The sequence below is a fragment of the Coptis chinensis genome, chromosome 4 (genome assembly GCF_015680905.1).
Source record: "Coptis chinensis isolate HL-2020 chromosome 4, ASM1568090v1, whole genome shotgun sequence".
Lineage (NCBI taxonomy): Eukaryota > Viridiplantae > Streptophyta > Magnoliopsida > Ranunculales > Ranunculaceae > Coptis > Coptis chinensis.
The window spans coordinates 104,426,595-104,498,683 of record NC_141459.1 but is presented as its reverse complement, the minus strand read 5'-3'; the positions used below and the strand labels follow the sequence as shown (position 1 = coordinate 104,498,683).

The 72,089-nt window shown below is 37.0% G+C and overlaps 3 protein-coding genes and 5 long non-coding RNA genes across 9 annotated transcripts; 4 read left to right on the top strand and 4 right to left on the bottom strand.

Annotated features, from left to right (window-relative positions):
• Positions 1 to 20,206: 20,206 nt before the first annotated feature.
• On the bottom strand, positions 20,207 to 21,318 carry LOC147506534 (late embryogenesis abundant protein 1-like). The gene is made up of 3 exons (XM_086605784.1): positions 21,279 to 21,318; positions 21,009 to 21,142; positions 20,207 to 20,296 (listed from the first exon to the last, which is right to left on the bottom strand). Exons 1-3 carry the CDS (start codon positions 21,316 to 21,318, stop codon positions 20,207 to 20,209), a joined length of 264 nt encoding a protein of 87 aa, XP_086461910.1.
• An 851-nt stretch (positions 21,319 to 22,169) lies between these two features.
• On the bottom strand, positions 22,170 to 26,424 carry LOC147506533 (beta-amylase 1, chloroplastic-like). The gene is made up of 4 exons (XM_086558642.1): positions 25,652 to 26,424; positions 23,859 to 24,069; positions 23,351 to 23,461; positions 22,170 to 23,232 (listed from the first exon to the last, which is right to left on the bottom strand). The coding sequence occupies exons 1-4, from the start codon at positions 26,275 to 26,277 to the stop codon at positions 22,426 to 22,428; spliced, it is 1,755 nt and encodes a 584-aa protein (XP_086414768.1). The 5' UTR covers positions 26,278 to 26,424; the 3' UTR covers positions 22,170 to 22,425.
• A 6,161-nt stretch (positions 26,425 to 32,585) lies between these two features.
• LOC147506532 (uncharacterized) lies at positions 32,586 to 40,558 on the bottom strand. The gene is made up of 3 exons (XR_015193804.1): positions 40,422 to 40,558; positions 40,130 to 40,318; positions 32,586 to 33,144 (listed from the first exon to the last, which is right to left on the bottom strand). It is a non-coding gene; the product is annotated as an uncharacterized LOC147506532 (long non-coding RNA).
• A 7,994-nt stretch (positions 40,559 to 48,552) lies between these two features.
• LOC147506531 (uncharacterized) lies at positions 48,553 to 49,994 on the top strand. Of its 2 annotated transcripts, none has more exons than XR_015193800.1 (2): positions 48,553 to 48,893; positions 49,645 to 49,994. It is a non-coding gene; the product is annotated as an uncharacterized LOC147506531 (long non-coding RNA). The 2 variants fall into 2 exon arrangements; XR_015193801.1 differs by having other exon boundaries at positions 48,553 to 49,025.
• A 2,486-nt stretch (positions 49,995 to 52,480) lies between these two features.
• LOC147506530 (uncharacterized) lies at positions 52,481 to 54,365 on the bottom strand. Its single transcript, XR_015193803.1, has 2 exons — positions 53,520 to 54,365; positions 52,481 to 53,195 (listed from the first exon to the last, which is right to left on the bottom strand). It is a non-coding gene; the product is annotated as an uncharacterized LOC147506530 (long non-coding RNA).
• A 486-nt stretch (positions 54,366 to 54,851) lies between these two features.
• On the top strand, positions 54,852 to 61,375 carry LOC147506528 (uncharacterized). The gene is made up of 3 exons (XR_015193802.1): positions 54,852 to 55,367; positions 55,457 to 55,537; positions 61,324 to 61,375. It is a non-coding gene; the product is annotated as an uncharacterized LOC147506528 (long non-coding RNA).
• On the top strand, positions 55,578 to 56,369 carry LOC147506529 (uncharacterized). The gene is made up of 2 exons (XR_015193805.1): positions 55,578 to 55,668; positions 56,154 to 56,369. It is a non-coding gene; the product is annotated as an uncharacterized LOC147506529 (long non-coding RNA).
• A 1,821-nt stretch (positions 61,376 to 63,196) lies between the features above and the next one.
• On the top strand, positions 63,197 to 64,357 carry LOC147506527 (heat shock 70 kDa protein 1-like). The gene has a single exon (XM_086558643.1). It carries the CDS (start codon positions 63,215 to 63,217, stop codon positions 64,340 to 64,342), a length of 1,128 nt encoding a protein of 375 aa, XP_086414769.1. The 5' UTR covers positions 63,197 to 63,214; the 3' UTR covers positions 64,343 to 64,357.
• The last annotated feature ends 7,732 nt before the right edge of the window (positions 64,358 to 72,089 follow it).

Below are 72,089 nucleotides of genomic sequence, written 5' to 3'. Positions count from 1 at the left end.
AAAAATCACAATTACGACCACAATAATTATGACATATTCCAATTCCTTAGATATATATTATAGTTATCCCCTCACCAATCTATTTTTTGGAACACTCACAGGAACTCAAATTTTTTCTAAACTCTATTACTACTTATAAAAAAGTAGGATATAAATAAGAAAACAATTCCATTTAAAGTTTCAAAGAGTCTCTAACTTTTCCTAAATACTATAACTAATTACCAAAAAATAATCTCATCTAGAGTTTCACAGAGTCTCCAACTTTTCCTAAACAATATAGCTAATTACGAAAAAAAAATATGAGACAAAAAACTAAATTGCTAAAAACAATAGTTTCCACCGAAAACAATTTTCCTAAAACCTTTTCGATTTAATGCGCCATCCACAATGAGATTTAAACATTTATTCATAGTTAAGGATTCCAAAAATCACAATAATTATGATATATTCCAATTAAATATATAAATTTATAAATTTTCAACACTTTTTAGAGAATTACTTAAGTTAACTACTTTAAGTTAACTTAAGTAGTTACTTTTTAGAAATTATATATATATATATATATATATATATATATATATATATATATATATATATATATATATATAATTCTCTAAAAAGTAACTACTTAAGTTAACTTAAAGTAGTTAACTTAAGTAATTCTCTAAAAAGTAACTACTTAAGTTAACTTAAAATAAGTACGAACGTAAAACTTCACATACAAAATGAATTCAAACCTAATTTTTTGTGGTTATGAAACACTCACTATAATGATTATCTTCCCAAAATTTCAGTTCCTTTGGGAAGATAATTCAGCGGAATAACGAGATTCAATTAAAGTGAACGTTGGGCTTAAATAAATTATATATCAAACCAAAACAAATTACATGTGGAAAATTAAATTATACAAAAAATAATATCACAAAATATATAATAGAAAATGAAAAAAAAAAAACGATGTCACTGGAGACCCAACATACCTCCCGAGGACGAGGAGTGAATCTCGAGGCGGTCGCTATCCCGATTCTAACGAAATTTCGGCAAAGTTTCCTTTGTTTAATCGACATTTCGTATACAAAAACCTGTCATAAAACCTGTCATAACCCCTGGACATCGCATAATTCATCCTTCCAACCATATATATATCCAACAACCATATATACTACTCTTAACTTTAGATACTACTGGGGATATGATCAGATATCTACAAAACAAGGAGAACTGTTGCCAAATACATCGATTATTATATCAAAATGACCTAGCTCTCTATATATACAACAAAAGAAACTAGTCTCTCTCTATATAACCAAAATCACTCGACTCTGTCCCTCGTCAAGCATAAGGGAAACCACCCAAATCCCCATAACCATCATCCTCGGTGGTAGGGAATGTCTCCTCTGCAACGGGCTAGGCTGAAATGTTAATATAGGATGAGCAAAACAACTATGCCCAGTAGAAACACACATAACCAATAAATAGCTTACTTATAGAAAACATTTAAAACATGCAGGGTTTCCATAAAAGTATTCAAATATCGTGACTATATATATACGTCACTAACTAGCAGAAATCATCTCAACATGCTTCATTGATATACAAAATAGAGTTTTTCACAATCATCATACAACTATTGTGGCCGCTGCATCCTATTAGAATGGTGAGGGTAATGGTACGACTCGGGTAATTCCGCGGGCAAATCTCGGTTCAGTACTTTCCAGTGTGAACCATGCACCGTTGTTTTCCTGATTTTACCAGCAGGGAGCTGAAATGCCGTTGTCGTGTTCGTACACACAAAATCCCCAAAGCTTTTAGGGCTCAGGTGGGCCCTGTGACCACGACCCCCATACGGGTTGTCACCCAACTTACGGTGGTCAACCGTTCAACGACTGCAGACTGCTCAGGATCCTGACACACATCCAGGAGTGGACTAAACTCTTACTCCTCGCGTCTAAACCTCATCGAGGTAACATGTAACCCCACACAAGCTAATCACCATACAGCGTGACACGTACAAGCATGGTTATCTAGAAAAGTAGAAAAGGAATTCCCGGACTACATCCAGTGACGCATCCCTTTAAAGGTGGCTCACCACCTCGAAAGGTGTACACCACAGTTGGAATCCTAGAGCGAACTGCTGTCTCCAGAATTGTGACAACAGTTCCTTCATTATAGGAATTCACAATTCCTTTTCTAAATCCCCTCGTGATAAGCATAGTAATATCTATATATATACTCGTATTACCGATTATTTCCAAATACTATAGTTACATATTTAGTTTTTCTTTTAAAACTGTTGGTTCTGTATGTGTGAGTTCCTGGATTTCCCACAATCGAGTAAAAGCCAACCTATGACTCCCAAAGCGGGCGGTCATAGTAAATGACAACCGATGATTCCCAAACGGCGAATCATCGTAAATAACAACAACTATCCCTGGGACAATCCAGAACCTCATGCATAGTTACAAACAACCGGGTAATCCTTACCCGCATTACAAAATCCATCTCTCTGTCTCATTACAGAGACAAGAGACGAGAACCCTTCCCAAAACCAGTTTTACTCTTTTAACAAAGAAAACAAATCCCCGCTACCCAGATTTCGCAAAAAAACCATTTCACCCGAAAGCTATCCATATACTTAATTTATATCGAGGCTAACTACAATGCAAAAACATGAATATCATATATACATGCATGGTTGATACGCAAACTATCTCTTATTATTTTAAGCAACTCAAATCATGCATGAAAATAAGCAAACTATATATTGGTATGTAGGTTCCTACCTTAGCAAGCTCCATTCTCCTCAAGCCCACTTAACCAAATCGAGCCCACTTAACCGAATCCACTCGTATTTACTCCTATAACATCATATATATACGTAGATCGTTAGAGTTTATCAAACTAACGAGGAAATTCTTATCTAATGTAAGTCGAGAAGAAATCTCGACGCTAAGAATTTGGTTTCATAGCTCACAGAGCTACATGCCATTGCTAGCATTGTTCCTCTGACAGGGCTCTGTAGTCATTTACAGCCATTGTAGAACTGCACGTCAATGCCAATCATATCTATCAATCCACTAACGATTATGATTTTTTTTTCCCAACTCTAACTACAACAAATTCCACTCTTCAATTCACATTAAATCCAATAATACCAAGTGGGTGCTCTTTCTCACACACTCAATACTCAACATGATCTTAAACAAGTGTGAACTAACATCAATGCTCTAAAATTGATTGAATATACCGAAATCCTTACCAAGTCAGCAAGAATAGCTCCTTAGCTTGCTTCTCCACCAATTTCGCAAGCTCTACTTCTCCAAACAAGCTACTGCCGAATACCACACCACCCCATATCAATTATCTCTCATCAAATACAACCAATTAAATTGAAATCGAGTTTACACTAGCGATTTGAGAAGAATTTACTCACCTGTCGCTGTGATACGATGAACTTCCAATCAATTTTGAAGCTCCACACTTGACTCTAGTGTTTACAAGAGGTGGGTGGCGAGAATTTTTGGTTTAGATCGATTGAATTTGGGAGAATGGAGTTTTCTCTCTCCTAGGTTTTCAGTATTGGCGAAATTGGAGAATTGGGTGCGATTTTTGATTTCGTGCGGTTTGGTTTTTGCTTTGTCGCGATTTCTAATTTTTTAAAAAAAAGACCATCCTACCCTTGCCTCTTAATTTAGCATCCAACAAGGTTTTGAATCCCCGGCTCTGGCGTAACGCGCTAAATTTTATGCGCCGCGAAACCGAAATTACGACAATAATCGTCGAATGACTTGTCCAGGTTTTTAAAGTTTCCGGTTTTACGGTGACGGACTCTTATTGACTATGCAAGTATTTAATTATGCACACCGCGAATTTACCGGTATCGAATTATTTTATCAATGTATTATTTATCTTCTTTTCGATTTTCGAATATTCTAAGTAGCCAGTTATATGAAACCTTAGAATTTTTCGAAAGGTTTTCCTGAACTAACTTGGCTTTCTCGGTCGGTGCTAATTAAATTTATGTTACGTCAGGCTAACCGTCTATCTGACTGGCCAAGTACGTAATCGCCCCTAAGGTTCAAGTGTCTTTTACTAATTTACCCTTAATAATAATTTAGGACTTTACATCCTACCCTCCTTAAAAGAAAATTTCGTCCTCGAAATTAAATCATACCTTAGTTCTCGAACAATTCTAGATATTGTTGCCTCATATCGGATTCTTTCTCCCATGTTGCTTCCTCCACGTTGTGATTTCTCCATAAGACCTTTACCAATGGAATGACCTTGGACCTCAATCTCTTCTCTTTCGTATCTAGGATCTGAACTGGCCCTTCCGGATAGGTAATGTCTTCTTCCAACTCCAACGATTCCAAATCGACAACATGTAGGGGATCCGGCTCATACTTACGTAGCATCGAAATATGGAACACGTTATGGACACGTGATAGCCTTTCCGGTAACTCCAGTCTATACGCCAACTCCGAGATCTTCTGAATAATCGGAAACGGTCCCACATATCTAGGTGCAAGTTTCCCTTTCATCCCGAACCTCTGAATTCCCTTCTTCGGAGATACCTTCAAAAATACCCTGTCACCTTCATAAAATTCCAAGGGACGTCTACGCCTATCCGCATAGCTTTTCTGACGACTCTGGGCTGTGAGCAACTGATTCCGTATCACTCTAAGCAACTGATTTCGTATCACTCTAATCTTCTCGGTGGTGTCACTAACCATTTCTGGCCCCAACATAATACTATCTCCGGTTTCAATCCAGCAGAGAGGTGTTCTGCAAGGTCTGCCATACAACGCTTCAAACGGAGCCATACCAATACTAGATTGGTAACTGTTGTTGTAAGCAAACTCAGCCAATGCCAAAGGAGTCTTCCAACTACCCCCAAAATCAAGGACCCAAGCCCGAAGCATATCTTCGATGATTTGAATGACTCTTTCCGATTGCCCATCGGTTTGCGGATGAAATGCGGTGCTAAATTTCAGTCTGGTTCCCAATTCCCTTTGAAGACTTCTCCAAAATGAACCAGTAAATTGAGTACCTCTATCTGAAATTATCGATAATGGTGCCCCATGCAACCTCAGTACATCTGACATGTAGATTCTACTTAGCTTTTCAGCAGAGTAAGTAGTCTTAACAGGTATGAAATGGGCAGACTTGGTCAGCCTATCAACAATGACCCATATAGAATCCATTCCCTCACTGGTCCTCGGTAACCCGGATACAAAATCCATGGTTATATTCTCCCACTTCCATTCTGGAATCTCAAGAGGTTTAAGAAGACCAGGTGGTCTATGGTGTTCCGCTTTCACTTGTTGGCATGTGGCACACTTCTTCACATATTCCGCAATGTGCCGCTTCATTCCCGGCCACCAAAATTGACGACGCAGATCTCTGTACATTTTGGTACCGCCAGGATGAATTGTATACTTCGATCTATGTGCTTCGCTCAAGATATCATTCCTCAAAGAGTGATCAAAAGGTACCCAAATTCTTCCTCTGAATCTGATACTTTCGTCTCCGTGTTTTTCCCAATCGACATCCTCGGCATTCTCCACATATCCTCAGTACCTAGGTTCATCTTTCGATGTATTCTGGGCATTCACAATCTCCTGAACCAAGGTGTTTTCTGCCGTCACTGTCATCTGTGCTAAATAACAGCACTTATGAGGATCTCCACTTCCATTTCCCGTGATTTCAAAACCATAAGAAGCAGCAGACTCCAGCAATTGCCACTCCTTCATCATCATCTGAGCACAAACATATTCTCGCTTTCTACTCAATTCATCGGCAACTACATTTGCTTTACCCGGATGGTATTGCAATGAGAATGTATAGTCCTCCATGTACTTAACCCATCTCCTCTGCCTCATATTCAAATCTTTCTGCGAGAACAAGTACTTGAGACTCTTGTGATCAGAGAATATTTCAAACTTCTCACCATACACATAATGCCTCCATATCTTTAGAGCATAAATAATCGCCGCTAACTCCAAGTCATGAGTAGGATAATTCTTCTCATGGGCATTCAATTGTCTTGACGTATACGCTATCACTTGGCCTTCTTGCATTAAAACACATCCTAACTCGGTGTTAGAGGCATCAGTATAAATCACATAACTCTTTTCCGGATCTGGAATAGTCAAAACTGGCGCTATTATCAATCGCGTCTTTAGCTCTTGAAAAGCTTTTTCGCATGCCTCCGTCCATTCAAACTTCACCTCCTTCTGTGTCAATCTAGTTAAGGACGACGCTATGCTAGAGAATCCTTCTACAAAATGACGATAATAACCTGCTAATCCCAAGAAGCTTCTGATTTCCGTCACTAATGTCGGTCTCGGCCAATTATTCACTGCCTCTATCTTTGAACGATCAACTTTTATTCCATTCTCCGATACAACATGCCCTAAAAACTTCATCTCATTCAACCAGAACTCACACTTGCTAAACTTGGCATAAAGTTGATGATCAACTAAGGTTTGGAGAACAATCCTCAAGTGTTCCTTATGTTCAGCCCTAGTCTTGGAATAAATCAAAATGTCATCTATGAATATGATAACAAATTGATCTAAGTATTTCCACATCACTCGGTGCATGAGATCCATAAACGCTTGTATGTCGCATTTGTCAAACCGAGCGGTAACACCAAAACTCAAAATGCCCTAACCGTGTTCGAAAGTCTGTCTTTTATATCTTCTTCTCGAATTCTCATCTGATGGTAGCCTGTTCTGAGATCTATCTTCGAGAAATACTTGGCGCCCCTTAACTGATCGAATAAGTCATTGACCCTAGGCAACGGATATTTGTTCTTGATAGTCACATTATTCAGCTTCCGATAATCCACATATAGCCGAAAAGACCCATCTTTCTTCTTCACAAATAACACCGGTGCTCCCCAAGGTGACTGGCTTTCCCTTATAAACCCCAATCTTTTCAATTCATCTAATTGGGACTTGAGTTCTCTCATTTCGAGAGGAGCCATTCGATAAGGAATCATCAAAATAGGCGACGTTCCCGGTAGTAGATCTATTACAAAATCTGTCCCACGCCAGGGAGGCAATCCCGGCAATGCATCTGGGAACACTGCCGCAAACTCACGAACTACGGGAACATGCTCGGGAGATTTGAACTTCAGCCCTTGGAGACTAAGACCAGCTAACAATCCGTATCTATCATACTTGAAGTCAAGCTTGGCCTCCACAACTCGAGATACTGTATTTCTAATCCCCTTAAACACAAACTCAGGCTGTCCCGGTACTCTAAACGTCACCGTTTTGGCAAAACAATCCACCTGGGCATGATATTTCCCTAACAAATCCATCCCTACTATAATATCAAAATCTTTTATGTCCATCACCATAAGATCAACTACCAACTCATTATCACCTATCGTGATTACACAATGGTGACACACTTCGAAGAACATAGTTTTCTTCCCCAACGAGTGGATAAAATAAGCTTCCTCCCGGTGTTAACAACATCCAACCCCAGTATTGCTACCATATTTTTAGCAATGAAAGAATGAGTAGCACCCGTATCAAACAGGACATGCACCTTATGTAAAAAACGGACATATCATACCTTCAACCACTTGATCGGTAGGCGATATCTGCCCCATCACATTATGTCTTGTGGCTTCCTCCCCCGGATCGAGGGACCTATAACTTTTTCCTCTGGCACTAGATAATACACCTTGCCCTGTGGTCTTTGTTCCATCCCCGAATTGGACTTGGGACAAAACCGCCTGATATGCCCAGCTTCACCGCAACCATAGCAAACCACACCCTCTCGCCCTGACTGTGTGCCTTGCGGTATTACAGATTGAAATCTAGCTCTCTGACCCGGAGGCCTAAAATTATGTGTTGGTGCTCTGGTCTAAGAAGGAGCAGGTACCCTCGGTGCCATCTGTGATCCACTCATCGGTCTTGCAACTGGTAGACTCTGTGCTGGCCTAACCACATCCAAACCCCTATGTACAGCTGGTGCCCTCCACTGTTGTGCCTGCTGGATGATTGGCCTATACATTTGTTGAGACCCAGAACCACTGCCTTGATAAACCTGCCTCTTTCCCATATCCTGCCTGCCCTGAAATGTCGACTGTCTTACCTTTCCAACCTCTTGCCTCTGTAGCAATAACTGATCATCAACTCTTTCAATGCCTTGTGCCCTTCTCACAGCCTCAGCATAAGAATCAATCTGAAGGACCGACATCTTGCTCTGCATATACGGTTTCAGCCCGTCAATGAATTTCCTAACCTTAGCTTTTTCTGTGGAAATCAACTCCTTCCCGTATCGTGAAAGAACAGTGAATTTCTCTTCGTACTGTCCCACGGTCATGTTTCCTTGTTCCAATTTGAGGAATTCCATTAAAGCTTCTTAGCTCTACGCCTCGGTAACATACCTCAAAAGGAAGAGTTCCTCAAATTTAGCCCAAGTCATAGGAAACGTCTCAACATCCTTAACACAGATCCACCAGTGTTTGGCTTCACCTCTAAGCATGAAGGCAGCCAAAGTAACCCTTTCCACATCAGTACACATCATGGAGTCCAGCATACTAGACATGTCTAACAACCAGTCTTCGGCTACTTTAACCTCCGAAGACCCCACAAATTCAGGTGGACGTAACTTAATGAAATTTGCAAGCAGAAAACCTGATTGACTTTGCACTGGTGGCCTAAACTCCTCAACTCTCCCTACGGTTGGGGATGCTACCTCTGGTGTTACGCCAGGTGGAATAACAACGGATGTTAGAAGAGGTTGGGGCTCGTTCCGACTAGCCCTCAAACTTTCAATCTCAGCTCTCATCTCATTTTGTGCTTGAGCCATTTGGTTCATCATAGCGAGGAGCTTATCCATTCAGTCCTCCCGACCACGATCCGTAGTATCATCCCCACTAGTACTTTCCGGATCCATGGTAACTATTCTGCACATATACAAAGAGCCAACTCAATGTTTGATAATTGAGAGAGAGTTTTCAAAATTATGCAAGAGGTGCAGGTCGCGGCGCGAGGTGCGCTAAGTTACTGGAACTTCCTCACGACAAGAGCGCACAACATGCCTTCAGCAGAGCGCAAGTCGCGCTCTCCACTGGAACATGAAAAAAAATATTCACTTCTACTATATAGTGTCCAATTCGTCAAAAAAATTCGACAAGTGTCCATGCTCTCAGCCGTGACAAGACGAATAACCGTGCGACGTTTTGCTATTGCCCAACTAATATTAATGCTCAATGTAACGTAAACACTACTTAGGGTTTTATTGGGTTTCGACTAAAACTTCTTAAACGCGTCGAGACCGAGTCCCCCACTATAGCTCCCAGACGGATCAAATAGTGGATGCTCTGATACCACGTTCTGTCACGTCCCGAGACCCAACACACCTCCCGAGGACGAGGAGTGAATCTCGAGGCAGTCTCTATCCCGATTCTAACGAAATTTCGGCAGAGTTTCCTTTGTTTAATCGACATTTCCTATACAAAAACCTGTCATAACCCCTGGACATCGCATAATTCATCCTTCCAACCATATATATATCCAACAACCATATATACTACTCTTAACTTTAGATACTACAGGGATATGACTGTATATCTACAAAACAAGGAGAACTGTTGCCAAATACATCGATTATTACATCAAAATGACCTACCTCTCTATATATACAACAAAAGAAACTAGTCTCTCTCTATACAACCAAAATCACTCGACTATGTCCCTCGTCAAGCATAAGGGAAACCACCCAAATCCCCATAACCATCATCCTCGGTGGTAGGGAATGTCTCCTCTGCAACGGGCTCAGCTGAAATGTTAATGTAGGATGAGCAAAACAACTATGCCCAGTAGAAACGCACATAACCAATAAATAGTTTACTTATAGAAAACATTTAAAACATGCACGGTTTCCATAAAAGTATTCAAATATCGTGACTATATATATACATCACTAACTAGCAGAAATCATCTCGACATGCTTCATTGATATACAAAATAGAGTTTTTCACAATCATCATACAACTATTGTGGCCGCTGCATCCTATTAGAATGGTGAGGGTATGACGGTACTTTTCGGCCCGATCCGCGAGGCAAATCTCGGTTCAGTACTTTCCAGTGTGAACCATGCACCGTTGTTTTCCTGATTTTACCGGCAGGGAGCTGAAATGTCGTTGTCGTGTTCGTACACACAAAATCCCCAAAGCTTTTAGGGCTCGGTGGGCCACAGGACCACCCGCGACCCCCATACGGGATGTCACCTAACTACGGTGGTCAACCGTTCGACGACCGGGCTGCTTTCGGGATCCCGACACATCCGAGTGGACTAAACTCTCACTCCTCGCGTCTAAACCTCATTGAGGTAACATGTAACCCCACACAAGCTAATCACCATACAATGTGACACGTACAAGCATGGTTATCTAGAAAAGTAGAAAAGGAATTCCCGAACTATATCCAGTGATGCATCCCTTTAAAGGTGGCCCACCACCTCGAAAGGTGTACACTACAGTTGGAATCCTAGAGCTAACTAATTGTCTCCAAATTGCGACAACGGTTCCTTCTTTATAGAATTCACAATTCCTTTTCTAAATCCCCTAAATGAAAAGCATAGTAATATCTATATATATACTTTCGTATTACCGATTATTTCCAAATACTATAGTTACATATTTAGTTTTCTTTTTAAAAGCTGTTGGTTAGTATGTGTGAGTTCTGGATTTCCCACAATCGAAAGTAAACGCGAACCTATGACTCCCAAACGGGCGGTCATAGTAAATGACAACCGATGATTCCCCAACGGCGAATCATCGTAAATAACAACAACCATCCACAGGACAATCCGAACCCTCACACATAGTTACAAACAACCGAAAGTAATCCTTACCGCATTACAAAAATCCATCTCTGTCTCTCATTCTGAGACAAGAGAGGCGAGAACCCTTCCCAAAACCAGTTTTACTCTTTTAACAAAGAAAACAAATCCCCGCTACCCATATTTCACAAAAAAACCATTTCACCCGAAAGCTATCCATATACTTAATTTATATCGAGGAAAACTACAATGCAAAAAACATGAATATCATATATACATGCATGGTTGATATGCAAACTATCTCTTATCATTTTAAGCAACTCAAATCATGCATGAAAATAAGCAGACTATATATTGGTATGTAGGTTCCTACCTTAGCAAGCTCCGTTCTCCTCAAGCCAACTTAACTTAATCGAGCCCACTTAACCAAATCCACTCGTATTTACTCCTATAACATCATATATATACGTAGATCGTTAGAGTTTATCAAACTAACGAGGAAATTCTTATCTAATGTAAGTCGAGAAGAAATCTCGACTCTAAGAATTTGGTTTCATAGCTAACAGAGCTACAGGCCATTGCTATCACTGTTCCTCTGATAGGGCTCTGTAGTCATTTACAGCCACTGTAGAACCGCACGTCAATGCCAATCATATCTATCAATCCACTAACGATTATGATTTTTTTTTTTTTTTTTCTCTAACTACAACAAATTCCACTCTTCAATTCACATTAAATCCAATAATACCAAGTGGGTGCTCTTTCTCACTCACTCAATACTCAACATGATCTTAAACAAGTGTGAACTAACATCAATGCTCTAAAATTGATTGAATATACCGAAATCCTTACCAAGTCAGCAAGAATAGCTCCTTAGCTTGCTTCTCCACCAATTTCGCAAGCTCTACTTCTCCAAACAAGCTACTGCCGAATATCACACCACCCCATATCAATTATCTCTCATCAAATACAACCAATTAAATCGAAATCGAGTTTACACTAGCGATTTAAGAAGAATTTACTCACCTGTCGTTGTGATACGACGAACTTCTAATCAATTTTGAAGCTCCACACTTGACTCTAGTGTTTACAAGAGGTGGGTGGCGAGAATTTTTGGTTTAGATCAATTGAATTTGGGAGAATGGAGTTTTCTCTCTCCTAGGTTTTCAGTATTGGCGAAATTGGAGAATTGGGTGCGATTTTTGATTTCGTGCGGTTTGGTTTTTGCTTTGTGCAATTTCTAATTTTTTTTTAAAAAAAAAGACCATCCTACCCTTACCTCTTAATTTAGCATCCAACAAGGTTTTGAATCCCCCGCTCTCGCGTGCAACCCCCAAATTTGCGCACGCGATACGAAATACGAAACGTCGTCGAATGACTTGTCCAGTTGTTAAAGTTTCCGGTTTACAGGCGACAGACTCTTATTGACTATGCAAGTATTTAATTATGCGCACACGAATTTACCCGGTATCGAATTATTTTATCATGTATTATTTATCTTCTTTTCGATTTTCGAATATTCTAAGTAACCAGTTATAAGAAACCTTAGAATTTTTCGAGAGGTTTTCCTAAACTAACTTGGTTTTCTCGGTCGGTGCTAATTAAATTTACGTTACGTCAGGCTAACCGTCTATCTGACTGGCCAAGTACGTAATCGCCCCTAAGGTTTAAGTGTCTTTTACTAATTTACCCTTAATAATAATTTAGGACTTTACAAACGGCAAAGCAATAATGACAATATTTTTAAACATATATAATACTAAATGAAACTAACGTCAAAGAACAATTAATGGAGAACCGAAAAATGGATGCAAATACATCGAACTAACCTCAGATAATATTTAACGAGAAATTGGAAACTGGATGTAAATGCAAGCATTAAACTAATCTTAAAAAATAATTAATAGAAAATCGGAATATGGGTACAACTGCATTAAACTAACCTCAAAGAATAATTAACGGAAAATCAAAACTTGGAAGCAAATACATCAAACTAATATCAAAAAATAATTGTCGGGAAATCAAACTGGATGCAAATGCATTGAACTAACCCTCAAAGATTAAATTAATAGGAAATCGAAAACTGGATGCAACTGTATTGAACTAACCTCAAAGAAAAATTAATTATAAATTGGAAACATGATACAAATGTGTGGAACTAACCTTAAAGAATAATTAACGGGAAATCAGAATCCAGATACAATTGCACTGAACTAATCTTAAAAAATAAACTGGATGCAAATGTATTGAACTAACCTCAAGAAATACTTAACGAGAAATTGAAAACTGGATGCAAATTCATTGAATTAACCTCAAACAATAATTAACAGGAAATCGGAAACTAGATGCAAATGCAACCTTATCAAATAATAAACGAGAAATCGAAAACTGTATGCAAATGCATTAAACTAATCTCACAGAATGATTAATCGAAAATCAGAAACTGAATACAAATGCATTGAACTTATCTCAAAGAACAATTAACATGAAATTGAAAATTGGATGCAAATGTATTGAACTAACCACAAATACTAATTAACGAGAAATCGAAAACTAGATGCAACCGCATTGAACGTACTAACCTAAAAAAAAATAACGGGAATCGGAAATTGGATTCAACTGTATTGAACTAACCTCAAAATATAAATAACGGAAAATCAGAAACTGGATGCAAATGCATTGAACTAACCTTAAAACATAGTTGGATTATATGTTGTGTTTTGCATTTAAAATTGTGTTTATCTTATCTCTTTCTGTATGATTGGTAAGGCCTTGCTATTCAAATAGCTTCAATATATACGAACTTCGCCTTATTAGTCAATCTCACAAAACTTCAATCAAACTTCTATTATTAAACAACCAAATGAAGTTGAAGGGTTTTATCAAATGTGAGTTTTTCTTTAATAGAGAGTGAGGTTTTCACATTATAAGAAATTTGGATAAGTGATCAATATAATATTAATATGTAATAGTTCTGCATATTTGCAAATATTTTTTAGAATAATTAATATAACAACACCCGTTCGTAGATAATCTTTGGAGATTTCACATAGTAAGTCATGCATAATAGATTTCACATAGTAAGTCATGCATAATTTAAAGAATAATTAACGGGAAATCGGGAACTGGATAATCTTTGATGATCCAATATAGTAAATCAAACATAATTTATTTTTTATGTCATGTTTGCAAGGACACTACAGATGGATCAATAGAAGTTTGTATTACACACCACATTAGATAATTAAAAGGAACTCGAAAACTATATTCAAATACATAACTAAGCTAAAAGAGTAATTAACTGAAAATCGAAAATTTTATGCAAATGCAATAAACTAAACTCAAAAAGTAATTAACTAGAAATCGAAAATTGGATTGCATTAAACTAACGTCAAAGAATAACTAACGAAAAATTAGAAATTGGATACAAATCCTCGAAAAATATTTAATGGGAAATCTTAAACGGTATGCAAATATATTAAACAAACCTCAAATAATAATTAATGGGAAGCCAAAAACTGGATGCAAATGCATTGAATTAAACTCAAAAAATAATTAACATAAAATCAAAAACCGAATGTAACTGCATTGAACTAACCTCATAGAATAATTTGTGGGAAATCAAAAACTAAATGCAAATATCCATTGAAATAACCTCAAAGAATAGTTAACGGGAAATCAGAAACCGGATGTAATTGCATCAAACTAACCTCAAAGCATAAATAATAAATTGGATGCAAATGCATTGAACTAATCTCAAGAAATAATTAAGGGAAAATCGGAAACTGGATGCAAATTCATTGAACTAACCTCAAACAATAATTAATTGGAAATCGGGAACAAGATACAAATGCAATCTTATCAAATAATAAACGAGAAATCGAAACCGGATGCAAATGCATTAAACTAATCTCACAGAATAATTAATCGGAAATCAGAAACTGGATACAAATGCATTGAACTTATCTCAAAGAACAATGTATTGAACTAACCACAAATAAAAATTAACGAGAAATCGGAAGCTGGATGCAACTGCATTGAACTAACCTCAAAAATTAAATAATGGGAATTGGAAATTGGATACAACTGCATTCAACTAACCCCAAAAAATAAATAACGGAAAATTAGAAACTGGATGCAGATGCATTGAACTAATCTCAAAGGCTAATTAACGTAACATCAAAAATTGGATGTAATTGTACTGAATTAACATTAATGAATAACTAACGGAAAATTATAAAGTGGATGCAATTGCACCAAACTAACCTCAAATAATAATTAATGGAAATCGAAACTTGATGCAACTGCATTGAACTAACTTCAAAGAATAATTAATGAGAAATTGGAAACTGAATGCAATGTACTACATTGAACTAACCTCAAAGAATAATTAATGGAAAATTATAAACTTGATGCAAATGCATTGAACTAAAAACCCTAAAACATGTTTGTATTATATGTAGGGAGAATAAATGTCTCGGCAAATATAGTTTTGCATTTTAAGTAGTGTTTATCATAATTTTGTTATTATGATTAAGAATATCATGCTATTCAAGTAGCTTCAATATTATCTTTGTCACATTGAAAATTCTCACAAAACTTCAATCAAACTTCTATTATTAAATCTAACAACAAAAATAAGTCGATGAGTTTTATCAAAGGTTTGATGCTTCCTTTTTATAGAGAGCGGTGCAAGAAATTTGAATGACTGATTAATATAATTTTCATATCTCATAGCTATGCATAGTTGCTAATATTTTTTACAATAACTTAATATAACGGCACCTGTTAAGTAGGGACGGGTTCAAAGACTCAATTTTTCCAAACTCTATTACTATTTACTAATTACGAAAAAGTAGAATATAAATAAAGAACCAATCCCATCTAGAGTTTCACAAAGTCTCAAACTTTTCCTAAACAATATAGCTAATTACGGGAAAAAAAATATACAAAAAACTAAATTGCTAAAAACAATAGTTTCAACCAAAAATGATTTTCCTAAAACCCTTACGTGACAAAGAATAGTTTCCACACTAATCTCAGGTGAAGTTCAACATAACAAAGTTTCTTTCTAGAAAATGACAATGAAACTATGAAAAAACAAAGAAAAAAAAAATAAATTGAGTTGCTTGAACATTTACTTTATGCATTTGTTAACCACACATGTGATTGGAGAAAAAAAAAATAAACTAATCATAAAATAAGTAACAATACGGGTGTACACCCAAAACAAATAAAATTGTATTATATGCACTATATATATGGGCCTAACAAACAAAGTTGGATCAATTTTATGTGCCATCCACTGTGGGATTTAGACATTTAGTTATAGTTAAGGATTTCAAAAACTACAATTCCGACCACAATAATTACGACATATTCCAATTAAATTTCTGAATTTTATAATTTCCAATTTTAGCGGAATAACGAGATTTACTTAAATAACGAGATTCAATTATAACGGACATTGACTTAAATAAATTATATAACTATTTATTTAGTTAAAGTGGACATTGGGCTTAAATAAATTCTATACCAAACCAAAACAAATTACATGTGGAAAATTAAATTATACAAAAAATAACATCACAAAATATATAATAGAAAATGAAAAATTATAATAATGGCAAACCAATAATGACAAATATTATAAAATATATATAATACTGCATAAAACTAACGTCAAAGAACAATTAACGAAAAACAGAAAACTAGATGCAAATGCATCGAACTAATCTCAAATAATATTTAACGGCAAATCGAAATTTTGATGCACATACAATCATTAAACTAATCTTAAAAAGTAATTAATGAACCATCGGAATATGGATACAACTGTATTAAACTAACCTCAAAGAATAATTAACTGAAAATCAAAACATGGATGCAAATACATCAAACTAACATAAAAAAATAATTGTCGGGAAATCAGAAACTGGATGCAAATGTATTAAACTAACCCTCATATATTAAATTAGAATGAAATTGGAAACCGGATGCAACCAGTATTGATCTAACCTAAAAAAATTAACTATAAATTGGAAACAGGATGCAAATGTGTGAAACTAATCTTAAAAAATAATTAACAGAAAATCGAAAACTAGATGCAACTACACTGAACTAATTCCAAAAAATAAATTGGATGCAAAACATTGAACTAACCTCAAGAAATAATTAACGGAAAATCGGAAACTGGATGAAATTCATTGAACTAACCTCAAACAATAATTAATGGGAAATCGAAAACTAGATGCAAATACAACCTCATCGAATAATAAATGAGAAATCAGAAACTGGATGCAAATGTATTAAACTAATCTTAAAAAATAATTAACGGAAAATCGGAAAATGGATGCAAATGCATTGAATTGATCTCGAAAAACAATTAACGAGAAATTGGAAATTGGATGCAAATGCATTGAACTAACTGCAAAGAATAATAAACAAAGAAATCGAAACCTAATGTAATGTGCATTGAAACTAACCTCAAAAAATAAATAACAGAAAAATCAGAAACTTGATGCAAATGCATTGAACTAATCTCAAAATATAGTTGTGTTATATGTTGTGGGAATGTCTCGATAAGTATAGTTTTGTATTGAAAACGGTGTTTATCTTATATTTTTTTTTATGATTGGGAACACCTTGCTATTTAAGTATCTTCAATATGAACTTCTTCTTATTAGACAATCTCACATAATTTCAATCAAACTTCTATTATTAAATAACAAAATGAAGTTGAAGGGTTTTATCAATGGTGAGTTATATTTTTTTTAATAGAGAGTACTACGAAATTTGGATGAGTGATCAATACAATATTTGTATATAATAGTTTTGCATATATAGTTGCATATATTTTTCATAATAATTAATATGATAGAACCCGTTCATAGATAATCTTTAAAGATCCCACATAGTGAGTCAGGTATAATTTAAAGAATAATTAACAGAAAATCAGGAACTGGATAATCTTTGATGATCCCATATAGTAAATCAAGCATAATTTATTTTGATGTCATGTTTGCAACTAAGGACACTACATATGGATTAGTAGAAAGTTGGTATTACAAACCACATTGGATAATTAAAAAGAAATCGAAAACTTGATTCAAATACATTTAACTGAGCTCAAAGAGTAATTAATAGAAAATCAGAAACTTTATGCATATACGATAAATGAAACTAAAAAAGTAATTAACTAGAAATCGGAAACTGCTGCAACTGCATTAAACTAACGTCAGATAATAACTAACGGGAAATTTAAAATTGGATGCAAATCCTTGAAAAATATTTAATGGGAAATCGGAAACGGTATGCAAAAATGCATCAAACAAATCTCAAATAATAATTAACAGAGAATCGGAAATTGGATGCAAATGCATTGAACTAACCTCAAAAAATAATTAACAGGAAATCAAAAACCGAATGCAACTTTATTGAACTAACCTCATAGAATAATTAGCGGGAAATCAGAAACTAGATGCAAATGTATTGAAGTAACCTCAAAGAATAGTTAACAAGATATCAGAAACCGGATGAAATTGCATTGAACTAACCTCAAAGCATAAATAATCAGAAATCATAAACTAGATGCAAATGTATTGAACTAACCTCAAAGAGCTATTAATGAGAAATCAAAAACTGGATGCAAATGCAATAAACTAATCTAAAGATTAATTAACAAAACATTGAAAAATGGATGCAACCGCACTGAACTAACCTCAATGAATAATTAACGGAAAATCATAAATTTGATACAACTGCATTGAACAACTCTTAAAAAATAATTAACGGAAAATCAAAAACTTGCTGCAAATGCATTGAACTAACTTCAAAGAACAATTAACGGAAAATCATAAATTAGATGCAACTACATTGAACTAACCTCAAACAATAATTAACGGAAAATCAGAAACTAGATGCAACTGCATTGAAATCAAAAATTGGATGCAATATCCTTGATGAATATTTAACAGAAAATCAGAAACTGGATTTAAATGCATTGAAATAACATCAAAGAATAGTTAACTAGAAATCGAAAACCAGATGTAACTGCATCGAACTACCCTTAAAGCATAAATAATCGGAAATTGGAAGCTAGATGCGAACTAACCTTCAAAAATAATTAACGGGAAATCAGAAACTGGATGCAGATGTATTGAACTAATGTCAAAGAGTAATTAACGGAAAATTGGAACCTGGATGCAAATGCAATGTGCTAATCTCAAAGAGTAATTAATGAAACATTGAAAACTATATGCAACTGCATTGAGTTAACATTAATGAATAATTAAAGGGAAATCAGAAACTTGATACAACTACATTGAATTAACCTCAAAGAATAATTAATAGGAAATCGGAAACTAGATACAACTACATTTAACTAACCTCAAATAATAATTAACGTAAAATCGAAAACTTGATGCAAATGCATTGAACTAACCCTGAAACATAGTTATATTATATATAGGGAGAATATAATGTCTCGACAAGTATAGTTTTGCATTTTAAGTAGTGTTTATTATAATTATTTTATTATAATTGGGAATGTCTTGCTATTCAAGTAGCTTCAATATCATCTTCGCCATATTGGGCATTCGCACAAAATTTCAATCAAACTTCTATTATTAAACCTAACAACAAAAATAAGTTGATGAGTTTTATCAAGGTTTGGTGTTTTTTTTTTTTTATAGAGAGTGGCACAAAAAACTTGAATGAGTGATTAATATAATTTCCCTATTTCATAACTCTGCATAGTTGCTAATATTTTTTTAAATAATTTAATATAACGACACCCGTTCGAAGGACAGGTTCGAAAGCTAGTTCTAGAGCTAATAGCACTTTTAAGGGGCTAATTAGTTTGTGATATGTTTCCATAGCTAAATTTTTCATGGCAATAGTTGAAGTTAAATATTCTATTTTTATTTTTATTTTTTGGCAATCGGTTAGTTAAAGGATATGATGTATTGTAACTTTAAGTGACAATTTATATGGGACTGATCTGGCAAACAATCTAGCCAGAGGAGTAACACTAAATTAAGGCGAGATATTTGTCGTTCTAGTAACATTTTGTCCTCCGTTATAAAATCTAAAGAAATAGCATAAAATGTATAAATGTGAAAAGTCATTTTTAAAACTAAGTAATTTTATTGCTTTGGAATCGCATATAAATGAATTCCTTTACAAGTAAATCTAAAGAAATAGGTAGTTCAAGAAACTAATTAACGGTGCTTATTCACAAATTAAGCACCATAAAACTCTTGGTATATAGAGAACTCAACAAATTAGGCGATCTCTCTACATCATTCTCTCTATTCTTTAGAAGAGAGCAGGAAGGAGAAGGTTATTGATAGAGTGACTGAAAGGAAAACTTCATAATTTGTTGGTCAAGATCTCATTTCTTGTGGCTATGATCACCCACTCCGAGTGTGGTCTTCACACTGTCCATTGCACCATGGGCCATGTTCATTACTTGCTCCCCAGTCTGCAAAACAGCAAAACATCAAATCTGATTGCCATTTTAGTGCGCCACACATTAAATCCTTATATAGACGGATTAAGGTCAAGCATTGTAATTTAACTCAAGGAAGCATATACTGTGGAGATTTCAGACGTAACTTGTTTGCAAAACACTAGAGGACTCTACATACGTGCATTTTTGCTGAAGACTAGTTTCAAATTTCCAAATTGTATGCATATTAGGTTGGGAAGTGAAAGTTCAACTATATATGTAGCCATGTTGGACTAACAAAGGTTATTTGTATCAACATCTGCTATGTAGGACTTCATTTTAGACAGAGAAATCAACTTAAACTGATTAGTATGTTCATCAATCAATCCCACACAATCAATCTGGTGCGCGCATATAAAACAAACGTTTAAACTTTCGGATTCGGAACTCATATCGATCACATATGAAATATTGTTGTGCGCTTGTACTACTCTTGCGCACAAGACATTGATCACTTGTATTTGTGTTCGACTTGTGGCTTACAAAATTGACTCATTTAAAAACAAATAGAAGGTCTTACGATACATACATAGACTTCAATGGGTTCAGAATGAATCTGATACTCAAGTCATTAAATCTGATATTCTTGAAGATGATTTTAATAAGCTAATATGTCACGATTTTATCACACATACTAGCAAAACGAACACAAATATTGTAAGCATCTAAAGCACAAAGAAAGAACCTGTTGAATGAATCCTGCTGCGTGCTCTTGACCCTGTTGGCCAGACTCTTTTGCTGATTGGGCTGCATTGCAGGCCTTGTCTTGAGCTGCATTTGCGGTATCCTTAGTAGATTGATCCAGTCTTCGGCCTTGGCCTGTCAAAACAGATTACAAACTCAGTACCAAAAGTGTTTTGAAACCCTCATTTTAAGCATCATATTTGATATTTTGATGAGCTAAGCTCGAAATTTGGATTTAATAAAGTGAATGGCTGCCTAACCTCTGCGTTACCCTGGGTTTCACCAGCTCTGAAGGTTTGTTGAGAAGACATTTTGGAAAGGAGTTATGTACTTATGTGTAGAGTAATCTTGTGGGAATTAGAGTGTTGTTATGGTCTTTGTAAAATGAGCATGAGTTACGCTTTATATAGTTTTTCACACTCAATTTGGCATTTCCACGTGTACTCTGTGATCCTGTTTTTGAGTGAGACGTGTCAACTTATTGCTGGTGAGAGATATATTTGATGACCTTGTCTTGTGATTGAGAGACCTGATGGACAAACAAAGAGTTTTCAAGCCATGATCAAATCTATAGTCTGAGGTTCTCCTTAGAACCTCCATACCACACAAAGTTAAGGTTGCAAAAATCATGTGTATCTCAAATTTTCTCTTCAACTGTATACATTATTGTAAGTTGGAGACTGTCAAATTAACACAACACATTAAAGAGTTATGCTATCCTTAATTTCTAAAATTTCCCACTAATGTTATGGCTGATTGGTTATGCGTGTGCACAGGTATTCGACAGATTCAGTAAATTACGCCCCTATGACGACTTACAAGTTCACCACTAACTACATTCCGAATGGTAGACAAGCAGACAACCCACTTTCGTTAGCAAATATATAGCTTCATACGTTCAGTTAGTCTACAACTCTACATGTACATGATCGTCAACACGTTCCCTCTCAATCCACGATATAGCCTGATTATATATTGCCCAAATCAAGCCCCATTGCATGCAAAACGATATCTTGAAGAGTTTAAAAATGAAGCCAGGTTTCTAGATTTGTTTCCATGAAAGCAAATGCGTTTTCAAAAACACGTTGCAAGTCCCTCTTGTAAAAACATGATCTAGTAAGATCCCCGTATAACTTAACTGAGAAAAAACAAAGGGTCGGACTGTGAGCGAACCTCAACACAGATTTTATTCGAGGAAGTAACATAATACTACAACAAGCTGGTACCTTTTCGGAAGAAAAAAGAAAAGAAAAAAGCACCAGCATAATGTTCTATACATGTTTCTAAACACATCACTAAGATGCCCGAAACAATACTGCCTGTTTCTATGACCACAAGCACATTTAAATTGTACCCAGGAAGATGTACATAATTGATGAAGAACTGCCACCAATTATTGACTGTTACATACAACTCAACTAGTGCATCAAAGCAACAGCAGCCTCTTGTACCAGGGGTCGAGTTATGTGCACAAATTGTTCTGCCTCTCGTTCGACTTGTTCCCAGCACTTCTTTTCCCCCTTCCCCTCTTTCATCCTCTTCACAAAGGAAACAAACTTTCTCCAGTTATCAGCCTGGAAGAGATCTGGGTTCATACGCAAGTACGTAAATGCACACATCTCATTCTCCTGCTCAATCTCTTCAAGATTCAATGAGGAGGCATTCAGTATCTGTTCATGTGCAGTCTCATCATACCGTGGCAATGCATTTTCACCTGCAAGTGGAACACCAACCTTACGTGTAGCCAATGCCACTTGCCGTACCAGCTTCTCTGGAGCACATAATGCATCTTGTGGCTGCTCATGATCACGCATCTCTATACATGTAAAGTTGAATATGGCACCATAGCGTGCCAACATCTCTGCAATTGGGATGTAGCCATCGTGGGTTCGGGTGTTATAGTACCCAGCCGTGAGCTCAGGCGCATGTGACCTAGTTCCATAATGCCAGTGAATGCCGGCTACTTTCACAGAGATCTTGACCCCAGTGGCTTCGAAGATGGATTGGACACTCGAAAGTATTCTCTCACCATGGTCGAGGAGCATCTGAGAATACCACGATAGGAAGAACTTGCCATACGGACTATCCCAACCACCATTTTCTCGGCGAAAGAATTGAGTATCCTCTGGCCAGTTATTGTAGTGGCCAGCATCAGTAGGGCCACTGCTTCCCCATTTTGGGTTTCCAGAAGCTTCAGCGGCAGCTTTCAAACTGCTGCGCATGTACTGCACAAAAGAGATATGAACCGTCAAGACTGTCAATAAGTCATAGGTAGAGAATATATATATATGCTCAGTGTCATATTGTCTTGGAAGCTACTTTTAGCTTGAAGTAGATATTCACCTTGTCATAACACTGGAAAGCTCCAATTCCAGGGAATTTCCAGGTCCCATTCTGCTCAGGGTATGAGGGATATCGTAACTCCCCTGCTGGGCCCATTCCTACCTGAATTTCCTGGAAAAAAAGCAAACGAAAAAGCACAACAAAAGGGTTAAGGTTCCGCACATGAACATTCTTCTCAACTGGGCCATAAATTATTACTTTTCAAAACAATTATTTATCCACCATTCTGTAGTTAATGTCAGCAATCTCATTCCTGAGTCTATTGTTTGGCTCAAAAACATGGTGTTAGGTGCATAGTACTGGTAAATGTTGTCCTCCTTTGAAGACCAAAGCCCAATGCATCACTTACATGCAATTTTCTGTATCATATAAATTCGATTTCTAACTAAACTTTAGACCTAATGCACTTATGCACACGGTCTTCCAGAAAGAGAACCGCCATATTCAAATTACATTCATTATCCCCAAAAGTATTCCATAGTGAAAAAGATTGAGGTGAAGTAGTTACCACTATAGTGTCTCCAAGTAGGTGTTTGAAGTTGTCTCTGAAAGAACGCATGAAATCAGCATAGCACTGAACAGGTGTTCTTCCCTTGAGTACTGGGAGGGTGTCACAACCAAGTGAGATATATTCGTAATTCCTTCTTCCCCATTGATCAGTGTATGCCAGGTCTGGGTCTTTATCAATTTCCTCCGTCGCCCATTTTGGTAGAGGTATACTGCAATACAAGAACACACTTCAGTTACCGATTCAGCTGATAACATCAGGTCAAGAGTTGCTAGACACCTAAACAACTTCCAAACATTAGAAACTGAAATGAAATTGTTTCAATTTTTTTTTAATATACACAGTACTGTTTTACTAAACAGATTGTGACCCAGCCAGAAAACATCCTTCGATATACATCATTTGCACAGGCCACCTAATTGGTTGGCGTGCTACCAGTTTTGAAATCTGAATATTGGATTCCACCATGAAACTCACATCTTACTAAAGCCCAAAAACTATATTAATTTGTACTCTCTAAACTATCAAAAAATGCATATACATAGTACTAGGCCAACCAAAACCAACATATGTGAACGAGATTTTGGCAAGTAAATTTAACCACAAGAGGTATTACTGTACGACCATCAAAATGGTGCCTACACAGTAGGCACCAGTATTCAACATTTCAACATTCTTAAATCTTCCTATCCATTGGATGCTACAAATATTCAGGTTGGTCATTTCATCAATTCAAACTTCATTATTTTTTTCTTTTCAAACTTATAAGTCAGCATAACTATTGCGCTTTATAATAAAATTAAAATCCTCAGACCCATTGGTCAAATTTTTGAGCTCCACCACCTATATCAATCAATGAAATCCACATACACCAATAAAAAAACATGTCTAAGACGCACCCAAATTATTTTATCAACATAATGATGTCTTACTATTAAGCTCATTATTTAAAATTTAAATAAGCATTCTGTACAAAAATTATTCCAAAAATGGACAGTACAAAAACGAGAGCCACTTATTAGTCAATAATTCTACACTGACACAGAAAATTGACACATTCATCCGACCCGACCCAAATCATGTATCAACATGATATATGACAGTACAAAAATAATTATATGACTTGTAGAACGATGATACAAGTTATTATCATCTGCCATGTCACTGTATTGGATAGACGTGTCAATTTTCTGTGTCAGTGTAGCAGCACTCCTTATTAGTTGCGTGATATCAAAATCTCCGTAGATGAGTCAGGTGCGTGTCAGAGATTAAAAACTAAACAAAAAGAAACCAAGTTTCATGGACATCATCATGTGACTGTGGGCCATCTATCACGCTATTTACGCGTTTAAATTGATTATAAAATCAGACGAATTTGGCTGGTCCAGGTTGTTTGGACTTTGGACACAAGCAAATCAACCGAGGCAATTTATAATATTCTGGTCAACCAATTACAGACCCGAGGTTAAACAAGTACTACTCCGGGGTGCAGATAACCAATCTCCCGTGAACTCCCCAGTCCCCACCGACTTTACTTGCAACCAAAAGTGTACTTTGGCATGGATCCAAAAAGACATGACAGGTGGTCCTACTTCTACAAAGCCAACTCTCTCAAAATTCACCATCAGGACTTCCCTTAAAAATATTTCTAAACAAATTAACCATAACCCCTCCTATAATTTATTTTTATTATTTATTTAACCTTCTATAAAAATTGCTTACAAATTAACCCATAAATTAGATACAAATTGATTGAACAATAAAACAATAAAAAAGTGAAAAAAGAAACACACCTGACGGAATCACCAACGTTACCACCGCACTGATGAAAAGACATAACAGCTTGAACTTTGAGACCATGTTTTTTAGCCATTTCCATTAATTCATTATACCCACCCCAATTATACACCCCAGGTCCATCTCTTTCAACCAAACCCCACCACACATCCATCATAATACCTTGCACACCGGCGCTCTTAAGTGCTTGTAAACTAGCATTCATTGCTTTCTTTCTATTCACCCCATTTCCCATAGTCACACTATCCAACGGCATCATTACATATACAGGCACCCCACCTTTTCCTTTATCCTTCCCACTACTCCCTTCTTTATGTTCTTTAATTGTTATCATTTTCTCTTCCAAGGATGTTTCAAATTCAGTTCTTTCCGCTACAAGAGCTTGACACGCGACGTTTAAATCGGGTCTTATACTTGGGGATCGACAGGGACTCACAGGTGGTGAAGATAATGAGTCAAGAACATCTCCTCCTTGTTTCTGCACCCTACATCGAAGATTAGATGATGTGGGTGGTTTCCATATTGCTGCTGCGTTAAGACTAGCTGTTGGATCAGCTGTTTCTGATGATGTGATTGGTTTTCCTGATAATGATCCTATTTGGTGTGACAAACTCAACGCCATGGAAGAATATTGTAAAAAAAGAGTAGGAGATTGTAAAGGAGATTACTGAAGGAAAAGAGGTTTCGGCTTTTTTTCGGTTTGAGAAATTTTCGTTTGTTGTTGCTTAGATTTTCTGAAGTTATAAAGAGGAGATAGATAGGAAAGGAAAAGGGAACGAGCTTTTCGATTTTATAACCGTTAGATAAGGATTATTTTATCATTTCTTAACTGTATACTTTTTCGACACGTGTTATTACTAACACGTGTTAACTGATTTTTCATTTGGTGTACTTTCTGCGAATTAACTGTAAAGTAGAAGTGAAACAGGGAATGAGATATTTTAGCATCTAACACTGTTTGACACTAAAGTGTCCGACATATTGTGATAATTTTGTTTTTCTTGTTTTTGGTTATTGTATAGCATGGTTATCAATTCTCCGAATAATAGGATTGGATTTTTGAAGGCATAAAGGATTTAGAATAAGGGTGATTTTGGACATACCCATAAAAATACTCCCGTACCCCATAACTAACTCAGTTTTTGTCATACTCCAATAACCGTTTCAATCCAATAATATCTTCCAAATTAATTTGAGATATTTCCAATAGAGATAAAAAAAGATAAAAAACAAAAAGACCGAGACTCATTCCAAAAGAAAACAACAAATAAAAAAAATTGAAAGTAATACTCTGGACCTTGAAGAATCTTTGTGTTACTACAGCACACTACACAATAAGAGAACTTATAATAAAGATAAAAGAATGCTCAAAAAACAAATTGTTTTTTTCCTCTTCTAGAAGTTGCTTCAAATTTGATTTTTTTTTTTTTTTTTGGAATTACTTCTTCTTCATCATTGTAGAAGGGTTAAAGGAGTTTAGTAGAAATATATCAAATTGAAAATTTGGTTAAAGGAGTTTAGTAGAAATATATCAAATTGAAAATTTCTCAAGCGGGAAATGAGAAAGACAGCAAGGAGCTGTAATGAGGAAAAAATACATTAATGGAGTGAGAGGAGGAAGAACACTAAATTCTACAATTTCATCTCTTTCTAATTCCTTTCGTAAAGGAGAAAAAAAATGACAGAAAAAAAAAAAAAAATAAGTGCGAAGGGTTTGTGTTTGGTGGAAGGATAAACACTTGTTTTGTTTTGTCTTTGATATACTTAATAAAAGAAAGGATAATTTAGAAATCTAAATGTGTCTTAAACAATTTTATTTATTTATTTCAAAGTTGGGGTACGGGAGTGTTTTTATGGGTATGTCCAAGATCGCCCTAGAATAATTTGCGTTTGTTTTTCACTATAAACATATAAAACACAAGTTTCTATTTAAAATTTTATTTAAAATTTTTTTAATATAAAATAATAATTAATAAAATGAAAAATCAAATTTTTGTAAAGATGAGTAGCATAAAGATATATAAATAATAACAAAAAAGTAAACTTTGAAAGACATTCTTAAAAGCTTTTGCATATATGTTGAAGAGCATTTTTTTTTTTTTTGCAATTCAAAAGAGTAAACTAATATAGAGACATATATGTGTTGTTTCTAATTCTTATTTTTCTCAACAATTTGCAAATCTACATTCTAAAATAGATATGAGTACAAAAGAGATAGAAAAGTGTTGGAGAATAAAATTATTAATGTTTGAGCAGTCAACTACTAGACTCTAGCCTTACCTAATTCTAACATTTAATTTCTAATGAACCCGCTCGACAACATAATCAAATTTTTGAAAAACAGCTAGGACAAATGTTTGTGAATTATAATTGGTTGTTGTATATCTAGATTATTAGAGTTTGTGTAGAGTAAAAGTAATGGAACATTTTAATTATATTGCTAAATATATATTACAATTTTTTTTTAAATGTATCGAATTTTTGAAATCCGAATTTTTATTTCAAAATTTTTAATATTCGTATAAACACATAGTACGTTAATATTGCGAATTTTTCTAACATGTAAACGAATGACATTCGAATTATTCTCGTACCAAATAATTTTTGTATTCCAAATTGCTAACAAGATTGTGTGGTAGTTTTTTATATCTTGGATATGTTCAAACTCGTTTCAGATTGTAATACTAGCAATTTAGAAATGAGTTGCCCAAATAGCTAAGTAGGAAGTTTATTATTAGTATAGGTGGATAATGCAATCGAGGCTAGGCGAGCTTCATATTCAATCATTCAAGCTCGCTCATCTCGATTTAAGAAAGAGCTCAAAACATGTTTAAACTCGACCTGAAGTAACTGAACTCTTTATCCAGTCCCATCCATGCAAATGAGATAGAAAAAAAAAAAATTGATTTGAAATTGTACTTGTTATCGATTTTTCCTAGATGACTAGTATAGCATGTCAAGAAATTATTTCCGACTCTCTACCCCATCAAGATCATCAAAAATCAGACTACACCCATTGTCACCAAATACGGGTTTAAAACGCGTTTAAAACCCGAGATATTGCCAAGGCGTCTGGTTTCAGTTTAAAACCCGGTTTTTTTTTCAACAAAATGCGTTTTAAACGTTTTAAACCCGTTTTAAACGATTTAAACCCGTTTTAACGTTTTAAACGCGTTTAAACCCGAGTGATTTTGAAAATCTCCCGCTTAAAACTTTTTTTTTTTTTTTTTAAAGAAAATGCTAGAAAAGAAAAAGGGTTTTGGAGTTTACCTTTTTGAAGAGTGGGCTAGATTGACTTATTGAGACCGCTTCTATTTTGCTTTAGACTATTAATAATTAATTAAAAATTTTAAAGTTATTAACTTATTTGTAGTACTTAATTATGCCATTATGGTTGGTAATTAGTAGTATTTTATTTTGAATAGTGTTTTGGCAATCGAATCTAAAACTTATAGTATTTGGATGAGTAATGATAATTTGATACTTTCGTGTATTTGAATTTTCTTTCATTTGTATATTATTATTTTTATTTTATGTGTCTATTTTTTTTCCACTTTTATGAAAAATCAAACTCCTTATCTATTATATTATTTATCATCGGTTTTACCGCTTTTTTTCGTGATATATCGCTTTTAAACCCGCTTTTACCGCTTTTAAACCCGCTTTTTACTCCCCACGCTTTTTGCTTTTTTTCGATTTTTTCCTAGATGACTAGTTTAAAACACGAACTAAGTTTTTTTCAAGTATACCGTTTTAAACCCGTACCGTACTTGGTGACAATGACTACACCTCATGCTAGGGCATTCCATGTTTGTGTTGGACTATTTTGTGTAAGGCCGAGTAGCGAATTACATATTATATTATTATTATTTTGCTTTAAGTAGCGAATTTACTAGCGCATTCGGTGAAATTGACGAGTAGAAACTGGACACGTGGGTGAACGGCAATGGCTCAAATCAAAATGAAGAGAGAAGGTTCAGGACTTCACGTGGTCCGACCTTTTTGGTGATCGTTTTTGTCTTTTTATAAAGTTTTTTGCTTTTTTGATTTTCTACGCTGCATTGCCGTCCACGCATTTGGGTTGCTAAGTTGGATTGTTTTAAGTTAAAAATAACGTGTCACGTTAATTGAACTCAACGGTGTAGAGGAAATACACGTGGATACTGACAGTAGCTGGGTGCAACGTGCAAGTGATTCCCGTCTTCTTTATCGAGTCATTGCATGTTTAGAAAAATATCTGATCGACCGTGACTCTGGTGTCTAGAATGTCCAAAGTCTCGATGTCGACCACAACTCTCTAGTCTCTACTCGGGAAATCCTGCTATCCTGGCATATGTTGCCACTTGCTAGCTTATCGACTTTTGCATTGGCGGATTACAAACTCTATCTCAAAACATTTTATAACTAATGCTTCTTTCTTTTCCAAAATTTTAGGAGGCAACCGTCCCTTGGATCCATCACCGTGTACTTGTGTAGACAAATGCAAATGCAATGATGTTTTCAAAGTATAAAAGGCTCATAGTATAAAATGCCACAAAATTCACAACATATGTCTAATCGACTGATCTAAAAGAGACCTTGTGTTCGATTTACGCTTACGTTCATGGGTATAGTATGAACCTCCAATTTTTATTTGTATCTTTTTGTAATTTAAATTACCGGCCCCTACTAGAGTTGATTCCTGGCTCCGTCCTACAAATCTTCAATCTAAGAGTGTCACTTGTGTTGGTTGATTCGTTCCATTTGAGAACAGAAGTTGGCAAGAACCAGAACAGATTGAACAGATTATGTCTAAATTTCTAAATTGCTGAAGTGATGAACCAATTTGTCTGTGTGTTGCTGAATCCATTTAGCTCATAGAGATTATGGGCCTTTAGCCGTTAGGTTTATGGGCTTTAGAGGATTTAACCTAACAATTTAGTTTACTAGCCAATTAGCCCGCCTGCGGCTGGGCCTGCTACATTGATAGTTCACAATGAACTAATTTTACTTTTATCAAACTATTAACAACTAGCTAATCTGCTTGTCCTATGGCCAAGCTTACTATTATATCTCTTTTCTTATTGGTTTCTGTCTGATGTCCAAAGCCATTTTTCAGATCTTCTTCTTCAGAGAAATTGTATAGAGAGAGAGATTAAAGATATGTTGATATTTTGAGAGAGTTTGGAGTAGGGTGAGGTTTTGTTTATGTTTTCGGTAGTTAATTACTCAATTACCCCGACGTATAATTCAAATATGAGCGTGTATTTGGTTTTTGTTTTCCTACACATGAGAAAAGACCAAAACGTTTTTTTATAATTTGCTAAACACACCAATAATAAGGCTAGTTTGGTAATCAACATAGTAATTATTTTTTAAGTAGGAACTTTTTAAAAAATATTGCTGATGTGGCTTTCTGTGAGCATATTGGGAGAAACGGATATTAATATAGGTAGGACTACAATACAACATTACCCAACGTTATTGGCAAAGTATTGACTGGCATTCCTCCACTGAAATATAATTGATGCATCAGTAGCATCAAAAATTAATAGGGGGCTGCCATATGAAATTAAGTTTCCTTTATACTAATTCTTTTGAGGAGTAAGTATAATGATTCTTTCAAGGAAACGAAAAACAATAGTTCGTTGTAATCATGTTCAATGATATAGTTTTCATCAACACATTGTCAATCTCTTAGTTGGAAATTGATTAATTCAAATCTAAGAAATCTAGCAAAAAAAAGAAAGAAGTTCATTGACAAATTCATTTAATTAAAATTAGTATATGGTATGCACAAATTGACCAAACGTTGGGTATTTTATATCTACCTCCAAACTATATGCCTCTCGATTTAATGTGCATTTAACCTTGAACCTCTCAGGAACAATAATGTAGATAAGTTTAAATTTAAAGAAAAAACAAAAAATATATACTAACAAAAACTAAAGATGGTAATTCTCATGATAAAGGCTCTAATGTTGCCGTTTTCTATCTTAAGCGTGTATTCGCATTGCCTCTCTGATTAGTGGTGGAATGGTAGATAGCTCCTCAACGCCCATGAACACAATTCCTCCAAATTTTTGGCATAACCTTCCCCTGTTTTCTCGACATTATTCCAACATCTTAGATCAAGCTTTAAACCCAGAAAAGATAAAATCCAACTCGATTGGAAGAAATTCATACCAATTATGCAAGACAACCAATTTTAACATTGAAATCCAATCCAAAACAGTAATTAGATACATAACTCATAAACATTATAACTTAATTACCAACTAATTGGAACAGTCTAGTAAGCATATTGTAGACACCCCATTTTTGCACTCCAGGCATAATTCATTCACGATTTTGCCTTGAATTAAAATTGATCATATAAGGTGATTTGCTTTCTAGAGTCTTCATTTCTACATCAATCTTCTTTCTTTTCATCTTCTTTTAGTGTCTTTAGACTCTCCTCATCTTGTTCTTGCTATGGCTGAAGTTTCGTTGCTTTCTGAGTTTTGAGCTGAAAATTACCAAAATGCCCCTGTAACCCTTTGGAGCCCAAATCTCGTTTTTTCCACTTTTTCTTTGGATAAGATTATTTCATATTTGAATTCCCCTTGAAAAATCCTTTGAAATGAGTACAAGCTTGCCTAGGTTCTTTTGGATTTTAAACCCTAATCTTGCCATATCCCGCTTTTCAAATTGTTATGCCGACCGTTGAGTGCAACGTTTTTGGAGTAAGATTTCGACCCAAGGGTATTTTTAAGAGTTCATGGACCTTCCTAATGGATTAATTAACATTTTTTGTGAAGAAGAGTTTGCCTAATTTTGACCCGGTCAAAGGGAATTTTCAGTGTTCATAAAATGGTCAAGATGGGCCTTTTTGATTGGATTTGGACATATGCTCATGGGCTGTGGATCCAGCTCGAGTTGGACCTTTTCATTAGGGTTTATAGCCCATTTTCAAGCCTCCAAAAACCTAGAGAACCTTCCTTAATTGTTTGATTTGATTTGATCCCTAAAATCAAGAATATTCTAGAGAATATGCCATTTTGGAGCCAAGTTTGGAAACCCTGGATTATGGGCTCATTAAGGACGTGTAGGGCTTGATTTTTTTCCCTAATCCATCTAAAATATCCAAAAACCAAGGGCCAAGATCGCACCCCTTATCCCACCTCTTGAATCAAGGGCCAGATTTAGGAGGTGCAACCAAAAAGATATCAAGCCATTGGATTTTTCTTCATCAACACTCAGCCATTGGATCAAACTCATTACCATATTGAAATCCATCCCAAAAAGCTATAAATATGGGTCTCATTCACCACAAAAAAATAATCTAGAGCAAGCTAGAGCTAGGAATTCGGAGTTAATAATCTGGACCTAGTTATTCAGAGCTAATAGCCTTCTTCTCTTTAGTGTTCTTCATTTTTTCTTCTAGTTCTTCATTTTATCCTTCTTTCCTTCTTGTCGATCTTGAGTAGAAACTTCTTTTCACCAAAAGTTGTTTTTTTCCTCAAATCACCTGTTTCAATCCAAAAATCACAGTTGTCAATTCAAGATCAAGTTTATCATCAATCAATCAATCAATCTACAATCAAGTATGAGGCAACATTCCAAATAAGGTGACATCTTTCTTTTTTCTTTTATTGCATATTAGGTTATCTTTTTTTATTATAGCATATAGTTATTAGTTTTTAATCCAACTTGGTAGATTAATTTCTCAAGCTTTCTTCGTTTGCCTATCTTAACACGTTACACCTCAATAGAAGTAAAAATTTGGTTTTACCAGGCGATTGTGGGTGCCTAACACCTTCCCACATCGTACCTTGACTCCCGAACCCAATAATCATCTAGTTTCGAGGGCTAGTCCTTCACAGAGGTTTTACTCAACTTTTTCTTAATAAAGTTAGTGGCGACTCTAAAATCAATTGCATAGACTTAGGTACACATTTTTGTGCTTACAGTTTTGGCGACTCACCGGGGACATCCCTAGAGAGTCGGACTTACATTTTCTTTGAGGTGTTTCAGTTAAGATAGGAAAGAAGAAGGCTTATCCGTAAGCTAGTTGGAATAGAAGACCGGGGTTAAGGTTATCTCGTGCAACCATTAACTCATCACTGATTCAAATGGAGAATCTACGGACGGTTCTTCTCAAGAGTTATCGCCGCCACCTATACCTTCATCACGTATGTATGTGCCACAAGGAAGTTCTCCACCAAAGACCCCATCCGAGGGGACAAATTTTATCAAATAACATTCGAGGTCCACATACAAGTAATTCTCGGTGAATCGTCAATCCCTACCGGTCAAGAGGAATTGATGGAGAAGGCGATGGAAAAGATGTTTCTCAAGATGATGTCAAAATTTGCAATAACTCCAAGTCCGGTCAACCACAACAAATCGTATCACACTACCTCCCATGGTTAGTCCTAACCCTACCATTCTACCAACCTCATTACCTACTCCGATGCATCGACACATAGATCAACCCAATTGCATGTTCCCATGTCAACCCATACTCCGTCCCCAATTTTTCCTCGGGATAACACAACCTACATGCCTCAACCGTTCACTCATCAAACTTTTCAAAGCCCAAACCAAATTCCAACTACAACCATGATGTCCAACCCATTTATGTTACCAACCCCAACCTATTTTCCACAAACTCCACAACCATCGCTCAACACGAACCCCAATACCAAGCATCCAAAACCCAATCCAACCACCGGGTTGACCCCCGTAATGGAGGAGATCAAGAAATTGAAAGAAGCAATGACCAAGATGAAAGGTGAAGACTGGGACCTTGATAATCTGCGGTCCATATCCACGCATCGAGTACCACATGGATTTGAATTTCCAAAGATGGAGCGATATGAGGGAACCGTCATTCCAAAGGCCCACATTCGTGATGTATGCAAGTTATCTACAACCGATGGGAATCGGGCCGTAACTAATGGTTCAACTATTCCGTAGGAGTCTTAAGGGTGCAGCCCTTACTTGGTGGATGAATACTGAAACGCAAAAATCAAGACTTGGCCTGAATCGGTAAAATGCTTTCAGAGCTCACTTCTCTTTACAACACCGACATCCAAATGGGCCAAGGCAACTTGAAGCTTTGAAGCAAGGTCCGAATGAAAGTTTTACAGAGTACATTACAAGATGGAGGACAAAAGCGGCCCAAATCATTGATAGGCCCATGAGCGAGAGCAAATTAGGATGGTTATGAAGAGTTTGAACCAAGAGTATGCAACCAGCTAAGTGCTAGTTATCATCCGACATATCAAGCCTTAGTTGCACTGGATCACAAATAGAAGATGGGTTATCATCCGCAATATTTCTCCCATCACTCAATGTCTATAGGATCTAACCAAAAGAAGAAGCCTCCCATTTAACGGTGAACAACAAAGAAGCCAATGTGGTTGCTGCACAAGTTCAACCTCAGCCACATACGCAAATTCAGTCAGAGGTGACAACTCATCCTTTTTCCCATCAAGTCAGTTTCCAAGAAGAAAGAAGATGGGGGTTTTCCCAGGCAACAGAGACAGTTCACAGAATTGGGTTTCCCATTACAAGTTGTATTGAAGGCTTTAGTCCAACAGGGTTTGATTACGTTAATGCAGCCGAGGCCTCCTCCAAATCCGGTGCCGTTCTGGTATGACGCTTCAAAACATTGTGACTTCCATCAGGCTCCAGGTCACACGACGGAGAGGTGCATGCTCCTTAAACATCTTATCCAAAACTTAATTGATGAGGGTAAGATAGATGCGTCCAGTCTCGGCACTCCCAATATATCGACAAATCCACTACCAATGCATAATGGGAGAGTTAATAATTTGGAAGCTGTCAAAAAAGATCCAACATCATTCATCATTCCGATTAGACAGACATCCAATGTTAACACCACAAGGCCCCCGCATCTTCAAGATGCAAATCGAAAGATGCATGGAGCAAACAAAGCCTAGAGGTATCCAATTAAATGAGGTGGTAGCACCATTTCTTCATACTCCACAGATTCAAAAGCCATTCAAGTTGACTAGAGAGCACCTGGAATCCTTTATGATGCAGAGGCCCATTACAAAATGGGTAGATCCTTTGAATACATCTCAATCTATGACATCACGAGTGGGGTCAGAACCTCAAGGACCCATGATTCGCCAGAATCCAACTCAGCAGCAGGTGATCCAAACTCCGATCACAATCCCAAAGGTCCAGTTCGTGCCAGCCAAGAGTCACGATACCGAGGAGGTTCTAGGGAAGAAATTAATTGAGCCCGAGAAAAGTACAGATGACTCAACAATCTCACTACATCAGTTGAAGCAATTAGAACCTAGTTTGGCGGAGGAATGTGTTGAGACTCACGGTTTGACAAGAGGAGGAAGGATATACAAGCCACCACACTTACAGAAGGATCAGGTCTTGGCCCAACAAATTTGACCCACCCACGCCATCGAACCGGAAAAACAGGAGGGTAATGAAGTAATCCAACAATTGCAGAAAACCAAGTCCAATATTTCCATATGGGGCTTACTCATGGCGTCACCCCAACATAGGCAAGCAGTTCTTCAAACCTTGAACCAAGCTCATGTTCCAGCTTCCATCCAGCCGAACGATTTGGCGCGTACCATCGCTTCCCTCAGGAAGACAAACTCCATAACATTTTCTGATGATGATCTGACCCCAGATGGTATAACCCACACGAAAGCATTGACTATTACGGTGCATTGTAACAACCATAAGGTACCATTTGTACTGATTGACAATGGATCCGGTTTGAATATCTGCCAAATCCATTTCTGCGAAAGCCATTGGAATCATGCCAGAAGACTTCACTTTCACTAAGGATACAGCCAGAGCAGTTCATGGGTTTGATAATCAAAGAAGAGAAGTCCTTGGCGAGTTTACAACCGACGTCCAAATAGGTCCAGTCACGTTCAAAGTCACATTCTTGGCTATGGACATCGAGGCTAATTACAATTTCCTTTTAGGCAGACCATGGCTACACCAGGCCGGTGCAATTCCCTCTACGCTTCACAGAAAGCTTAAGTTCTTATGGCAAGGGAAGATTATCTGCATCACTGGTGATTCGGATGATTTGGATTCTTCAGAAGAGCATAAGGTAATACCAATGATTGAAGAAAAGTGTAACTACACTGAGGAACCATTAGGGATTATGGAGTTTAGGGCACCCGACAAGGAGAAGCTCCCTACCCCATTTTGCAATGGAAATCCCAAGATTTACTTTCGGGTTGTTCCGCGGAGCGTAACTATTTTCCGGGACTTGGGTTGGGAAAAAACAAAACGGCATTTTAGAACCATTTGCAGATTCCTAGTCAAGATGATCGAAAAGGACTAGGCTATCTTGAGGAGGTTGTGGAAGGATTTGTCGAAATTGTTTATCAATTCTAGTGCCACGATGAATCATCTCGATTGGCTCTACCCGATCTAAGGCGCGAGATTGAGGCTATTATTGATTCCAATATATTTTTTTGGGCTAAGACGGCGACCCGGATCCAAACTCTCGGAAGTTACTATTTCGAGCCGATGTTAATTCCTATTCAGATATCGCCAACTTAGGTTGGATCATGAGGCTAGACAGTTTAATTGGATAAATGAGGTTGGATCGACATCCTCCTCGTCGTATGGACTATACTCCATCTTTTACTTTGCCGGTTCCGGGTTAGATCTTTGACCTAGGAGACGAAGGCTATCCTCCTTATCATGTCCAAATTGGACCCTAGACCATACTTGATTTGGATGATTTGTTGAATATGGAATCTATTATTGACCCGCTCAGGTGAATGTTGAGAACATGCCACTTTCTGATTCCCAGACGCAATATGAAATTTGGGAAAGGTTTCTAGATACGTTAGATTCTGATGAGGATCCAATCCTTGACGGACACTATGATGATTGGGGAACCCAAATATCCATGACCGATCCGTCCCCCCGTTGACCAACATAGTCCTCTCTTTGAAGCCTTTTCTATGAATCCGATATGGCCCAAAAAAAAAAGAAGCCCGTGAGACTTTCTGTTTCAACCCATGTATATAATCATATTTCAAAAATCCAAAAAAATTCATATATTTCAAAAATCCAAAAAAATCAAAAAAGTTTAAAAACTCCCGCAGATATGATTTACCCACTTGCCTTAGGGCAAGATGATTGGATGATTTGTGCAGGTTATGACCCCCTTTCCCCCGACGATGAAGAAGAAATGGACAATGAAGTTGCTGAGTCCATTCTTCCTCACGAACATTATGAAGACCGATCGACGCCAGTCATTGAGGAAACAAAGACAATTAATCTTAGCACCACAGAAGAACCACGTGATGTGAAGATTGGTACAACTCTAACCCTCTCTCGAAAGTTGAAACCCGATTGAATTGCTAAAGGAATACAAAGATGTGTTTGCTTGGTCCTATGATGATATGCTTAAGGCCGACACCAATATAGTAGTTCACAAGTTACCATATGCACTATGGGCTTATCGAACCGGTTAAATACGATACCACGTGGTCTACTCCCCCGCCCTATTTTATGGAATGGAGGCCGCTTTTGCCACCCGGGTAGAAATGCCTACTTTACGTGATTTTTCGCGAGGATTTGATGCCGGTCGGAGGAGGAAATGGATCCAAGCCGAGTGGAGTCTTTGAACCTAATCACGCACAAAGCAACTTAAAGCTTTCGAATCATGCACGAGCTTACCCGACAAAGAATCGCCCGAGCATTTAATAAAAATTTTTTCGTCCGAGATTTGAAGGAAGGGGTATTTGGTTCTCGAAGAAATTAGGCCTAAACATCCGCCCAGACCCACGAGGGAAGTTCGAGACCTAATTGGGAGGGCCCTTCATTATTAAGAAGATTCTACACAGGAAAGTTTCGATCCTCACCGATCTTGATGGTGTTGAAGTTCTCCAATCCTACCAATGCCGACCAATTAAAGAGGTACTTTTCGTACCCAACCTTGTTTTTTTTAAGAGACAAAGAGTATAGTGGAAATCTTAGAGAAATGATGGAGCACAGCCATTTTTTTCCGTTTGATATATTAGCCTAACAAGCCCACCCAATGTTGTATGTTTCCTCTAGAAGCCATTTTGAGCCTTAGCCTTTTCTTTCATCCCCACGATTTGACCTATGTCCTTTAGGAAACTAGTTTTACCCTTTAGCCTACCCATAGATACCCCCAATCCCATTTTATAGAACTTGTCATGATCGGAAAATCATTTTCATCACCAATTATTATCCCAAAGATCGTTAAGCATCTACTATGGTCCCAATCTACAATATGCTATGATTACCCCCAATGGTTACCCCCAAAAGAAGCCGAAAAAAAAAAATGCAAGGGGCGAAAAAAATCCATGCAAAGGGGCAAGATTTGAAATCAATTCAAAGGATGGTTCATAGGAAGTTTAGGATACTTTATCATTTTCGTTTTATATGACAAGTTCTACCCCAAAATTAAAAAAAAAAAAAAATCCTTATTCTTTTTTACCCACCCACTACCTAAGCCTACATTATAGTCCCATGAAAGTCCGCTCTTGATCTTTAGATCCACTATATCTCCTAGTTGAGAAACGCTTCAAGGTAAAAAAAAAAAAAAAAAAAAAAAAAAAGAATGAAAAAAAAATTGGGAGCTTTCCTCTTCAAATGAGTTACCTTATTTTCAAAAAAAAAAAAAAAAAAAAAAAAAAAAAAAAAAAAAAAAAAATGGGGTTTGGCATTGGAAGATACACCAATACAGTGTGATCCATTCAGAGGTTATCAAGGCCAGAAGGGATGTTTTCGGAAGTGTCTCTAAGAAGTTGTCCTATCGTACTTTATGATCATTGGAAGGAAAGGATTTATGGTTGGTTTTCAGCATATTGTGGATTGAGTGGTGGAAAGGATTTATGGTTGGTTTTCAGCATATAGTGGATTGAGCGGTGGAAAGGATTTATGGTTGGTTTTCAGCATATATTATTGATTAGGATTGGCCGGTGGAAAGGATTTATGGTTGGTTTTCAACATATAGTGGAATCATGCAATCAGATAGGAAAAAGGGGTGGTGTGTGCTTACTTCATTTGGTGCTAAGATTAATCGTGACTTCTATCCCGAGGTCGTCTTCATGAGGATCTTCTTCTTGTCGGTAACTCGCTCCCCACCTTTACTTATTATTCAATCATTTGTGGTATTTTTTTGTGTTCTATGGATAAAAAAAAAAATGTTTTCCATTGTTTTCAAAATTTTCAAAAAAAAAAAAAAAAAAAAAAAAAAAATGATTTGTTTTCAAAAACTTGGTTTGCTTTGGATGGCTTATGATGAAAAATCTAGGATTTCAAGCACGTAGAAAATTCTGAAGCCAATATTCCTAACTAAACCATGTACTTGTTTTACTAACATAGTATGCATACACCATAATCTTTCTAATAATTCACGCTAACATAGTTGCATTGCGTTCATTGTGTTCATGCATATCATTGTATATTTCACTCTATTGTAATATGTAGAGAGAAATAAATTGTCTAACCTTGGCCAAAGAAGTTTCTCCAAGTTTCACAGTTGCTAAATGCCAAGAGTACGTGAGAGCAAAGCTGTCATTGGTAAGTAAGCTTGACGTTTTGGCATCACCAACTTCTCCTCCGTTGGACTGATCGGCTGAGTAAGGTATGGCTCATCCTCATCGTATGTGTGTACTGTGAGTTTGTTGATTTCAGACCTAATTGATTGGTGAGGAAAGCGCAAATTTGAGTTAACATGTAAATAAGTGAAGCGCAAGCGCATGTATGGGCTTCACGAGAAAAAATATTGCGCTGGCTTACCTTGGCCTGGCGCCGGCATGGCATGGCGTGGTGTAGAATGTCTGACAGTGTGGCACTTTGGCTTATTTACTCCCCTGGACGATGGTTAAGGTACGACTCTCCTATTCTCTTTCGCTCTGGACGAAGGTATGTTTTCTTGTAATTCTTCCTTGGGTCCTCTGTATATATAGGCATGGTGGATTGGTCATTTAGAAAGTGGCATGTGCGGCGGATTTTGTTTACAAAATAGGTACTGCTCGTTTTTTGGTTACAAAAAAAGTAATGTTTGTTTTGGAAACAAAACGGTTTGACTCTTCAAAGATTCATTTCTATAAACAAAACTGTTTAATTCAATTATTCGGTGCAAGCACCAGATAAGGAAGGTCGGGTACCCCTTACCTATTTTGGCATAAGGTTCGGTCCTGTTCAACCAGTTTTGGACCCGTTTGATCCGGTTGGCCCAGGTTGACCCGATTGGTCTAGACTGACCCGGGTTTGAACTGTTTGACCCGGTTTTCACCAATTGACCCGATTTTGACCAGTTTTGACAGTTGACCAAGTTTGAAAAAAAAAAAAAAAATATATTTCCAAAAACTTTTCAAAAATAAAAAAAATGATGAATATTAGTACCATGGGGTTCTTACCCTCCAGTATGAGAAAATATTCATCAAATTTTGTTTTTCACCGCACTATTGGCAACCACTTGATCATTAATATCATTTCGGTAACTCCATTTGTGCAACATTAAAATTGTTCGCGAGAACAATGTCAGTTTTTACCGACAGCCTCACGGATGGATCGGCTGAACTCATAGTAGTGACGATTCTTTTCCAACCCAAGTATACTTGAACGTAATTGATTGATTGATTGATTGAACTTGAATATCATCATCCCCAGCATCCATCTTTCATCTCCAAAGATATCTCTTATCTTCCCCAAGCAAGTGTTAGATGCGTAATTCTTCCATCATCTTTTAGAATCTCCCATCCCCAGTGGGTCTTCTTGCTCTCCCCGGTGAGTCTTTCATTTCGTCAGTGTTTGGTTATCACCATTATATGAGAATCTTTAATCCAAGTCAAAATCATGAATGAATTGATCTATCCATTTAATTTCACCAGTTTTCCAAAATGAATTTGAAAATATTAGATTTCAAAAAAAATTTGTCCTTTGATTTCAAAAAAGTTGTTCATCATTTTTCAGAAAATATTTTTCAATCAACCAATATCATGTTACGCGGTGTAAGTCCGTCTGATGCTTCCGCTAGCATTGATATTTTGTCTTGTGGTATAAGTCCGTCCGATGCTTCCACAGATAATCCAGTTGCCATGTTGCGTGGTATAAGTCCGTTCGATGCATCCACCAACATTCAATCAGTTTTAAGCCCTCACAAACAACTTGAAAAAAATCAAGGATTTCAAATATCTAGGGAAAAGCCCTATTTCAAAAAAATATTTTTCAAATGAATTTTCAAAAATTGCATGAGATCTTTTGGCTGGAGCTTGACAAAAATGGTTTGTCCCCATGGCTTTGCCGTTCAGTTGCAAGCAACCTCCAACAAAGAGGGGCAACTGTAGACACCCCATTTTTGCACTCCAGGCATAATTCATTCAATGATTTTGCCTTGAATTAAATATGATCATATAAGGTGATTTGCTTTATATAGTCTTCATTTCTATATCAAACTTCTTTCTTTTCATCTTCTTTTAGCGTCTTTTGGACTCTCCTCATCATGTTCTAAATATATGGCTGAAGTTTCGTTGCTTTCTGAGTTTTGAGCTGAAAATGACCAAAATGCCCCTATAACCCTTTGGAGCCCAAATCTCGTTTTTTCCACTCTTTCTTTGGATGAGATTATTTCATATTTGAATTCCCCTTGAAAAATCCTTCGAAATGAGTACAAGCTTGCCTAGGTTCTTTTTGGATTTCAGAAACCCTAATCTTGCCCTATCCCGTTTCAGCCCGTTATGCGCACTGTTGAGTGCAACGTTTTTTTGGAGTAAGATTTTGACCCAAGGGTATTTTTAAGAGTTCATGGACCTTCCTAATGGATTAATTAACATTTTTTGTGAAGAAGAGTTTGCCTAATTTTGACCCGGTCAAAGGGAATTTTCAGTGTTCATAAAATGGTCAAGATGGGCCTTTTTGATTGGATTTGGACATATGCTCATGGGCTGTGGATCCAGCTCGAGTTGGACCTTTTCATTAGGGTTTATAGCCCATTTTCAAGCCTCCAAAAACCTAGAGAACCTTCCTTTATTGTTTGATTTGATTTGATCCCTAAAATCAAGAATATTACAGAGAATATGCCATTTTGGAGCCATGTTTGGAAACCCCCGATTATGGGCTCATTAAGGACGTGTGTAGGGCTTGATTTTTTTGCCCTAATCCATCTGAAATATCCAAAATCAAGGGCCAAGATCGCACCCCTTATCCCACCTCTTGAATCAAGGGCCGATTTAGGAGGTGCAACCCGAGAAAAAGAGATCAAGCCATTGGATTTTTTTCTTCATCAACACTCGACCATTGGATCAAACTCATTACCATATTTGAATCCATCCCAAAAAGCTATAAATATGGGTCTCATTCACCCAAAAATAATCTAGAGCAAGCTAGAGCTAGGAATTGAGTTAATAATGACCTAGTTATTCGAGAGCTAATAGCCTTCTTTCTTTTGTTCTTCATTTTTTTTTCTAGTTCTCCATTTTAGCCTTCTTTTTTCTTCTTGTCGATCTTGAGTAGAAACTTCTTTTCACCAAAAGTTTTTTTTTTTTCCTCAAATCACCGTTTCAATCCAAAATCACAATTGTCAATTCAAGATCAAGTTTATCATCAATCAATCAATCAATCTACAATCAAGTATGAGGCAATATTCCAAACAAGACATCTTTCCTTTTCCTTTTATTTCCTTTAGCATTGCATATTAGGTTATCTATTTTTTTTAGTTTTATTATAGCATATAGTTATTAGTTTTTAATCCAACTTGGTAGATTAATTTTTCAAGCTTTCTTCGTTTGCCTATCTTAACACGTTACACCTCAATAGAAGTAAAGGTAATTTGGTTTTACCGTGATTGTGGGTGCCTAACACCTTCCCACATCGTTACCTTGACTCCCGAACCCAATAATCATCTAGTTTCGAGGGCTAGTCCTTCACATAGGTTTTACTCAACTTTTCCTTAATAAAGTTAGTGGTGACTCTAAAATCAATTGCATAGACCTAGGTACACATTTTTCACGTTTTAATATTAACTTGAGTAGCAATCGATATATGGAAACTCAATTTACCCACACTTTGCCTCTTCTTGGGCAGAGTCATAGAATCATATTAATAATCCATATATAACATTTCAAAGCAACAAACCATGATCATATCACATATATATGATTACATAATAAAAGAAACTTCGCAAATTAAGAAGAACCAACTGAATTTCAATTGAAGAACTTCATAAAATTTCAAGCTTTCACCGCTCTCCCAACTTGCAATTTTTGCTAAAGCTTCGAATGTGGTGATTTAACAACAATGTGGTTAGATTGGTTTGTCCAAACAGAATTAAAAACGGTTAGAAACTTCGAATTTTTGGACAAACTTCGAATGGTTTTAATTAGATTTTTTATTTGTGGTAATTCAATCCGGGCACTCGAAGGGGTTTGCACTTCGAAGAGAAACTTCGAATTAAAACGATCTTTGGTAGGTTTATTAAAACTTCGAATTGAAACTCAAATTTGGGGTTTTTCGTTAGGGTTTGAAGGGTTTCCATGAGAGAGATGACCGGTTAGGGTAGGTTTTCTGGGTTTCGCGATTTAGTGGGGGTGTGGGCGTTTGTTTGGGCATGGAGGCCCAATCTAATTATAGTGGCGTAATCTGGGACTCCTCTTCTATTGCTTGACAAAAATATTGTTAGGGGCATCTGGATAAAAGATAGGCTTGACCTAGCTTTGATTCGAGTAAAACACTTGTGCAAAAGAAATAGTATCATGAAATGACCACATTTTGTTTTACTTGTTTGATTGTTAATTTTACAAAATGCGGTCGTCACGCATTATCATTTAGCAGCGCCCGTTTATAAATCACATATTTTTCTATTTATTAATTAATTATTTATTTTCAAAATTGGGATTGGACTTCGGGATCACGAGAAACGGTTTTGGGCCCGATTACGTGTTGGGCTTTGGGTTTGGGACCAAGTATATAAACACTTTTTCTAGAAAATAGGGTTAATAAAATAATAAAATATTAAAATGGGAAGCAGATGAAAATTTGGATTTACGGAGGGTGGAAATGCTTGACGGTTGGACGACGAGGGATTAAGTAGGAGGAGTTTGTTGACAGGTGAGTATTATTTTCTTTATTTCAACCGAACTTATGGTTTTCTGTGTTGATACTGTTCATTTTCCGTTGTATTGGACTTCGTGCTATTCTGCTTTATTAAATTTTATTTAAATTTCGGATTTGTAATTAAACTGTAATACTGTGATACTGTGCTGTTGGAACTGTGGAACTCTGTTCAAACTTTGAACAGGCGTCAATGGCGTCAGCCTCACAGAAAGCGTCCAACATAGTTTTAAATCTTTGTTTTGTGTGGGGTGTCGATACATTTGAGAGAACTGTCGAAGCTTCGACATGAGCGTCAATGGTGGCAGCGAAAACCCCTGGATTCGCTTTTGGTTTTTTGTTGTTTTGCTTTAGTTGGATTTTGGTTGTTGTATTACTGTTGTGGGATGGAATGGAATACTGTGGTCGGGTATGTATTGGGAGCTCGGGGAAGAGGCGTTAATGGCGTTAACGCCATTACTGGATTACTGAAGAACTTGGGGTTTATGCGTTTTTAAAATCGTTTGAACTGTTTTGTTTGGATTTGATGTTTGTTTGATGTTGGAATGTGAGTGAGGGCTGTTGTGTGGGCTGTGGGAAGCCATTAATGGCGGTCAGAAGCTTTTAGATCTAGATTTGGGAGCGATCTCAACTGTGGAGGAAAGGGAGTGGTGTGGGTATTAAAGTTGTTTGGTTTTTGACGAGGGTCAAAACCGTGGGGTTGAAATGGGCGGTCGGTTAGAGCTTGGTGGTGGCCGGATTTGGTGGTGTTGGATCTGTTGGAGGGAGAAGAAAGAGAACGCGATCCGGTGCTCCCGGACGCATTCTATTTTCTCTACACCTGTTAGCTGTTGGGCCTTGGGCCGGTTTTTGGATTTTGGGCTTGGGCCAAATCGGTTGGGCCTAGTTTGTTTAGTTGGTTTGGGCCCGGATTCTAATTTAAGTTGAGTGGGCCGGACCACATCAGTTTTGTGTTGGACCAATTCTTTTTAGCCTTTGTTTTGTGGACCAGTTTATATTAACGTTTTTGGGCCGAAACCACTTAACTGTTTGGGCCAGTTCAGTATAAGTTTTTGGGCCCGTAACTAATATTGCATGGACCAGTCCATAGGACTTAAAATAGATCTACTTTGGAGTCTTTAAACGCGTTTAAACTTTTTCGGGTTAAGGTTTGAGGCAGGGTTAGGTCCACAATGACGCCACCATGAGCTATGACCTGCTATTTTGTCATGGCCCATGAGCAATGGTTATGACCAAACTTGTCGAAACACTCGAAAACGACCAGGTTTGACTTTGTGGGGACACATTGACTTTGACCAGGACACATTGACTTTGACTATGACTCGTTGACTTTGACCAGACGGTTTGACTTTGACCGGGACACATTGACTTTGACCGGACCGGTTTGACTTTGACCGGGACATGTGGACTTTGACTTTGACCAGGGACATGTGGACTTTGACCTTGACCATGGCGTGTTGGCCAGTTGACCATTGGACGGTTGACTTTGACCGCTGACTTTTTTCCTTTTCACATATTTGATCATATGGATATATATAGTAAGAAAATATTGTTGATATTGATAACTTTGGTTGGTCGTTATCTAATTAAGATTTGGCGTGAGTAGTGTGAAAATATATATAAATATTGGGCTTTGATTGTAGACTTTTTGATTTGCCTAATTGTCTTCGTTTTATATTGTATATTGTATGAATGGAGCCATAAAATAAAATGGTACCGAAAACCCGTAATTGGTTAGTCATTTTAGAAAAGATTTGATGATGATGTTGTGTATTTTTGACACGCGTGGCGATATTGAGATGTTAGGAGACATTATATTCTAATACGTTATAATAAATAATGTATCACGATCGTGGAAGCATTGTGACATGACATGATATAATACGTTATAATATATTGATCACGATATCTTGGAAAAAAGTATATACACCCATTATTTTATATGTGAGATGCTTTATATAGCAGCGGTGAATATTGCCACCGGAGTGTGGCGTTGTCAATAATATATTGGCAGACGTGAAAGTATGAAAGTGATTATGAAATATAATTGAGATGTTTAAAATATTATGGCTTAAATCTGATAAGGTAATTGACTGCCGCATTGATATAGTAGAAATGTTTATGAGTCATTAATGTATGACACACGAATAAATTCACGTAACGAAAATCCTAGAACGACTACCACAACTCATGTGATTGGCCCTTCGTTTGGTTAAAATTTGAATGGCGCGGGCCGCCCTCCCTCCTACGTTTGATTAAAATTTGAATGGCCTCTGGCGTAACCGAATAATTAACTTGATTATTCCGATTCGCAAAATAAGCGATGATCGCAATATTTTATTTATATCGAATAGTGGCGGTCTTACATAGATTTTAACTTCCGGTGTGAGGATTTACGGTGTCGCGGCATCCCGCTCGGGTGGTTACGCCGCGGAGTGGCTCGATATGTAAAGGGGCATGTGGATGTACATGTTAATAATGGTAGCGATTGTGGTAGCGGAAACCAGGTAAAGCACATAGATACTGACGTGATTTTAGGGACACGCAAAGAAAGCTTGAAATAATCTAATTATGGTAATACGTTTGGTTGGTTATTTGTTTAGTTAGAACCTAAAAAACTCGATGGAGGAACTACATGCCTTATTTATGATCGCGATAGTTTGTTGTGTGGTTAGTGGGAAGTTAAAGGCGCTCCGGTGGAGGAACTACCGCCTTTAATTATTGTACTTGAAGTATGTTATATTAGTGGTTTGAAAGTTAAAGGCGCTCTCGATTGGAGGAACTACCGCCTAAATTATTATTCTTAAGGTTGTTGTACTAGTTGTTGGAAGTTAAAAGCCCGGTGGAGGAACTAAGCTGCTTGATTATGGATTATGTATATATATGTATATTATATGTTGTATTTTAGGATTACTCACACCAAAGATTGTTTATAATCTTGACCGATTCATGTTTGCTTTATCCGGTTGTTCATTAAATGAACATAGTTGATAAGTCTTGACAGGGTTTAGTGTTGAAGAAGATCGGTTCTTTGCTTGTGGTTTTGCGTTAGCATTCATCTCGTGTTGTGTTTTGTTTTTTCCCTCGAGGTGATATAGATTTTCGGTTGAGATAATATTATTTGCATTTTCATTTGTAAATTGTTTTATAATTAAGAGGACTTTGTTTAAGTTAAAATTTTTATTGGTTTTAATTATCCATATTTTTAAACCTGTTTATGGGCTTTTGGAAGTGGAGAGTCGTCACACCTTTTGGAGATCGAAGAGTCGGGGACAAATAATGTTTTTCAATTCTCGCGAAATTGAGGTGTGACACACATGATCTTGTGAAACCTATAATATACCACTTATGAAAGTTGGCGAAGAAGGAAAGGTTTCAACAAAGATCATTATTTCTTATCACGGCTGACGTGTTGTTGCCGTCATAAGACTTTTGAAGATGACTCCAAGCTTGAGGTTGATTCCAATTTTCTTTATGGCCCATCCTCGTTCAAGGCCATCAACCATTGAAAGGTACAAATTTACAAAACAATTAAAGAGTATTTCGATATTTTTGACCAAATAATATTGATATTTTGAATTAATTGTGGGTAGAGCTTTGGAGTTAGGGGACCATGACTACATCAAGTTGTGTTATGGCTCGATAGGATTCCCTCTTTCAGATTGGAATGGACTCCTACAATTCAACACTATTTTAATTTTCAAGTGAGCGGTAGCTTAACGTTTTTGAGTTAGGTTTGGAAAGTTTGGCAAAATGTTGTTTGTCTACCTGTCTGTTTGTGCCCTCCCACCCACCACCTCTCTTCTTCTTCTTCTTCTTCTTCATAACTCCTCTCTCTCTCTCTCTCCCAAGCCCTCCTCTCCCCCGCCCACTACTCCCCCGTTCACGCCGAGGGTGTGAAAAATAAGACAAAACCATAACATATTCTAGCGACCCATTTGCTTGGTTGACGATTAGCTGCTTAATTCGCTACAAAATTTTCTTTCATAAACAAAACTATTTCTGTGGAGAGACTAAAATAGTTTGATAGAGAGAAGAAAGATGAGAGATGCAATCAGTAGCGGCATAGAATCCCTCATCTTGTTCATGTAGTAGCACAACTCACCAAACGCTTGAACCATCTTGTTCCGGCACTCTATAACCTTTCCTCCTTTCAAAGTCAATCTCTAACTCTTTATATCTCTGATTTATTATTATTATTTCTTTTTAAATTTTTCACTTAATTGTATAGGATTTTCGTTTAGAGGAATTAGTACTTGTCAATTGCCAAAATCTTCCCTCCCTCAGCAGGCAAGGCGAGTTTATTTTGTTTAATTTTGCCCAAGTATCTTTATATCTTTATTATAGTTTTTTAGCTCGAAAAGTTATTGGTATTGGTATGATGTGTTATTGAATTTGAGAAGATATTGATTTGATTTGACGAGGTGTTGGTGTCAGCTTTCATTGTTTGGTTTTGTTGAAAGTATACTTAAAATGGTTGGACTAAACAAAACAATGCAAAATTAATTAATTTTCTAAGGTGATAAAAACATTCATTCTAGTGTGGCAATGAAAGGCTAATTTATTAGGATTTGTTCATTTTGAGTCTTGAGAATTACGTGGGGTTGAGGAAAACAGAATCTTGCACGTAATGGAATCTTCTCTTCGGCACTGAGTGAAGTTCCTTCAAATGGACAATTTTGTAAAAGGTCTAATAGAGTGTTGTTGTTTATGCTTTGGATTATCTTCTTCTCTTAAATTGTCGGCAAAACCCATCTCTCCCTCTCTCTTCTTTCTCACCAATACCCATGTCTCTCTTTTCTCCACTCCTCCGCTTACACCCCCACTGCAATGTAGTATACTAGTAGTTTTGGGTTAGGCTACTTTTATATTTTCTATTGAACCACCTCAATTATGTATTTGGGCGCAGGCCATTCAAGTTTTCCCACATGAAGATTTGATGGATGAAGATCTCGAGGCCGAGACCAATGTTGGTAGTGAAGTGTCGCATACATCTTCCAACGTATGCACGATCTGCATGGAAAACGAAAGGAAAGCGGTGATCATCCCTGTGGCCATTTCGGAGGTTGTCTCTGGTGTCTCGAGGATGTCACTCATGGCACCGCATGCCCTTTTTGCCATGTAATAGTTGAGAGGGTTGTTAGGGTTTACCGAGTTTAGATTTCGATTGTATTTGTTGTTGTTAAGTAGATTGAACTTTAAACTGTTGTTGTAATACGTTATGCGGTTTACGGTGGGATTCTTTAACCTTCAAACACACATTCCATAATGTGTTATCGTCTGGTAGTTTCCTTTCTATTTTGGAATTTGATTAACAGTAGAACTGCTAAATTACTCTTAACATGCTGTTTAACTTTCATGTTTGATTAGGTATTCAATTTTCTTCTTTTATGTTTATAACTAAAAAATAAAAAGAAAAATTAGTATATGTAGGTTCACAATGTAAGATTTGGCTTTGGGCCACCAAAAACTCAGGGCAAATACTGATTTGTAGGGAAGACATTAATTTTGTTCTCCTTTTCATATGTGTACGTCTTTCAATACACATAATTCCACACATGCATTATGATCACAAGGATTGATGTGAAGGCTAAAGGAAGGTAGCCTCCTTTGCCAAATTTGTATAGGACGGAACTCAAGTAGATCATTTCAACTGTCACAAAAACTGATATATATAGCCCGGGCTACATAAAACAAAATTTTGCAACAAAATACATTATAGTTTTCGCTCACATTATGCATTGGGAGAGGATATATTCTCTCTAAATCTTGGCACTTAGAAAAAAAAAATGCACAGGGAAACAAAATTATAAAAGAGATAACAAATGTTTTTTTTTTATTATTATAGGGGGGGGGGGGGATTAGAATAATAGATACACCCAAGACATAAACAAATTAAATTACAAAGACATTTTGAAATAACATAGAAAATGCAATATAATTAAGACAAGATTGTAGAAAGATCTTTAAGCTTTAAATAGTCTACCAATCCAAGCTTCTTTCTATTTATAAATAACCTCACATCGTCCTTCTCCACAACACAAACAATTATAGTTGTAGCAAACAACAAACCATAATTAAATGAAAATATAATGTCTTTTCTCAAGTCCAGTCTCCTCGTTATTGTAGTCTTGCTTTTTGCATCAGGTTTTTTCTTTTTTTTTTTTTTTTTCTCTCTTGTATAACTTTTATTTAGACAAGAACATGATGGTGTTTCGATTATATATATACCGAATGATTTTAACACATACAACAAAATATTTTATCGATCCCAGTGTTGGTTATTCAATTTCACCAAACTAAAGGAAAACAATAGATGCTGGAAAATTTTGCAATACGTAATACACCATTGTTTATTCTTGGAAATTAATATATAACGTGTTTTAGTGTAATATTTTACAAAATTCGAACTATATATGTATTGGGCGACATAAGCAATATAATGGATTAATAAATTCAACGTTTTACCATTCAAGTATCAGGTTTGTGTATCTAAAACAGTAAATAAGCGATCGAGCAATGTTGTGGAGAGTGTACACATGCATAATAGTGTGTGCATATGTGGTATACACATGCATAGTAGTGTTTGCATATGTGTTATGCACATGTATAGTAGTGTTTACATGTGTGTTATACACATACATAATGGTGTGTACATATTGGTATACACATGCAGTGCATATCATACATGCATAGTGGTGTTTATATATATATCGGTGTAGATGTAGTATTTGTTCGACTGAACTCGATTATGTTGAGCTGCCTACGTATCGAGTTCTTTAGTGAACTCAAATCAAGTCGGATGTAGTTCAAGCTTTTGATTGGTTGATTGGATGGGAGATGGAGATAGATGATCGAGAATATGGAGTATTGGCCTCCATTGACAGTGGAGAAGACGCCTCCTTTTATAGGCACAGATCCCCCTTTTGCACTGTCTTGATGATTATTTTTACTCCTTCCGTTACGAAGTAATGATCTCTTATTAATGATGTTGTTGACTAGCTTGCAGCGGTTACATTTCCTAGGTCGTTTGGACGACCTGACCTTAGGTCGTATGCACGACCTACTTGTAGTCTAGACACGTGGCCTGCCACGAGTGGTTGAGAGTGAAGGGTACTGACAATCGGATTGCTACTCTCAAGTCCTAACTTAAAAAATATCATCGACGACAACAATATCGAAATCGAGATAAATTACATGATTGATTAACATAAGATTCGAGATTTTGAAAAGGAAATTAAATTGTTGTTCAATTGCTTGCTTGTCGAATCGGTGTCGAAATTGACCTAATTATTCTTTAATTAACAATAACTTATAATTAGAAAGTGAAAAAGTATAATACAAAGTAAGAATAATATTTGTTATGAGAGAATAAGATGTTTTCTCATATCTTAAATCACTAATCTCAACACACAAATCATTTAGCTCAAAGATAGAACTAATTAGATCTCAGATTTTACTAGTTGAAGTTTTTTTTGGTAGATAGAAAAAGTCATAATTGGTATTAATAAAAAATAATTTACTTACATCAGCTCGAAAATGTCTTTATAACGAAATTATTAATGATTAATGCTGATGTCAGCCCATTTTTGTTCTAAAACCATAATTATTGTTCACCCGGTACTCCTCCGGAGCCGTAATTACTAGTCAATTTCTATGTTTGGGCCTAATTTTGTAGATATTTAATGATAGGAAAAAAGCCCAATGAATTTAAGAGTCCAGGTTATTTAGTGAGGATAGAATAATTTAGATGCCAATATGCCATATGATGTTTAGTTATTTATTTTCATTTTCACATTCAACATGAAGAGCATACTGGCTCTCTGTTCACACACAAAGCTTGGTACACACTACACAGTACACACAAAGCTCTCTGTACACCACACCACAAGCAAGAAACAACTTCGACCGGGTGAAACCAACGACTTATATGATGGACTACCAGGTTCCACATTATTTTAAAGAAGCACACTATGTCACATCATCTTCTTCTCCTAATTGCCTTTAGTAAAAGGGAGTCCACCTGGTCGTTTATAGTTATCATGGTGGGTACCTGTCCTAACTGTATGGGGACCTGTTCTATCTGTATGTGATACGGAAGGATCAGTATCGTCATAATTACTTGAAGTCTCAAAGTTGGTGTCATCATCTTTGTTGATATTGATTCTGCTCGCAGTATTTTCACTCTTGCTTTCTTCTACTGGTAAGTTTCCAACTTCTATTGGTAAATTGCCAACTGCAAATTTTGCGCCGGCAACACCCATTTTTTCGGAAGGATCATTTGCCTTTACATCATTGGTACCTCTAGGATATTGAAATTTACGTGCAGTCATGTAACCTAGCTTTTTCAAAGTTAACTGGGAAGTAGCCTCAGTTTTTCCATCAGCTGCCTGTACAGCTGCAAAGCCTACAAAGATCATGAATGCAATGGTTGCCAGGCGTAAGGACTTCATGATAAAACTGAAAGCAAAAAAACAAAGAAACAAGTACCAAGTACCAACCCTATAAGCAAAATTATAGAATTATAGTTATGTATTTGAATTGACATACAATTATTTTAACTGAACCAAATATATATGGCATAGGCTGTACCACGCTTCAGTCCTCATGGCTTAGGACCGAAATGTGTCCAAAGCAGTTGAGGACCACACATTTGATATCCACATCAGCATTTTCACACAAAAGATCTTTAAAAAACAAATTTTAAAAAAAATAAAAAATACCAAATGTGTGGTTCTCATCCGCTTTGGACTAAGCCGCTGAGTACCGAAGTCTTTTCCGTACCAGATCGAGTTTGCAAACTTCAAAATGTATGAGAGAAAATGGAGTTATATTGGCTTCAAATGGCCAGTATTTATAGAGAAACTTGTTGGCATTATTGTTGATAAAAAGGGTGACCGGCCTATAGTCTAGAGGCACTAAGACCACAACTGGGGGATCATGACATACAATCGCAATTGCGACAGTTGACTTTCTATATATATAGGCAGGTTATGAGATCAATGAATATTGACTTAATTAAATTCGTAATTGAGATTTGTTATGAAGATAACATTTCTGATAACTTATTTAAATTAGACTGTGTTTCCATATAGATTAACTAATGAGTACTTGTGTGACAAAGTTAACGAAGAACCTCACCATATAACATTATCAGTACTTAAAACAGTTTGAATCACTAATGGTTTGTCTGGAAGGCTGAGAGATAATTGGTGTTGTCAAAAATTTACCATGGCATTATAGTAGCCAAAAGTTTAGCAATTGTTTATTGGGTTGTGACGACGAAAATATAGTCAACGCTTCCTCATTTACGTTTAGGCAAAGCATTGCGCGCCAGGTTCATTCACTAGAAAATATGTGAAGCTTGGTATGTTAGAGCAAGAGGCCTAGCTAGAGTATATTTTTATGGCAGGCATTCTTGTAACTCTACGAAACAATACGAAGGAAAATGTGAAAACTTTAAAAGCTCCCTCCAGAACATGACTCCATACATAGTATAAAATATTAGGATATGAGTATTTATCAATATTTAATTTCTAGATATGTATCGTGGATATATTCTTCTCTTTGGAGATATTTGATATTGTTTTACATGCAAATATCATTGATATATCTAAAATATCAACAAATATCGTAAATATTGTGGATACTTCTTGATATATCATAATACATTATTTATATTTATTTGAAATATAATGGTAAATATTATATAAAACTGTTATATATATAAAGGGGGGGGGGGATAGAGCCACAGGTACTGTAGCCACATTGTGGACACAGCCGATCCACACCTTTCATCTCGTGCATCAACAGAACTGATCCTACGGACATAGTCCATTCTTCTCCAAAAAACGAAATTCCAGAAAAACCAAAATTTCAGAAATCAGAAAAACAAAAAACACGAAATATCAGAAAAACAAAAAACACGAAATGTTTACCTTCTTCTCCAAAAAAAAATCAGTGTTTACGAATCAATCTCCTCCAATTTCACCGATCTCTCTCCAAAATCTATAAAGGAGAAAGCGAAAACACTAGTAGAAAAAAGGCTTTTTGTGACTGTTTTAAAATAGTATTTGTATGATCGTTTCGTTCAAAACGGTCACAAATGGCATAAAAGGGTTTTTGTGACTGTTTTATAAAGTTTTTAGTGACGTGCGTTTTCGAAACGGTCACAAATGGTTTTTTCTAAAAAAGGTGTATATGTGTGGAGAACTATTTGTGACTATTTCACTAAAATAGTTACGTATTATCAGACTCTTAAGTGACCGTTTGACCCATTATATGACCTAGGTAGTTTTTTGTCTAAGACCACAGCTCAACTAAAAACAAAAAAACACGACACACCCACGTAACCACGTTCGCTCATCAGTTCCCGCTTGAGTTGAAACTCTTCAAATTCTATCTTCAGAAACACTTTCGCGAGCTTCGTTTTTTTTTGCTAACCTTCGCGAGCTTCGTTCAATTCACTCTCTCAACCTAAATTTATTCCTTCAATTCCTCACGACTTCGCGACTCTATCTTCAATTCACTCTCTCAACCTAAATCAATTCCTCACGACTCTCTCTTCACTCATTCTCCATCTAAAATTTATTACCTCTCCAAAATTCAGTTCGGTAATTGAAGACAGACAAGGTTAGTTCTTTATCTCTATTCGATTTTGAATTTGTTGCAGTAAAAAGTTTTGGTTTTTGAGTTGTATACCAATATTTTTTTTGGAACAGGGGAATTTCAATTGATTGTGGTTAGGATTTCTACGTGTTCACAGCTCTCTCGAACAACAATATCCAGTTAAATCAAGTAAGGTATGGGTTTTCATTTGATTTGGATTTTTTTTTACAATTTGTGCTTTATTCCTGATTTGAGGTGGTCGTTAGTGTTTTATTTTTTATTGGGAATCCTTGAAGAACTTACTGGGTTTGGAGGGAGAAGTAAGGTCTTTTACTTATGTAGGAATTCTCTGTAAATCTTGTTTTTATGACAAGTATTTGATACACATCAAGTTTGGTCTGCATGTTTATATGTTTTGTAAGTTCTAATTGATGTTTTTATGCTCCTTAGAGTAAGAAACTTTGAGGCAAACAAGTTCAGAGTTGAGAGTGAAACTTAGGTAGGACTATTTGAATTTCAGAGCTCATCTTCACAGTTTTAAACATATTGGTGTATTGAAAAGTAACAACGGTCGTTGGTCCCTGGCAAAAATCAACTAAGTCGGTTTGGTACTTAGAATTGTGGAGAGATGTTTGTGAGTTGGAAGAAGAGTATACGGTAAGCTCAGGTTGAAAGCATAGAGAGATGTGGTAGGAAGTGCATACAATAGAGTAGGATTTAGTTTTTATTGGGAATCCTTGAAGAACTTGTACAGAAGTTCCTGTCTGAACGTACTGGGTTTGGAGGGAGAAGTAAGGTCTTTTACGTAAGGTCTTTTACTTATGTAGGAATTCTCTGTAAAATTTGTGAATGAAAACATGAAATCAATGGAAAAAATATATTCAGACGCATGCGGTGAAGATATCACTCCATGCCGGTGTTTGGATCTGAATTGGGGTATAATTTTGTTTTTTGTGACAAGTCCAGTCTGCACAGATCCTTGCTGTTGAATCTTGTTTTTTTAAGAAATAAAATAGAATTACTTCACTTTGAAATTTTACACAGCATAAATACATAATGAACAGAAACTGCAATAACCTAATATTTAAGCTTTATGTTTAAGTTAACTCTGTAGATCGAAAAAATTTACTGGAAAAATTGATATAACGTCTAAGTTTGTTTACTTTTAACTAAGATACATAATTATACGAAATTGATTTGCTGTCTCATACTACTCTCATTCCGAGACAATCACTACATGTCTACATGGATCAATGGATGGGGAAATAAGAGAACTTCAATTTTCATTTATAATTAAGCGCAAGGTACAACGAAGGTACAAAATTATTCTCATTGTCCCATGCTTTTGTGAAGTTCTTGAAGTTTTACATAGTTCCGCTCAACCCTTTCCAAATGGGTGCTTTCTTGTTCATTTTTAACTACTATATACAGATAATCTTTCACAAAAATACTAGGCACGGTCCTATATTTTTTCAATAGGAACAATTTTGTATAACAGTTCTTTGCATAAATAAGAATATCGCATTTTGTACCTAGCTATGTATAAGAATGACTACTGCATGGCACGATCTTTCCAACTACAAGAAAGGGAATAAGTCTCAAACTACCATTGCTTTTCCCGTTCCCTACCTGGATCAGTCAATGAGTATATGAAAAAAAATGAGTATATGATGTCTTCTAAAAAATGTAAAAGTAATGTAAAAGTAAGGTATGGGTTTTCATTTGATTTGGATTTTTTTTTACAATTTGTGCTTTATTCCTGATTTGAGGTGGTCGTTAGTGTTTTATTTTTTTGGTTTATGAAACGAAGGTTTACTTTAGGGGCTATAAACGAAGGTTTACTTTAGGGGCTATAAACGAAGGTTTATGAAACGAAGGTTTACTTTAGGGGCTATAAACGAAGGTTTCACAAATGGTTATCTAACATGATTTTTTGTTTTTTAATTTTAAACTAGACTATATTTTTCAGTTAACTCTATTTTCGTATTTGCTTGTTTGTCGACAATAAGGACTTATCGTATTTTGTTTTGGTAGCTTGAGATGGACAAGTCATGGATGTCGAGAGATATATTTTCTACTGAATATGTAGAAGGCGTTAATCAGTTTCTTACATTTGCTTTTGATAATGCAAAACGTAAGAATTGTATACCCTGTCCATGCATTGAATGTGGGAATATGTACGAATTTGATATAGTGGAGGTGGGACGTCATCTGAGAACGAAAGGGATTGAACAAACGTATTGCACATGGGTGTGGCATGGGGAAGATGCTCCAAAGGAGTCAGCATCGAGTAGGGAGTCAGAGGAAGGTTTTGATGAGGGTGGGCTTGATTAGGCCGCAAACCTCGCCAAAAATGTTTGAGGCCACTCGGGGAGACTTTCATGGGGAACCCTGAAAAACTTTGTGAACTGATTGAAGAAGCTGATTTACCTTTGTACGACGGGTGTAAAAAATACACCAAGTTATCATCTCTGGTTAAGCTTTTCAATGTGAAGGCAATGAGTGGGTGGTCCGATAAAAGCTTCTATGGTGGTGTTGGCTCTGTTTAAGGATATGCTCCCGTGATTGCAATGAAATGCCTTTGACCATGAGAGAGGCGAAGGAAACTTTGTCTGTTTTTGGAATAAAGCATGAGAAGATTCACGCATGTCCCAATGATTGTATTCTCTATAGAGGTTTAATAAACAAGGATAGAACTACTTGTCCTACATGTGGAGCGTCAAGGTATAAGGTGAAAAGAATAATCCCCGACCAAAAATTATAGTGTTCCAAAAAAAGTACTATGGTATTTCCCAATAATCCCTAGACTTAAAAAAAATGTTTCAATCTGTTGAAACGGCTAAGAATTTGGTATGGCATGCGAATGAAAGAGAGGTAGTTGATGGTCAAATGAGTCACCCAAAATTCCCAAGCATGGAGACACGCCGATCAATCTTGGCCGAGTTTGGTACCGATTCGAGAAGTCTTCGGTTTGCACTTTCAACCGATGGCTTTAATCCATACCAGCCTCTCTTAGCAGCAGACATAGTTGTTGGCCCGTTATATTGGCGACTTACAACCCGCCACCATGGTCGCGTGCATGAAGAGAAAGTTCTTAATGTTAACATTGTTGATATCAGTCCGCACCAACCCGGTAACAACATTGATGTTTATCTTGCACCTTTGATTGAAGATCTTCGGTTGTTATGGCAGCCCGGTGTTGAGGTATATGATGCCTATAAGCAAGAATCCTTTATACTTAGGGCTGTGCTATTGTGGACAATCGCTGATTTTCCCGCCTTTGGAAACTTAGTCGGTTGACCGTCCAAGGGTATCTTGCTTGTCCAAAGATGCGGGAAAATACAGATTCTATTAGATTGAAACACGGCAAGAAGAATGTATACCAGTAATACGGTGAGATGGCTTCCGAAAAACCATCCGCACCGAAAGGAGAAAAGACCATTTAATGGTAAGCAAGAGCTGCGATCAAGTCCGTAATCATTGAATGGGGTGCAAATCTTCACAAAAGTTGAGCATTTCAAAACTCATGGGGAAAGCCACCGAGAAAGTGCTAGAAAGTCAAAAAAAATCAAAGAAGGAGAAGGCGCGAATTAGGTCCAAAGGTTCAAAGAAAAGAAAAAAGGGGAAAGGAGCAAATAAGTTCTAAGGATACTAAAACACCAAAGCGAGGAAAACCGATGGTGTACACAAAAATCATGAGGAAGGTCATTTGGAAAAAAGAGATCTATATTTTTTGAGTTGCCTTTATCGAGACATTTGCTTTGAGACATAACTTGATGTCATGCATATTGAGAAAAATGTGTGTGATAGCATCATTGGGACTTTGCTTAATATTCCATTGAAAACAAAGGATTCACTTCAAAGCCGACTTGACCTTGTAGAGATGCACTTAAGGGAAGAACTAGCACCGAGAGAAGAGAGGGACAAGATTCTACCTACCGCCAAAGATGTTATACATTATCTAGAGAAGAGAAAGAGGAAGTTTGCAACAATCGCTTGTTTTTGGCCAAGGTCCCGGATGGATATTGTTCTAATTTCAAATCTTGTGTTTCAATGAAAGATTTGAAATTATATGGTCTTAAATCTCATGATTGCCACCGACTAATGCAACAACTTCTTCCCCGTGGGCGATACGATCGGTGTTGCCAAAGCATGTGAGGTATACCATTATTCGGTTATGCTTCTTCTTTAATGCTCTTTGCACAAAAATAGTGGATGTGTCGAAATTGGATAATATTCGAAAGATTTGGTGGTAACTTTGTGTTTGTTAGAAAAGTTTTTCCCACCATCATTCTTCGACATCATGGTGCATTTGATGATTCATCTTGTAAGGGAGGTCGAGCTATGTGGTCCAGTTTTTTTCGATGGATGTATCCCTTTGAGAGGTAAGTTAATGATTTTTTAATTTATTTATTAAATGTCTCACAATGCACGTATCAAAGGTTTAAAGCTTTAAAAACTTTCTAGGTACATGATGGTGTTAAAGGGATATGTTAGGAATCAAAACCGGCCCGGAAGGATGTATGGCGGAGAATTATATTGCGTAAAGAAGCCGCTTGAAGTTTTGTGCTGAATTCTTGAGTGAAGTAGATGCAATTGGAGTTCCTTCCACAAGAAACATGACGACAATGATTTGGAAGATGGAGATACAATTTGCGGTGGAAGACCGATTGGGGTTCGCATGTTGTTGAAGTTGATGAGAAGTCCCGGCAACAAGCACATCTTTATGTGTTGGAAAACATGAAAGAAGTTCAAATTTTATATCAAGTAAGTAGATAAACGCACAATAGTTCAATTTAACTAGATGTTTATCTCCAACGCTTCTATAAGGGAGCCGGTAGTTAATACTTGTATTCTTTTAATTATTAACATAAAAGGGAGCATATGGACTACCTAAGGCTTCAAAATCATCGCAAGGGTGTAAAATGGATAAAAGCCGAAAGCATAATCGCGACCTTTATTAATTGGCTTCGCCAAAAGGTATGTTTTGTTAACACTCTATTGTTACTTAAAAATTAAAACACTGTTCTTAATATTGTTTGAGAACCAGGTTGAGGAAGAGCAAGACATACCAAATAACAAAGTCTCCTCAAACGTTGCAGTTTTTGGCCATGGGACCTAGTCTAGATGTGCTAAAATATTCCGGATATGAAGTTAAGGGTTTTCGCTATCACACAAAAAAGACCGAGAAGCTAAACTAGTCAACCAAAACAATTGGAGTCGGTGTAGTGGCCCTCAAAGAATGCAGATTTCTAGTGCCAAGGACAAGAATCTCGTAATTTCGATATGTGCTTTTATGGTGTGCTTATCAAGTATGGGTGTTGGATTACTTGACCTTCGAGATTCCTATTTTCAAGTGTGATTGGGTTGACAAAAAGAGAGGCATTAAGGTTGATGAATTGGGTTTCACATCCGTGGCAACTTGGTAAAGTTGGCCACAAGTTCGACCCTTTTATTTTAAGCGTCCCAAGCCAAGCAAGTTTTTATGTGAGTGACCAACTAAATATGGGATGGTCACTTGTCCTTGCAACTCCCCGAAAGAGACTATCGCAATAAGAACGATGATGCTTTGGGTTCGATGATGATTCCATTACGCATTAAGTACGCCAACTATTGACTCCTTTGATTTAGCTAATGAATTGCCATTGCCTTTATGCTCGTGAAAATTGTGAAGGGATTTGGGTCGAGCCCGAATGAGTTTTTTCTTTAAGTTAAATAAGACTTCTTACTAGTCATTATGGGACTTTTCTTTTCTTTTTTTCTTATTTTTTTGTTGTTTTTTTTATCGTTTTTAAGAATGTTTCAAGTTTTTGTGTTAAACTTACAGCTAAACTGAGATGACTAGTGCTGTTTACATTTGCATGTTTACATTTCTAAACAATTAAAGACCTACTTGGTGGAAGCTTTATATATGGAAGCTTTATATATATACATATATATATATTGACAAACCTTGCAAAAACAAAAATGGTCTTTACAGGTACACTCATGGATCCAGAAGAGCATTCAGAATCACAAGAGTATTCAAATTCAAGAGAATTCGACTTCGGAAGATGGCTCGAAGATCATTCAACTCCAAAGATGGTTCACAAGGGCATTCAAACTTCGGAAGATGGCTTTGAAGACCATTCGACTCGTGAGAAGCGGTTGGGCTCAAAAGATATGGAAGTTGACGGCAAAGAGCAAAAGGTTCAAGCAAAAACGGAAAGTCAAGAGCGCAAAGTGTGTAAAAATAAAAAATTGAAAAAGGGTGAATATCAAGGAGTTGTTTATAATGAATCTGGGCAACCAATTGGTCAAGGTGGAACTGACATCGGTAGTTATGGAGGCTACTTGGTGAGGGCAAGAGTAAGGATTACAATAACTAATTGGAAAGATGTATCACCAACATTGAAGAAAAATTTGTGGATCTCTTTGAAGGTACATTAATCTAATGCTTTATAAGCTAATTTCATTTTGTTTACATGATTAACTAATATGCTACCTACAAATAGGAAAAATTTAAGTTGGACACAAACGAAAGATCTATTCGTACAAGTGCGATGGGCAGGTTGTGGAAAGCATTCAAGTCTCGTCTTACTAGACGGTACATCTTACCTTTTAAGAATAAACCGAAGAGACTCAAGAAAATACCAAAGTTGTATAGAAAAGTAATCAGTCAAGAAGATTGGGATACTTTTGTAAAAAGTAGACTTACACCTGAATTTCTGGTACGTATTTCTCTTAATTTTATTTTGCTTTTGTTTGTACATGCATGCAAGCTATTGTTTTACCGTCTTAGTTTCTTGAAAGTCCTAAAGAAGCTAGTATCCATGTACTGGTGGATTCCAAGCAAAGAGGCTGTGCCTGGGGAGGTTGGACTTGTGGCAGAAGGCCAAGTTTAGTTTGAGTGGATTTTGTTGATTTGTGGTTTCCTTTTTTTTTAGATTCCAGTAGGGTTGATTATACAAGAGAGCTTGCGAGAATTTATCTTGTAAGATTCTAGGTGGATTCCCTTGCATCATCTATTCTTGGTTGCATGTCATCCTTAGCTGTTGTAGTCTCCCCTTCCGAGTTATCAGTTGGCATGACTAAGTGTTTAAACCTGTTATCTCCATACTGCAACAGTAAAAGTCTCGCTTTATCTCTCTATGCTTCTACTTTAGATTTGTCATTTGGTTTCGGTTCGTCTTCATTGCTGCTGCTGCCCTTTGTATTCCTTGTCAGAGTTTCTCTGCTGCCCTTTGTATTCACGCTCAAGTCTGCCATTGTTTAATCATGCTTACCGAGTTCAAGGGCTTGCTGACTGAAATTGTGTGCGAATGTGACAAAATGATATTCGCCTAAATTTATAATAAATAAATCTATGTCTAGATGATTAGAATTCTGTGGGAGTTTGTATTCACAACATCAGGTGTACCGTCAGCTGAACTCTGCTCGACGCGAGAGACGAGGTACTCCTAGATCGACTTGTCTACCCTTTCATTAGTGTTCTCAGTTAAGAAGCTTAGGCCTTACTTCTACGCACACACGATCAGAATAATAATTACAAAGTCTTCTGGGCTTAACATGGCTCGGGAGCTCGGCATCTCGAGTCTAACTGTCTTCAGTGACTCCCAGCTCATTGTCAACAAACTTGGGGGTAGGATACAATTAATCAAATCTAAAAAGCCTATCAAAAGGTGCTTCCTACTTCTGCGACCAACCATGTAGGTCTGCCATTTGTCCAGGTAGCTTCATGCGGTTGTAGAGATGCTCCTGCCTTAGCCAAAGCATCAGCACTGAAGTTTCCCTCCCTCCAAATGGTAGTGTTGTTTTATGCTGATAATGTTTTATGCTGTTTTATATGGTTTCTGACAATACATTGAATTACTACCCAAGAAATTTCTTCAATGGTTCTTATTAAGATGAGGGAGATTGCAGAGGCTTATCTTGGTTCTACAGTTAAGAATGCAGTTGTTACTGTCCCAGCTTACTTCAATGATTCCCAGCGTCAAGCTACTAAGGATGCTGGGGTTATTGCTGGACTTAATGTCTTGCGTATCATTAATGAGCCAACTGCTGCTGCTATTGCTTATGGTCTTGATAAGAAGGCTACAAGTGTTGGTGAGAAGAATGTGCTTATCTTTGATCTCGGTGGTGGTACTTTTGATGTCTCTCTTCTTACTATTGAAGAGGGTATTTTTGAGGTTAAGGCAACTGCTGGTGACACCCATCTTGGAGGGGAGGATTTTGACAACAGAATGGTGAATCACTTTGTGCAAGAGTTCAAGAGAAAGCACAAGAAAGACATCAGTGGAAATCCTAGAGCTCTTAGGAGGTTGAGGACATCATGTGAGAGGGCAAAGAGGACTCTTTCATCCACTGCTCAAACCACAATTGAAATTGACTCCTTGTTTGAGGGTATCGACTTTTATACCACCATTACCCGAGCCAGATTTGAGGAACTCAACATGGATTTGTTCAGAAAGTGTATGGAGCCTGTTGAGAAGTGCTTGAGAGATGCTAAGATGGACAAGAGTACTGTCCATGATGCTGTACTTGTTGGTGGTTCCACTAGAATTCCCAAGGTTCAGCAGCTTCTACAGGATTTCTTTAATGGAAAGGAGCTCTGCAAGAGCATCAATCCTGATGAGGCTGTTGCTTATGGTGCCGCTGTTCAAGCTGCTATTCTTAGTGGTGAGGGTAACGAGAAGGTCCAAGACCTTTTGCTACTGGATGTCACTCCACTTTCCCTTGGGTTGGAAACTGCCGGAGGTGTCATGACTACCTTGATCCCAAGGAACACAACCATCCCCACCAAGAAGGAACAGGTCTTCTCTACATACTCTGACAACCAGCCAGGTGTGTTGATCCAGGTATTCGAGGGTGAGAGAACCAGAACCAGGGACAACAACATGCTGGGTAAATTTGAGAACCAGAACTGCATTCGAGGCATTAGCATCACTAGTCAATGCATATACTCGTCCTTGAGTTTTCGGTCCATTGCTATTATTGTTTCTGTACTGCCCACCCTGTGACTTTTGTTGTTGTTGTTGTGGTACTTGCTGTTTTTCTCTCTCTGCTGCAAGAATGGGACAATTTCTCTTCATATGATTAGGATCACCACACTTGTAACATGCAAACGGAACATCTGACTTATTCCCAGAACTGCTACTATAGTTTTTCCCATTCCCATTATTGTTGTTATTATAATACGAATTCCCATAAGTCCTTTGCTTCTTGTTTTGCATTAGATGTTGATTGTTAGAGTTCGGATTGGTAGTTTGCACTCGATTGATATTCTTCTCCTTAATTTTCTGGCTGTCTTCCATTTCTTGCTCTGCCAGTAGTGCTCGTTCAATAATCTCTGAATAAGTACGGATCTTTAGTACTGCAAGCTTGCCTCGAATAGAAGGATTCAACCCTCTTTCAAACCTCTTTGCCTTTCGTGCCTCGTCTGCCACTAAGTGAGTAGCAAACCGAGATAACTCTGCGAATCGTGCTTCATATTGTGCTACAGTCATCTTCCCTTGATAAAGGTTTTCAAACTCCATAGTCATCTTATCCTGGAATTTTCTGTGTTTGCAGCTGGAATTTTCTGTGTTTTCTGTGTTTGCAGCTGGAATTTTCTGTGTTTGCAGCTGGAATTTTTGGTTGAATACTTGAATAGGGGTTACTACTAGTGCATGAAAATATGAGGCCAAAATGAAATGGTCGACTAGCAGTGGGTTTCATAAGTGCTTGAAATTTGATATAGGTACAAGGACTAACGAATGGCTACCCACCTTGACCAGATTAAGGGGCTCTCTACCCACTTCCAACAGTTCAGGATATTCCAGCTTCCCGACTTGACAATAGGCACCCGAATGACAACGAATGGCTACCCACCTTGACAACTCATGAAGCTCGGAGTATCCCCAATATAAGGAGCTACCCAGCATCAGTCTCCAGAGGCTGACTGTGGCCCCCATTCGGCCTAAGCAGCAGCCGAGCTGGATGGACCCCCTGAAGCAGTACCTTCTTGACGGTACTCTTTCCCTCTATCTTCATATTTGTCATTGCTGGTCCTGCTCCCCTGTTCGATCGGGGAAAGAGTACCAGTACAGGGGAATACTTGAGTATCACATCGTCCCCACCCCACTCCAAACCAAAACAATCTAGCTACTAGAAGCAGCCTAGCTACTAGAGGAAGGGAACTCAAAACTAGCTACTAGGGGACGAGAGAGAACAAGAAAGCTATCGTCCACATTCACGTTAGGCTGTTATGCTTGTTCTCTTTATTTGCTATATACCGCATTCAATGATCTCACTATGCTATTACCTTGAGGTTTTCTGGGATGTCTGCTGGATATTGAGGTTTTCTGAGTGTATAACCCACTGCCATTTTACAATCCCATATCAGTAATTGTTCCTATAGACGATCTGAAGTTATCTTCTTGAGTTAATCACTTTAAGGGTATAGGAATGTTTTTCTCATTCAAAACTACTTCCAAAATAAAAGTATTATTTCAAGAAATGGTTTAAAAGCTCTAGTACATAACACGTATTTATTTTATTTTTTTAATTTGTAAGAATCTTAGCTGGTGCAATCAACGCCGGCCGAAGCAAAGAAGTTTAACCACCCAACAGCAGGATGAGTATTGCTAATCGCGTGGAGAAAAAGGTAAATAAATGTATATAGCATTCCTCTAATTTGTTATTTGATATGTAATATAGCATTCCTTTAATTTGTTTTTATTTATGTAATATTGCATTCCTCTAATTTGTTATTATTTGATGTGCTATATACTTCAAAAAAGAGACAAGAGGAGGGCGATCATTTATTGGAAAGGACAGTCTTATGGGTGGCAACTTTCCCTCCAAGGCAAAGATGGTAACTATGCAAATGATGCTACCAAGGAAGTTGCAGAGAATAGTACGCTTCAGTCTAGTATACTTCCTAGTATAGTGTGAATGTTATATTAATAGTAATAATAAGGTTACAATATAGAGGCAAGAAAGGTGCCACATTGACCAAGGTGATGATTTGCTTCTCTTGTTTTACTTTCTATATTTGATCATGTTGCTTAGCTTATCATACTAAGGGGCAGTTCTTGAATGGTACATGGAAAATTTTAAGAATATAAGTTACCCACTTTGCACTCCTTTTTCATGCTTTGCCCCCATGCACGTGCACAACTAGAATGGATATACTGAGGGGTGGGGGGGGGGTTCAAAATCACTTCAAGAGGGTGTCATAAAACTCCTTTTTATTTTGAGAAACATTTGTGTGATTATTAAGTCCAATCAGATGAATCAAAGTTCAACCGAGAGGGTGACAACACTTTTGAGAAACTTTTGATGGGTTGCTTCGAGATACTTGCTTAGAAACAATAAACAAGGTGTAGATTATGGTTGTGACCAACCCTCTTATTAATTCAAATCTTGCCTTTGTTTCGCTTTTGTGGTTTTGGGTGATCGATAAGTCTACATCCACACTCATTATCTTGTAGGATGATTATCAAACGCAGTCAAGGAAGGAACTTTAGAGGTTGAGGGTACTAAAGACGTCTCGACTCGCATTGGGTACTTCGAACACGGTGGTCGTGTTAGAGGCGTGGGAGATGGAGTCACCCCCACACGATACTTTAAAGCCTAATAAAGCGTGGATCTAAGAAACATGTGCGTGCATTGGAGTCGAAAGCTCGCGAGGAAGAGGAAAAAAAAAAAAAGGAAGAACAAAAAAGAAAAAAGGCAGAAGAAAAGGGAAAGGAAGAACGGAAAAAAAGAAAAGAATTGAAGAATAAATACAAGGAGTTAGAAGCAAAATTTAATGATCGTCTCACTTCTCCTGCATCCGAAAAAATTGCTTCGAATAGCCACAAAAGTGACAATAGAGACCATATCCCCCCTTTAGGTGGTGCACATAGCAAGCGTAAAGTAAGCTTTTAAATATTGTTTACACTACTTTAGAATTGGGTGTTTTTTGTTTCCTATTTCGTTTTTATTTTGTAAATATTCTCTAACATATATAGCCGAAGAACAAGGAAGAGAAGAGTCGTCTGTCGGAAAAAAACTCTGAACCTGATTTTAGGAAGGTACATGCTAAGGGAACAAGTCATTCCCCACTTCCAAATCCTATGCTTCCTCTTGGAAAGGTATCGTTGTCACAATCCTTGCAGTATCACATTTTACTTAATATAATAGATAGGTTCTGAATCTGATTAACACACAGTCTTCTAATCCACTTCGTTATTTTCATATTGTTAATTACTAAAAACTCAGATACAATTAGGACTGAGTTGCAGTTTGGCTACGTGGGTTCCAAGTCCAATATTGTTGCTAAGGGTAAGGTTTACGTGGAGCTTGGACCCGAGAGACTAAGTTGCACAATGTTCCCTTTAGGGCCAAACAATGCACGCCGGATCAGTTGATAAGATTTTGGAAGGTAAAGATCATGTTGCTCTTCCTATACCATTCGAGATGAGCCGGTAATTTTGAAAGATGCTCTTGGATCACAAGTTGCTTGGCCAAAGCACTTAGTATTGAAAGGCATTGAGGTAATTTCATTAAGTTTTAATTTATTTTGAAGTACTTTTAAAATATTTTTGTGTGTGTCTAGTTTTTTTTTAGTTCTAAATATTCTCACCTAAAATTTGTTGAAGACCAAAAGGCTAATTCTCCTATACCACCAAAAACTTCTAAAAGGAAAATGCTGAAGTAACAAGTCGCACCAAAGATCTAAATCATACATGGGATCTTGGAAAGGTGAATACTAGTGCTTGAATCCCTCGCTTTTATGTTGTATTTGCAATTAACCCATTATGACTTTACAATTCATCTTAGGGCGAGTTGTTGGTTTGGTCGTGGATTTCAAATCCAATGTTGTTGCTAAGGGTATAGTCTACGAGGAGCTTGGACCGAAACTAAGTTGCACAATGTTCCCTTAGGGCAATACAACTCACATGTAGCAGTTGGGAAGATTTTGGAAGGTAAAGAACAAGCTCTTCTTCCCCGTACCGGTTGGTGATAAGTTGAAATTTGTGGAAGACGCTATTGATCACACGTTGTTTGGCCCAGGGAATTAGTGGTGAAAGCCAACCGTAAAAATATCGATGATTGTAAATTTATAAGAATCCCACTTTAGGATCGGACCTCTCCCTTTTTCCTGCCTAGCTCCTCTATTTATACATTTCTTCCTTCTAATCCACCTCATGATCCTTACACAAGTAAACATTCCACCTCCAATTTGTGTAGATGTGCATCCGCACTTCCGCCCACATACACATATAGCCATAACACAGCCCAATCGCAGACACTTCAAGCCACCGCCAGATACCTACATGCACCACTTCCAAATTCCGCATTACACATAGACCATGTTACGGCCACCCTTGCTAGACATGACATTATAATTTTTATGCTTATCTTTTATTTTTCGGTTTCTGAATCAGGATAAAATAGGGCAACCGAGTAAAAGTAAAGGCGAAAAAACTAAGTCAGCTGGCCACAACAAAGGAAGCGATCTATGCACTTCCTTTGGTGCCATGATTGGTACAATTATTCAAAGTGGTCGACTTAAGTTTCCATATGGACAAGAATTATTCGGAGATAACATAGAGTTTTCATACATAGAGACAAATGACGTGAAGGATGTTTGTAATCTTGAATCTGTCGAGTCTCCTTGTATGGTTGCATATATGAGGTGATAAAACTTACGTTGTTACTAACTATTTTATTGAATGTTTCATCGCTTTTATAAAATGAGTTGTGTTTTCACATTTCGATGCTTGTATGAAAATTTGTTTGTTCTAGAGATGGATATTTGTTTGTCAACCCGGCTGTCTTCAGTGTTGTGGATTCAAAAGAAAAAACTAAACTTGTTCTTGATAGACTGAGGGAAGCAAACATGAATGAAATTGTTTTCATTCCTTACAACCCAAGGTATGGACATATATTATATTGGTTTTGTTGAACTCATATTTGGTTACAAATACATATTAAATGCTAGTTAATAACTTGTTTGGTTTTAGCTTCCATTGGATTGTGATTGTCATCGACTTGTCTAGTATGGATGTTTATTGGTTGGATTCATTACATGGTAAATGCACCGGTGACATGGAAATCATTATCAACACGCATTTAACTATTTCCATAATGCATTTATTGGTATACTTTTTGTATTATATATGTAGACTTTTTATTTCTTATATTGACATTAATTGCTTAAATTTTTAACTTGTAGTCGTTGATAGCTTTAAAAGGGATCCAAGTGAATAGAAGTTCTCAAAACCATGTTGGCACCATATCAAGGTAAACGATTACAGTTACTATTTTTTTTTTTATAAGCAAGCGAGGTTGTTTGAGAGGTCCCTACCCCTTTTCATTAATAATTGTAAAAATTGTATTACATCCTAACATACACATTCCCCATAGCATCATCATAGACTATTTTCTTTATATCCACGAAAAATTAGCTTACCAAAATGATGACAAGAGTTCCTGCCTAAGCGTCAAACCAATATCCGATCAACGACTTTGACGCTTTGGGAATACACCTCTCAAAACGAGAGGAAACTAATCCATCCGATCTACATTACATAGACCACCGGTCAAAATCGATCGCGTGGGACCCTTTCCATGTCATCGGATATTAACAGTTAACATGTCAAAGATTGTTACCCGACCAACAGAAGTGAATTCTCCCTCTATTTTTTAAATAGTTGGTCTTTGTTCAAAGTGATGACAGGTTCTGTTTTACTAACTGTATGACTAATTCTAAATAATAGATTAGGTCAATTAGGTGATCTGGCTCACATCTATGAACAGGATTTTGTATGTGCTTCAGTCTCTAGTCTGCGTTGGTCCCTCTTATATTGATAATGGGGACTGCAGTTCTGAATTTGGATAATGTACTTTCGATATACCTAGTTCCGCTTACTTCACTTGAAAGACATCACCCTTTACATTATCTCAGGTTCTATGTTTCCAAATCCCAGCTTGTTTCTACAGCTACATATCTCATACATCATCAGCTTGGTAGAAATAGGTAAGTACATATCTGAGTCCGCCTCTTTTCATTGTTGTTCCATAGTATTGCCTCCTCAAGTCAGTCTCTGAGGGTTTTGTCCCTGTTTTCCTCTACCTCTTAGGTTCAAATCAGACCCAAACCACAAGCACCAACGGATACACCCTACATCACCTTCACAACTTCTATTGTCAAAACAGTCTTTGACACTTTTGTACTGATCCAAGAGGGCAAGAACCACCAGCTATATGTGTCTCCCTCCGTGTTTATGTGTTTGTAAGCTGACTTGACTGTAAGCTCACCACTTTGTTAGCAACCCAAATGATTTTATCAGAGATTTCTGGATGAATTTTCACTAGTTTACTACTAGTGAGAGCCTGAGGAAACACCTCTCCTATCCTACTTTGGTTCCAACTTCCAAGTGAGGTTTTGAGTAACTTGGACTTGTTGGGACCCTGTTGAGATTTGTGTGTTTGTATTTAGGATAGAATCGAGAAGGCTTTTTAGACAGGTTGTTTTGTTGAGATAGGGTCGATAGGTTATCCAAGGTTCAGCATAAAAACACAGGCAAGAAGTTAGAACCATCTCCTACTTTCCATAACAAACCATCCTTATTTGACACTGAGTCTTATCGTTTAAGAGTCTGTATATACATAACCCTCCCATAAACTTCTCTGTAGAACTACTGATTCTGCACAACACATCTATACAGTTTCCCATTTGCTTCAATTTTTTTGCAATGAGAACCCTCAAAGTATTTGTATAAAGAAGTACATCCAAAATCCGGATAAGAAGGATTGTGTGCAAGGAAAGGAAAACAATTTAGAGGAACGAGTAGTAGAAGTGCAATAATAAATTTCAAGTGCATCTCTAAGCCTCGCCTCACATCAAAGATAGTCATTCACACTGTAAGTTTCAGTTGTCAATTATCGGACCCTGAAGGCCTGAACATCTCTATATTATCACTTACAAACAAACATATTAGCAAGAAGCAGTGGATTAATAAATTGGCATCAAACAGGCCTTTAATGGACGAACCATAGTTTTGTTTCAGACCCTGGATAGCTGTCTCTGCATCATCAATGCTTTCAAAGCTGGCATAACCCTCGCCCAAGCACAAGTCAGTCTCAAGTAAGCCTATAGCAACAAGCTGGGTCAGTGCCAACTTTTGTAACGGTATCTGGTATTGTGGGGGGTGTGCGAACCCCCGGGTGGTCTATAGCAAGTTAGAATGAAGGCTTGTTGTAGATAACAACGATATTTGCTTAGCAGCTGTACCCTTAGGTAAGGTGCTGGAAGAGATTTACCGCTATTTATCTATCTATCTCGAAGTCCTCCCCAGCTGTTGATTCCTCTGCACTTATTCCTTACTTTCAAGCCGGCTATCTTTGTTCTACTAGCTTTATAGCTTTAATCAAACAAGATTTCAATTAGTTTGCAACGCTGAAATAACCGAAATATGTCTATCAAAGTCAACTCAAGGCAGCCTTAGAAAAGCACTTTCTACGAGCTATAAGCCCATTTATACTTAGACTTTTCCAACGTTTTAGGACTCTGACGATAGTTATCGCCGATGGGATCTCATTTTATGACGATAGAAGCACCAAAAGCAGCAATAGAATCGATGTATTGAGCACGGACTCACGGAGCTTCGTGCTGCTTAGCTGCCTTCAAGAGTTCGGGCGGGCAGTCTCCGCATTTCTAGCGACTGAGCTACGGATACGATTTCTGAAGAAAGAGTGATTTTTCTTTATCGTAACCTACGAAGTAGGTTAATA

What these genes read in the sequence shown, in the direction of transcription:
- LOC147506534 (XM_086605784.1), bottom strand. Translation starts at nt 21,318, where the DNA reads ATGTCTTCTCAACAAACCTTCAGAGCTGGTGAAACCCAGG. An exon ending in CAGAGCTGGTGAAACCCAGG is followed by an intron (nt 21,143 to 21,278) that starts GTAACGCAGAGG and finishes CTGTTTTGACAG; the next exon opens with GCCAAGGCCGAAGACTGGAT. An exon ending in CAGCAGGATTCATTCAACAG is followed by an intron (nt 20,297 to 21,008) that starts GTTCTTTCTTTG and finishes GCTGTTTTGCAG; the next exon opens with ACTGGGGAGCAAGTAATGAA.
- LOC147506533 (XM_086558642.1), bottom strand. Translation starts at nt 26,277, where the DNA reads ATGGCGTTGAGTTTGTCACACCAAATAGGATCATTATCAGGAAAACCA. An exon ending in TACTTGGAGACACTATAGTG is followed by an intron (nt 23,462 to 23,858) that starts GTAACTACTTCA and finishes CTTTTTTTCCAG; the next exon opens with GAAATTCAGGTAGGAATGGG. An exon ending in CTTTCCAGTGTTATGACAAG is followed by an intron (nt 23,233 to 23,350) that starts GTGAATATCTAC and finishes TCTTTTGTGCAG; the next exon opens with TACATGCGCAGCAGTTTGAA.
- LOC147506527 (XM_086558643.1), top strand. Translation starts at nt 63,215, where the DNA reads ATGGTTCTTATTAAGATGAGGGAGATTGCAGAGGCTTATCTTGGTTCT.